At 32.0% G+C, this 72,089-nt stretch overlaps 5 protein-coding genes across 16 annotated transcripts; 4 read left to right on the forward strand and 1 right to left on the reverse strand.

Moving 5' to 3' along the window:
• The first annotated feature begins 13,993 nt into the window (after positions 1–13,993).
• LOC120072579 (calcineurin B-like protein 3) lies at positions 13,994–18,765 on the forward strand. Of its 6 annotated transcripts, none has more exons than XM_039024970.1 (9): positions 13,994–14,144; positions 14,765–14,919; positions 15,174–15,256; positions 15,413–15,472; positions 16,115–16,223; positions 16,466–16,518; positions 17,309–17,389; positions 18,001–18,113; positions 18,428–18,765. In XM_039024970.1, the coding sequence occupies exons 2-9, from the start codon at positions 14,796–14,798 to the stop codon at positions 18,483–18,485; spliced, it is 681 nt and encodes a 226-aa protein (XP_038880898.1). In that variant the 5' UTR covers positions 13,994–14,144; positions 14,765–14,795; the 3' UTR covers positions 18,486–18,765. The 6 variants fall into 6 exon arrangements, with proteins under 6 accessions (XP_038880898.1, XP_038880901.1, XP_038880903.1 ...); XM_039024973.1 differs by having other exon boundaries at positions 14,765–14,915; positions 15,145–15,256; XM_039024975.1 differs by lacking the exon at positions 13,994–14,144 and adding an exon at positions 14,155–14,209 and having other exon boundaries at positions 14,765–14,915; positions 15,145–15,256.
• Positions 18,766–21,870: 3,105 nt separating this feature from the next.
• LOC120072672 (DNA-directed RNA polymerases IV and V subunit 4-like) lies at positions 21,871–25,635 on the forward strand. Of its 5 annotated transcripts, none has more exons than XM_039025109.1 (10): positions 21,871–22,025; positions 22,225–22,355; positions 22,751–22,822; positions 23,011–23,061; positions 23,175–23,261; positions 23,553–23,670; positions 23,747–23,824; positions 24,002–24,035; positions 24,120–24,188; positions 25,030–25,635. In XM_039025109.1, the coding sequence occupies exons 2-10, from the start codon at positions 22,274–22,276 to the stop codon at positions 25,099–25,101; spliced, it is 663 nt and encodes a 220-aa protein (XP_038881037.1). In that variant the 5' UTR covers positions 21,871–22,025; positions 22,225–22,273; the 3' UTR covers positions 25,102–25,635. The 5 variants fall into 5 exon arrangements, with proteins under 5 accessions (XP_038881037.1, XP_038881040.1, XP_038881038.1 ...); XM_039025112.1 differs by having other exon boundaries at positions 22,763–22,822; XM_039025110.1 differs by having other exon boundaries at positions 21,906–22,025; positions 22,222–22,355.
• Positions 25,636–31,967: 6,332 nt separating this feature from the next.
• On the forward strand, positions 31,968–33,217 carry LOC120073035 (uncharacterized protein At4g26485-like). The gene is made up of 3 exons (XM_039025608.1): positions 31,968–32,402; positions 32,505–32,703; positions 32,786–33,217. Exons 1-3 carry the CDS (start codon positions 32,201–32,203, stop codon positions 33,069–33,071), a joined length of 687 nt encoding a protein of 228 aa, XP_038881536.1. The 5' UTR covers positions 31,968–32,200; the 3' UTR covers positions 33,072–33,217.
• Positions 32,957–37,854, forward strand: LOC120073034 (E3 ubiquitin-protein ligase RGLG2-like). Of its 2 annotated transcripts, none has more exons than XM_039025605.1 (11): positions 32,957–33,095; positions 35,234–35,484; positions 35,710–35,938; positions 36,045–36,158; positions 36,256–36,353; positions 36,456–36,535; positions 36,618–36,723; positions 36,831–36,958; positions 37,067–37,268; positions 37,381–37,437; positions 37,540–37,854. In XM_039025605.1, the coding sequence occupies exons 2-11, from the start codon at positions 35,308–35,310 to the stop codon at positions 37,621–37,623; spliced, it is 1,275 nt and encodes a 424-aa protein (XP_038881533.1). In that variant the 5' UTR covers positions 32,957–33,095; positions 35,234–35,307; the 3' UTR covers positions 37,624–37,854. The 2 variants fall into 2 exon arrangements, with proteins under 2 accessions (XP_038881533.1, XP_038881535.1); XM_039025607.1 differs by lacking the exon at positions 32,957–33,095 and adding an exon at positions 34,161–34,210.
• On the reverse strand, positions 37,098–41,731 carry LOC120073033 (ATP-dependent 6-phosphofructokinase 2). 2 transcript variants are annotated; one of them, XM_039025604.1, is made up of 3 exons: positions 40,943–41,731; positions 38,252–38,795; positions 37,098–37,236 (listed from the first exon to the last, which is right to left on the reverse strand). In XM_039025604.1, the coding sequence occupies exons 1-3, from the start codon at positions 41,483–41,485 to the stop codon at positions 37,214–37,216; spliced, it is 1,110 nt and encodes a 369-aa protein (XP_038881532.1). In that variant the 5' UTR covers positions 41,486–41,731; the 3' UTR covers positions 37,098–37,213. The 2 variants fall into 2 exon arrangements, with proteins under 2 accessions (XP_038881532.1, XP_038881531.1); XM_039025603.1 differs by lacking the exon at positions 37,098–37,236 and having other exon boundaries at positions 37,935–38,795; positions 40,943–41,729.
• Between the last annotated feature and the right edge of the window lie 30,358 nt (positions 41,732–72,089).

Consider the following 72,089-nt stretch of genomic DNA (forward strand, 5'->3'; position numbering starts at 1 on the left):
TTAAAACTTGAGGAAAAATTGTTATATCTAAGTTTGTTCTTATCAAATTCAACACCTCTATACTAAAGTACACAGTAACTCTTAAGTTTCTATTCTTGTTTTCCATAATTAACTCATGTTCCACACGTTGAAAAAATATATTTAAAAACATGTTAGAAAATAGTAAGATAACTAGCAATAAAATCATTATATATTATGTATTATCTATTGATAGACATTGATAGTATTCTATCTCCATCTATCTTAGATAGACAATGATAAAATTCTATATATCACTGTCTATCTCAGATAAACGGAGATGGTATTCTATCTCTATCTATCTCAGATAGACATTGATAGAATTCTCTCTATCTATCTCAATTCAAAGTTGTCAATGAATACACTCAGATAAAGAAGTATCTATTAAATAAGTATCAATGCATAACAAGACAATGAACAGAATATAGCACTATCTACAAAAAAAAAAAAAAAAAGTGCAAACCATATGCAAACTAATATTACTGTTTATCATTTAAGTCTATCATTGTCTATCTCAGATCGACACTATCTATCTCAGATAGACAATGATAGATCTCTATCACTATTTATCTTAGATAGACAAAGATAGTATTCTATCTCTGTCTATTTTAGATAGAGATTGATAAAGGACTATCTCTGTTTATCCCTTATAGACATTGATAGTACTCTATCTTTGTCTATCTCAATTCAAAGTTATCAATAGATATACTCAGATAAACAAGTATCTATTAAATAAGCATCAATGCACAACAAGACAATAAACAAACCATAACATTATCTACGAACAAAAAAAAATATAGAGTGCAAACCATATACAAACTGATATTACTGTTTATCATTGAAGTCTATCACTGTCTATCTCAAATAGAGAGAGATAGTATTCTATCTCTTTTTATCTCACTCTCTGTCTATCGTAGAGTACTATCTCTTTCTATCTCAGATAGACAAGTGTGTATTCATGTTAAAGTTCTATTGATACATGGAGATAGATAATGAACAAGACATAAAACTATCTCAATAAAAAAAAAAAATTTAGATAGTGCAAACCATTAACACTATCTACCAACAACAATCAATAATCAAGGCAATGTTTAATGGTTTTGTCACTGTCAATTTCTGATAGATAGTGATAGAAAACTATCATTCTCTATCACAACTACTTTGTTTTGATTTCTTATTCTCTTCAAATTTTATTATGTTTCCTTTTGCTCTACTTATTGATGATTCAACTTTCATTATTTTCTGTCCTTTTTATTTGCTTCCTTTGTTTGTTGACGATTCATGTTTGACCACTTTTTTTGTTTTTTTCTTACCATCTATTTAAACAAAATTAGGTTTAAACAACTATGATTAAATGGAAGAGTTGATGAAATGAAAAGAAAAGAAAATGATTATAACCTTGAAGAGTTGATTTGATAACAGATTGTAACATTGAAGGAGAAGTAACAAAAGATTCAACAACAATGGGAGAAGTAGATTGAGCAGTAGCAACAGAGGATGAAGAAGAAGAAGATGAAAATGAAGCAATAGAAGAAGATGACAAACAGAAGAAGAAGAAGTAGCAGAATAAAAACAATTGGCAAGATAGAATGTTATCGTGCACTGTTTAATGAAGAAGAAGCCATTGAAGGAACTCTTATTCAAGAGTACCTACGAGCGGAAGCAGATCTTTTCAATTCATTGTGACAGAATTACCGCATATGCATTCAAACATACTTTCATAATGCTAAAGGGATCAAGAAATCATACTAAATGAAGATTTTTTCTTCACAGCAAGTCTGAAGCCTAACTGTCTATCTTGTACAGTCACCACTTGGACAACAAGAAATGGAGAAGACAACACCACTTAGAGCCCTCAGTATTCTTGGAGTGAGAATCCAAAGTGTGGGCTTTGTTTGGATTTGGCAGAGGAAAGAAGGAAGAGTGACCGTACACAACGATCAAGCAAGTGGGATATGTGGTCATCTATCGCATAGACAATATGCTTGATCGTTTAGGTGAAGTATACCATCGTGTAGTAAAAGTAAGCGATCCTGTAGGAAAAAGGTAAACAATCGTGTAGGAAAAGGGTGAGCAATGGTTCAAATGATCGCGTAGGAAAAACTAAGTGATCGCCTATACGATCATTTAGTAAATACCGGGAGCTAAACGATCGCTTAGGAAAAAGGTAAACGATCGTTTAAATAATAGCGCGCGACGGTGTAATTGGTATGCGATTGCTTAGCAATATCATATATGTAAGTGATCGTGCAGTCACTATCGAATAGACACTGATTTTCTAAACGATGATACTATATTTTTCACAATATCCGCACATCCTGAGATCAACACACCGTCTGCAATTTATAATGCACTCTTCTGTTATTTAGAACGAAGAGGCGCCTTCTCATTTTCTTTATAACCGTCCAATGAATGTGATATTATCACATTCATAACTTATAATTTAATATCATATATTAATTATAATATTTTTCCTCTACTAGATATAAATCATATTTATATCCAATTTCTTCCAAATTAACGTATCTTATACATAAAGTTAATTATATCATATTAATTAACTTGTTCAATTATATTATATATAATCGAACTCACTCTTGTCAATTTAAACATTTCAAATTGACCCAAAAACTGACTCTCAACTTGTATCCAAGCTACCAAAAGGACCTTATGGACCTATGGCTCGAAGCTCCAACGGTACGTGAATAGCTAACTAAACTCTTTAGTCACGATATCCACCATCCGTTAACTGCCAGACATTCCACTAAAGACTGATAGTTGAACTCTTCTTGCCATAGATATATTTCTATGTCCATTGAATATAACTAATCATTAGTACGATGACCTTTCACAGATGCTCGTAATTACAGCAGGCCAATTTACCGTTTTGCCCTTGTAATTACATCTTCCTCCTTAAGTACCATTGATCCCTCTAATGAACAATACAACATAGTCCTACTATGTGTGAACACCTCTTGGGCCATGAGAAGGTGCGTGGCACCACATCGTTCAAGTCCTGGAATCAGCCCTTAAGGGAGCTATCTATCTACTTACCCCTGCCTCGGGGAAGGAGTGAATTTCATCTTGTGAAATTAGTTCCCAGCTCCCAAATCAGACGAATCCTCAAAATGGTAGTTTTGAGTCGGCGTTCTGGCCACTCGCACCCATGCAAATCAAAATAACGTCCTCAATGGCAGGAGTTCCCAACTCACTCAGGATTGAGGTCATGTTACCCATGTCATCCTAGTGAAGTGAAGTCTCAGTTATGAACGGTGTTATATAATGAGACGTTAATACTTTGTGGTCAGGTCTTATAATAACTCTTTGTATAGGACGCCCCCGCTCGCCTGTCCCCTACATGAATGACCAATATCAGACCATCTGTGACAAGTCACAACACTTGTGACCATTCCACAAAGCAGGTCGCATCTCTAGCGTTACCAGGATAAGGTTTCCCTCATATATCCATATACTACAGACCATTTTAGTTATCACTCAAGACATGAACCACTTTTATGTCACCACATACATGCTTAAGTTACATACAGATAACCAGGGATATTAAGTTTATTGGTTTGTGGTAAAATCTAAATGTGCAAAATCAAGTAGTGAAGTAAATATCATTTATATTATACATCACAAGTGTTCGTACAAAGTTGTTTACAAACTACTGGACATGAGACTTTAGGGTACAAACCCCAACAATCTCCCACTTGTCCTAAAGCGATGTGGGGAGTACAAGTAAACAAGTACAAAACAATAAACTAGGGCATAAAAACCCAATGCAACAAAATCTCCCATTTGCCCTAGTCCAGCCGGAGGCAGTCCCGTAGACCCATGCGCTAATGGTGACTCTCAAGCACTGTAGCCGTGAGAGCCTTCATAAACGAATAAACAACGTTTTTCTCCAAGACGATCTTCGTGACAATCACGTAACCTCGATGCACTATCATGCGGATCGACTTTAACATGGCAACAGGTGAGAAAGTCTCCCTATACTTGACTCCCTCCACTTGGGAATAACCCTTTTCCACAAGTCAAGCCTCGAAGGTTTGCACCTTCCCATCAGCACCCCGTTTGCGCTTGTAGATCCATTTACAACATATAGGTCTTACCCCATTAGGCTGATCTACAAGATCCCATACCGAGTTTAAGTACATCGACTTCATCTCGAGATTGGCTTTGACCCATTCATCTCGGTCAACATCCTCCATTGTCTTTTTATAGGACAACGGATCCTCAACGTCGCCATCTGTCACCATTGCTAGGATTTCCATGAAACCTAGATAGCGATTAGACGGGTTCGTAACCCTCCCACTGCGTTGAGGTTTCCTCAACTCTTGAGGTGGAATCGGCCTACCAGATGAACTATCATCAACAATTCTGGTTGATGAATCAGATCCTTCAACAACTCTTGTTGAAGCTTCAATAGTTTCTTTGGAAAAGTTATTTAACACGACTTTACTACGTGGACTATGCTCCCTGATATGATCCTCCTTTAGGAAAGTACCGTTCATGGAAATAAACACCTTGATTTCGGACGGATCATAAAAGTAACCTCCTTGTGTACCTTTAGGGTAGCCTACAACCTCGATCGTGATTCCAACTTCTTAGGATTTGCCTCAAGCACATGTGCCGGGCAACCCCATATGCGGAAGTGAGGTAAACTAGCTTTATGCCCGTTTCATAACTCTAGAGGTGTCTTTATAACACTCTTAGAAGGAACACAATTGAGATTTTATACCGTAGTCTCCACTGTGAAACACCAAAACAAGTCCTATAAGGAAGCGTAACTCATCATCGAACGAACCATGTCCAACAAGGTTCTGTTTCTCCTCTCTGTTACACCATTTTGCTGAGGTGTACCTGGTGCCGAGAGTTGGGAAACAATTCCATGTTCTAATAAATAGTCTTGGAACTCAGAATCCAAAAACTCTCGACCTCGATCTGACCAAAGTGTTTTTTTTCGTCTATTCAAAGCATTTTCATCTTCGACCTTAAACAATTTGAACTTTTCAAATGATTCAGACTTTCGTTGCATTAAATAGACATACCCATATCTCGAGTAATCATCAGTAAAACTGATAAAGTACTCATGGCCTCCTCGAGCTCGTACATTCATAGGACCATAAAGGTCAGAATGTACTAATTCAAGAGGCTCTTTGACTCGATAACCTTTTTCAGTAAAAGGTCGTTTAGTCATCTTACCTTCAAGGCAAGATTCGCACACCGGTAAAGAATTTTCCTCTAACTCACTTAGAGGGTAATTCTTCACCAATCTCTTAATTCTATTGAGATTGATGTGCCCTAATCGAATGTGCCAAAGTCGGGCATTTTCTTTTGGAGAAACTCGTTAACGTTTAGATTGAGTTACGACAGATTTAAACATCTCTATGTTATGGAGGGAACTTAAGGCTAAAGATCTTAGCATATATAAGTTATTTTCCAGTTTAGCTGTACAAATTTCAACACCATCCTTACGAATAAACGCTTTATTCAATTTAAAAGAAATAGTGTAATTGTAAACAAACATTTATAGAAATAAGGTTCCTTTTTAGTTCAGGAACTACAAAGACATCTTTTAATATAAGAAACCTATTCTGTAAAGTAAACTGGATGTCTTCCACTGCCACAGCTGAGATGACGTGCCCGATGCCTACTCGCATAGTCATCTCACCAGCTTCCAATTGTCGTCATGATCAAATCCTCTGAAAAGAAGAACATACATTATTAGTGACGCCCGAATCTAATATCCAAGTAGAATCATCATTCTCCACTAAACAAGTTTCTAATACAAGCAAATCATTTTTACCTATGTCTGCCTTGACCTTAGCCTTGGCAGCTTTCTTTTCCTTCAGATAACAAGGAAAATTCCTCTTCCAGTATCCGTCCTAGTCACAGTGGAAACATTTTCCTTTTTCAACCGACGGTGGACGCTTCTTCTAGGCGATAGGTGGTGGGTTAGCAGGCGCATTCCCTTTCCTTGTACCACTCTTCTTCTTTTCCCCCTTTCCAGAGTTAGAAGTGGAAGGTGCAGACTTTGTTCCTGAGATCGAACCTCGATAAAACCTTTTAGAGGATGAGACAACATTTGCCTCACCTCCCTTTTTCTCCTTACTTTCAGCAAGTATTGGTAAGTCTGCAACTCGTTGAGGAGAGTGGTAAGGGAGTATTCCACTTTGTTAAAATCGTATTGCTAACAAAGTGGAGGAAACTCTCTGGAAATGAATGCAGGATAATGCTAACCTGACTACCCTCATCGATTTTAGACCCATTCATCTCTACCACGTTAAAGTAGATCCTCATATTCAGCACGTGTTCACGAACAGAGGTGCCTTCCTCCATTTTAGAGCTGAAGATGTGTTTCAGAGCCTCATGCTTGAGCTGTTTAGACGGCTGTCTGAACATTCCCCACAGGGATTCCATGATCTCACGAGCTGAGACCTTGGACTCGTGTTGCTTAGCCAACACGTCACTAAGACTGGCCAGAATATAGGCTTGGGCCTTTTCATTTACCCGTGTCTAATGCTTGTACGCTACCTGAACATTTCGAGTAGTGTCCTAAGGTGGAATAGGAGGACATTCCTCCATAAGGACAAACTTCAGATCCTCGATGATGAGTATCATCGTGAGCATATGTTTCCAACTTGAATAGTTTTGGCCATTCAATTTTTCGGTACTAAGCAAATTGATAGTGGATGATGCCATTAAAAATCGTTGCTGGAAAAAAAATGAATAACCTTTTATAAGACTTTGCAAAAACCACATTTTAATTAACCAATTAATTTTTAGCAAAACATATTCCAAGTACCCTAAGTGAAACTTCACCGGTGGGGTGATCGGATGGCCCTTCACTAGGATGAAACAATCTCAACCATTAAGCAGAACCAACTCTTGGAACTAAACCTAATAGCCACCATTTGTTTGGTCCAGAATAATTAACCCTTAACAATCCTGCGTAAGTGTACCCCTCGTTTTCGTCTCCAGAGTCCCGCCCTAATGCACTCACCGTAGGGGAAAGATAGATTAGGCTAAGAAACTGAGTAACCTTATCCTCTTACAAGAGATCAAATAAAGAAACGTGCAAAACAACCATCCTATAGGGGGACACACCCAAGGTGCCACGAGGCGATGTTCAGAAACTTTATTCAATCCAATTAGAGAGACCGAAGGATATGCTGTCGCACTTCCCGCTCCCACTTACTATGAACACTCTCTCCTTTCACCTTGATATTGACCTACTCAAACACCATTCGTTGGGGGAACACGCCAAAGGTGTCCTGAGGCCGAGGGTAGATCTCACAGTGTGGACTATGAGGGAGAAACACGAGAGGTGAAAATGAGGCATCAAATGCCCTAAGAACCTCCCACTTAATGTTCTACCTAGGGGTTTATTAACCTAGTCAATTCGGCTACTGATTATGATCTAAGTCATTTATAAAGTTTTCTAAAAAATAACTTTTGTCTTTGAATTTTTTTTTTTTTTTTTAAAAATCCAAGTAGTCACATTAAACTCTTTAATAGACTGGCCTTAGTTTGCATGCATGCATCAAATCTATCTAAATTACCTTTCCAGGTAGGTTCCTAGGTAAGGGTGTTCTGTTGCTGTCATCTTAAATACCCCAGCCTAGACAGAACCCGCCTTCGACAAAAGGTCTATTATAGATAGCCTTGCTACATATTAATCTTTTACTAATTATTTTAGTTCTAATTTCATTTTATAACCATTTATAAAATAAACAACTAAAACACTCATCCCACATAACGAAGTATTTATAACGCTTATAAATATAACGTTAAAAAAATAAATAAAGCATACATAAATATAACCCTTATATTATATGATGCATGAGCATGCATTTATGTAAATTAAAACATGTTTCTCTAAATTATAACACTTATAAAAAAGAGAATATGCATGACCTAAGGTAGAATTTAACTATATGTGCATACCATATGACATATTAAAAACATACATTGCATGTAATAAATAAATAAAGGATTAATGGATCGGGATGAGCCTTTACAAAACCAGAATGAAATAACCCTATCTATTACATTTTTCATCGAGCAAATCGATTCACAGGCGAACTGGGTCTTGAACCATCAAGAAGACTCCATTGTGTAGTACATGTCGTAGGTAGACGATCATCCAACACAAACTAGACGATAGAAGCAAAATTAAATGATCGCGTAGACGACAATGAGGCAACGAAACCTGATCGCCTATGCGATTGCTCAACGCAGCGTCAGGTAAATGATTTACCTTGCATTACTAAGCAATCGTTTAATCAGTTACTAAACGATGAAGCTTGCTGACCAAAACGATCGTCTATGCGTACACTTAACACGGCGTCAGGTAAACGATTTACCTTGCATTACTAAGCGATCATTTAGTCAGTTACTAAGTGATGAAGCTTGTTGATTGATAACAGGCAGAAAGGCACGTTATCATAGTGCTAAGTTCTTAAACAATGTTGGCTTGCATTGATAAAATATGTTAGATTGTGTCCAAAAAGCATCAAATTCATAATATTATGATCACATGCATTCATCACATAGAAGCAGTTGATTTTTGTATTTTTATGCAGAATATGCGTTGACGCAAGGCGAAAAGAGCGATTATAAGAAATTATTGGTCGAGCGCAACATTACCACAAGGCTTTGCGGTCATTTGTGTTCACAAACATCTGTTCAAGAAGGATTGTCACATAGAGTTAGCGCAACTTGGTGGGCGCATCTGGGTGAAAGGCATAATTAATCACGATGGGACAGAAAGCTGATGACGGTCGATTCCGAATTAAGCTGAAAACCGCTAACGATAACAAGTACATTCAGCTTTTCGGTGACAAATATTCGGCACATCAGTCAGGGAATTAAAACCATCCCATCTGTGCAATCATAAGAAAGAAGCCGCCTTCACCTCGAAGCTCTATAAATACCAAAGGCATCCTTCAGAAAAGGGGTTCACCAATTCGAAAGTTCCGAGTTCACAAGTTCTGTTCATAGTTTAGCCTTGTTCTTAGATTTTCTTTTATTTTAAGGCAGACGAAAGAGAAGGAGGTTGTGCTGACAGATCGTTCCGGTAAGTTTGGGAGAGCGTTGGAAGCTTCAAGATTAGAGAGAGGGCTGACTCCTGTGGAAGCAGGAATATCTTTTGAACCGAATAGAGTTGCCAGTGTAAAAGCCTTGGGCAACAAGGGATTGCTAGCAGGCTCTCTACCTTTAACTTCCATTGTTATTTTGTATTCAAACTCATTTATAAAAATGGAATTTACTTCTCTATATCTGTTCACTCTCTGTTATTTACGTATGAGTAGCTAAATCTGTCGAATGGGTTGAGAAGCGCTTAGCTAGCTTAACTAGGGATCTTCATTCCATGTGATTATCTTGTATTATGTATGCTTCATTCGTCGATTAAAGATACTTAGGAGGGTAGTCTAAGGACAGGATCTAGGCTTGGAAAGGTCATATTAGAATCTAGGTTCGAGAGAGCCAGATTAGAACGTATAATCAAGAGATAGAAGCTTAGAAATAAGCACTGTTTGCTATTAACGCATCGCATGCATCCTAGAGATAGGATATGATTGTGTGCGGTCACCTTGCCTTCATGCATCTTGCATCATCGCATAGAAAAAAAAGTAGAGACTTAATATTAAGCTCTATGGATACTTTTGAATTCAACATGCATCCTAGACTTAGAAGCATCGCATTTACATTGGAAAATGACTTGCTGTGCATGGTTGTAGCATGATCGCATAGTCTGATGCATTCCCAAGTAACACTAGCTAAAGACCTTCTCAACCCGTTCATCCGCAGAATCAATGCATCTATCCCACAATCAGACTTTTCTCAAAATCCGCCGCATTTATTTATTTTTCATTACCGCAATCAACCAACAAACCTACAATTAATTGAGTTACCGATTACCGCAAAGTTTTCTAAAAATTACCACCGCAACCTGTTTTCACAAGTCCCTAAGTTCGACCCTAGACTTACCAGGAACTCAGTGGGGTTTACACTTGGATTCCACTTAAAAAACTCGAGTGCTCAACGTATTTTCATCATCACATTTCATCCACATTTCCACATCATAAAATAACGCATCACTGACAAAACGATCGTCTATGTGATCGCTTAACACGACGTCAGGTAAACGATTTACCTTGCATTACTAAGCGATTGTTTAGTTAGTTACAAAGCGATAAAGCTTGCTGCCCTAAACGATCGTCCAGTGCACGTGCGTTAAGCAATACACGAGCATCACATCGTCTCTACACGACCTGATACTCAGTGATCGTGTAACCAATCTTCGACACGATGCGATCAACCCTTGATTACTTACCCGATCGTCTACACAATGCGATCATCAGCGATCGCGTACCCCATCGACTGCACGATGCGATCAACACTTGATCGCATACTCCATCATTTAACCGATGTGATCAACAGCGATCGCATACTCCATCGTCTAACCGATGTGATCAACAACAATTGCGTACTCCATCGACTACACGATGCGATCAACACTTGATCGCATTCCCCATCGTCTGCATGATGCGATCAACACTTGATCGCATACCTTCCTCGAAGAACCACAATGCTTGCTCTGATCTTCTTTTCGAACGATTCAAAACTCAAACAGACTTTGAATACAAGCTCAATAACGATTATTAATTCCCAAAAATGCAGGGGCCTTTATAAACAATCGCAAATGTAAAAGAATTAAAACAAACTGAGGCTAATATCCACAAAAACATCCATAAATCTGTACATCTATAGCAATTTAACGATTAAACAGTGTAGAAATGCACCCACCAAGAACATATTTACAATTCTTTTGCAGCAATGAATTAGAATATTAGAAAATTGGGTGCTCTTATACCAATTGAATGAACTCTTATTCAAGAGTACCTACGAGCGGAAGCAGATCTTTCCCATTCATTGTGACAGAATTACCGCATATACATTCAAACATACTTTCATAATGCTAAAGGGATCAAGAAATCATACTAGATGAAGATTTTTTCTTCACAGCGAGTCTGAAGCCCAACCGTTTACCTTGAACAGTCACCACTTGGACAGTAGGAAATGGAGAAGACAACACCACTTAGAGCCCTCAGTATTCTTGGAGTGAGAATCCAAAGTGTGGGCTTTGTTCGGATTTGGTAGAGGAAAGGAGGAAGAGCGACCGTACACAACGATCAAGTAAGTGGGAGATACAGTCGTTTATCGCATAGATAATATGCTTGATCGTTTAGGTGAAGTATACAATCGTATAGTAAAAGTAAACGATCGTTTAAAAGATCGTGTAGGAAAAGGTAAACGATTGTCCAAACGATCGTGTAGGAAAAGGGTGAGTGATCGTTCAAAACGATCATTTAGATACGATCGTTTAGTAAATACCGGGAGCTAAACGATCATTTAGATAATAGCGCGCGACGGTGTAATTGGTATGCGATCGCTTAGCAATATCGTATATCGTATATGTAAAATATCATATCGGCACTGATTTCTAAACGATGACACTATCTTTTTTACAATATCCGTGCATTTTGAGACCAACACACCGTCTACAATTTATAATGCACTCTTCCGTTATTTAGAACGAAGAGACGCCTTTCCATTTCCTTTATAACTGTCCAATGAATGTGATATTATCACATTCATAACTTATAATTTAATATCATATATTAATTATAATATTTTTTCTCTACTAGATATAAATTATATTTATATCCAATTTCTTCCAAATTAACGTATCTCATACATAAAGTTAATTATATCATATTTAATTAACTTGTTCAATTATATTATATATAATCGAACTCCCTCTTGTCAATTTGAACATTTCAAATTTACCCAAAAACTGACTCTCAACTTGTATCCAAGCTACCAATAGAACCTTATGGACCTATGTCTCGAAGCTCCAACCGTACGTGAATAGCTGACTAAACTCTTTAGTCACGATATCCACCATCCGTTAACTGTCAGGTATTTCACTAAAGACCGACGGTTGAACTCTTCTTGCCATAATATATTTCTATGTCCATTGTATATAACCAATCATTAGTATGATGACCCTTCACAGATGCTCGTAATTATAGCAGGCCAATTTACTGTTTTGCCCCTATACTTACATCTTTCTCCTTAAGTACCACTGATCCCTCTAATGAACAATACAACATAGTCCTACTATGTGTGAACACCTCTCGGGCCATGAGAAAGTGTGTGGCACCACATCGTTCAAGCCCTGGAAACAACCCTTAAGGGAGTTATCTATCTACTTACTCCTGCCTCGGGGAAGGAGTGAATTCCATCTTTTGAAGCTAAGTTCCCAGCTCCCAAATCAAATGAATCCCCAAAATGGTAGGTTTGAGTTTGCGTTCTGGCTATTCGCACCTATGCAAATCAAAGGAACGCCTTCAATGGTAGGAGTTCCCAACTCACTTAGGATTGAGGTCATGTTATCTATGGTCATCCTAGTGAAGTGAAGTCTCAGTTATGAACGGTGTTATATAACGAGACGTTAACACTTCGTGGTCAGGTCTTATACAAACTTTTTGTATAAGACGGACCCGCTCGCATGTCAACCTATTTTAGTGGAAGGACGTGCTATTTGTTTACATCCATTAGTTTGTAAGGGATTCAATGTAGACTTTGATGGGGATCAAATGGCTGTTACACGAATAATTAGGATCAGACATTCATAAAAGTCACAACATTTGTGACCATTCCACAAAGCGGGCCGCATCCGTAGCATTACCAGGATAAAGTTTTCCTCCTATAGCCATATACTACAGACCATTTTGGTTATCACTCAAGACATGATCCACTTGTATGTTACCACATACATGCTTAAGTTACATACAGATAACCAGGGATATTAAGTTTATTGGTTTGTGGTAAAATCTAAATGTGCAAAGTCAGATGTGAGGCTTCATCGAATGTGATTGTTATTTTTCTATATATAGCTGAAATAAACATTCTTTTGAGAGGGAGAAAAAGTCCAACATTTACCTTCCCACCGAGTAAGAAAATTGGCTTCCTTTGTCTCATGCAGGAAAGCAAGTAGTGAAGTAAATATCATTTATATTATACATCACAAGTGTTCATATAAAGTTGTTTACGAACTACTGGACACGAGACTTTAGAGCACAAACCCCAACAGATTTGATAATAGATTGTAACATTGAAGGAGAAGCAACAGAAACGGCAATGGGAGAAGTAAATTGAGCAGTAGCAATAGAGGATGAAGAAGAAGAAGATGAAAATGAAGCAACAGAAGAAGATGACCAACAAAAGAAGGAGAAGTAGCGGAATAAAAACAATTGGCGAGATAGATTGTTATCGTGCACTGTTTGATGAAGAAGAAACCATTGGAAGAAGAAGAAGAGGTGGGTGTGGGCGATATGCCGGTTGATGGGTAATCCGATTAATTACCGGGTTGTGGGTTATCCGCGTGTGGGCTAGGGATATTTTTGGTATTTCACTACCATGGGCTGGGTTTTCTTCCATTTATTTAATTTACTTTGGACTGAGTTTAAATTTTGCTATTGATGTAAATAGTTTAGGTTTTTTTATTACTTTTAAAAACCTCCCTTTTTATAGCGTTATTAAAAAAATGGTCATTTACTTTTAAAAACAAATTCAACATTATACTCTTTCCAATTTTATTTAACATTAAGCCTATTACAAATTTAAATGACTAACACACTCATGAAATTTTCTTCATTATGTTAGGTACAACTAAGCATTTCACAAAATACAGAAGGAAGAAAACAACAAACGTTGTTGGTGTTATTATTATCATTAGCATCAGTTAAATTAAAACATATTTATCAAAATTAAAAAAAAAAATCTTTTCTATACTTTTGTTTAAAATATATACGAGAGAAAAATTTGAGGGGAAATAGAAATTAGAATTTTCTCCATATTAATACATGCCGTCCTTCCTCTTAGTAACAAAACAACAAATAAAATAATTTTTTTTTAAAAAAAAACCTCAATTTCTTATTTTTCAAAATTATTTTTGAGGAAAACGAGGATTAGTTAGCCATGTATCAGAATCTCGGCTCAAATTCGCCTTCAACCTGCAACGGTTTCTCTCTCCGGATTTTTTAAAGGTAAAACAAGAAGATCCCTACTCTCTACATCTCTATATTCATCTTCCTTTTCAGCTTTTTTCATGGTGTTTTCTCGTTTCCTTTTAAGCGTTATTAATGTAATCTCTTGTTTAGTTCTCAGATTTGTTTACAAGCCCTAATTTTGTTCCAAACCCTTGATTTTCTCTAACATGTTATTGCTCCATCGATTGTTTCTTTTTCTGATTGAGAGGCTGCCATCCGGGATTTTACCTTTCATCGGAGTTGTTTGCTATCGTGATTGGCATTTCATTTAAACGATATTTGAATGAAATTGTAATTCGTTCTCGTTTATTTTCATTTTGGTTATTATCCAACTAGATTCATTGCTTTGATGTTGCTTTACTGCCCAGAAGTTGATGTCGATTTGGGAATGGAGGATAAGTTTCTATAGTAATCTGAATCATAAAATCTCCCTATGATAAATCATGTCTGTTTGACGAAATTATGATTCTTGGGTTTATGATTTATGCGTTGATGAAATTATGATTCTTGGGTTTATGATTTATGCGGTACTTGGTGATTGGTTGTCATGTTTATTAGCCGTGAGCTTGTTTCAACAAAATTGTTTGAACATTTCTTTTAACTAAATTTTGGGACAGGTATGGAGTGTTTTGACATCTGTGAAAGATCATGGTTCAATGCCTAGAGGGAATAAAGCATTTCTGTGCTGCTATAGCGAACTGTTGTGATGCAGATACGTCTAGGCAACCCAGGGGCCTTCAAGATCCTGAAGCTCTTGCAAGGGAGACAGTATGTATGTTTCTAGAATTTTCAGTCTTGATGCCTGACAGACACTATTATCCATCTGATTTCTTGGCGTGGATATTTGATTCCATTTCATATCTTGTTTTTCATATGTTTAATAATTAGTACTTTTCTTTATCTTGGATTCTTCCTCCCTTTTGTTCTTTGTTACAGTCTGGATTCATTTGTGTCGATAAGACTTCCACTTTTTTTATTTGCTTGTAAATTTTTGCAGTCATAAGTCGTTTGCTTCCTCTATTGCAGTCAGTGTAAGTGAAATAGAGGCATTGTATGAACTATTTAAGAAGATTAGTAGTGCAGTGATTGACGATGGGCTGATCAATAAGGTAACAGCAATTAGAGGAGTTACTGTTTTGTTTCAATATTTTTTTTACTTTCCCCTTGAATATAGTGTTTTCAATCATGTTGCAAGATGATAATCTGTTCATGGAGCTACACATTCCCCTGCTTTGTTTTGACTCTCCCTCTGTATTATATTGCAGGAAGAATTTCAACTGGCACTGTTCAAAACGAACAAAAAAGAGAGCTTATTTGCAGATAGGGTAACCTTTTTTTTTGGTTCTATTTCCATATCCACTATAATTTGACTGGTTCAGACGGCCCTTCATATGTTATTTGATTCTTTTACCTACCAATGAAGTTAAATGGTCCTAATATTTCTAATCAATGTCTTGTTGCTGCATTTAATTGATTGAAATTAATGTCCCCAATCATACATTTTCGTGATTGAAGTCTTGGGCAGTTTGACAACTACTTGTTGTCATTCTAGGGAAATATACTTGATTACCTTGTCAGTTTGCAAGGTTGTTCACTGCTTCACTTTTATTATTTAGCACTTTTTGCACTAGTTACCTTCTAAATGCATGTGCATGTGCATTATTTTTAGCACTTTCAGAACAGTAGTTAGCACCTCACTGTATAATGCTCTGCATATCTGTGGTTCAACCAGAGATAGCAGTTAAAAAAAGCTAAAGAAGAATTCAAGTTGCCTAATCAAATCAGATTCTTTTCCAATTCTTTTTATGGGGGTTGGGTTTGTGCTTCCGGAGAAATGGTGTATTTATTATTTTAGGACATTATTATCACTATCAAATAGGCGTTGTTTTGGTACAAATTATTCCACTCATTTGCTGGCTGATTTTCTGGATTTTACTACTCACGACTTCTGTAATTCAACATTATAGGTTTTTGACCTGTTTGACACAAAGCATAATGGGATACTTGATTTTGAAGAATTTGCACGTGCTCTTTCTGTCTTTCACCCCAATGCCCCCATTGATGATAAAATTGAGTGTAAGTTTCTCGATGTTAATTTTCACATGTACCTCCACCAAGGAAAATCTCACTCTAATATTTTATATATGGTTTATCAAATTTTAATACACAGTTGCATCCCTTTGTTTTTGTACATTCCATTGGAAAAGGAAAACAACTAACTGGTGTTTTATAGTTGTTGGAGTTAATTTCTTGGTGTCGGCTTTTCTTATCACTTTGCTTTGGTTATCTTGTGATCTATTGTTTATAATAATTTGCAGTTTCTTTCCAATTATACAATCTTAAACAGCAAGGATTCATTGAGAGACAGGAGGTAACTTATCCAACGCCATTTTTTTTATCTCTATTTGAACAATTACATGGCATAGATGCTGACCAGTGACCAATGACCACTTTCAAACTGATTGTTAGCAGGCTGCCCTTTTTAATTGATGGTTGTTTCTGAACATTTTACATGGATAATATCAATCGATATGTAATGACCATCAACTATGCATTTTATCGTCTACTCCATAGGACCTTTTAGAGAAGAATGTACAGAATCTTTTGACGTAGTCCAGTTTTTAGTTCTTCCTTGTATACCTGAGAAATGAGCCAATATATTTTTCTTCTTTTCTACTACATGATCAGAAATTGTTGTATTTGAGATCTTCCCATGAATCTGAACTCTATATTGTCACCTAAATCCTCGCCCATCTTTTCATTATCCCAGAGGCTGACCTTGACCTGCAATGACGTTGATACTTTCTGAAGTTGGGTTGTTGACTTTCTAGTTTATAGAAGAGACACTTGTATCATGACAGGAAACAGCCTCTTTGCCCTTACAGTGTTCTGTTGGAAATCTTTTCTTTTATTTTTGGAGTTAAAAATTGAAAGGTCAAATTTCATTGATGCTTTAGCGTTATATTTGATGTTTTTAAACATGAAGATCATGTCATGCCAAGCCATTTAAAGTTATGGTTTTTCAATATGAGGTTGGGGTTAAATATTTTTTTGTACTTTCCATCTTCAATATTATCACTACTTTTTCTTACCGATGGGTACCATTCTCCAAATGCTTTCCTCAATAATTGTGATCATTTATACAATATAATGTTGTGTAGGTAAAGCAGATGGTTGTGGCTACGCTTGCTGAATCTGGCATGAATCTGTCAGATGATGTTATAGAAAGTATCATCGACAAGGTTCTCTTCATAATCTGATTACTTATGTTACATATAGTCTTTTTGTGGTTAACTAAAAGGGAACAATAGTGGGTTTTTAATGCATTACCTTCAATATTTTGTGACTATTAGTCTTTTAACTTTAATTGTCCCATCTGCTGACTTTCATGTGGATTCTTTTTCATTCCATTTTCACTACTTCGATTCTGGATCTGCTGAGTTACAGTTGATTGAGATGTCTACACTTATTTCTGAATACAAAAACATGTCTCTATTGATGATTATATGCAAGTGCCAGAAAACATTTGAGCTTTTCAAAATACGCAATAATTTAGACAAGAAATTTTATGAAGCTGGACTCTAGCAGTCTAGCAGATGCCCTCTCGGTCCTGTCTCCTAGAGGGGAATTTCTTTCATATAGACAAGAGGAACACTGAAAAAGTGCAAACCATTTCATTAGCATTTATTTGGAGTTTCTTGACCGTTTGTGTTCTATTGACGCTTTCTTTGTTGAATATGTCTATCAGGTGCAATTTTTTGTGCTGTCTATTTAAAATTAAACGATATCTTATATGGCCATAGATGTGTTTCTGTTCTTGAAATTAATACCTGGATACCTCCTAATTATGTAGACATTCGAAGAAGCTGACACAAAACACGATGGGAAGATTGACAAGGAAGAGTGGCGAAACCTTGTTTTGAGGCATCCATCACTTTTGAAGAATATGACTCTCCAATATCTCAAGTGAGTGAGCTGCATCTTCTGACCTCCCTTATTAACCAAGAGGGTGTTTACTCTTAAATTATTAATTTTTTTTAAAATCAGAAATAGCTAAATCAATTTTATCTTGGAAGTGCTTTATTACTTTTTTCCTAAAGACATCTCAGACTTATCCATCATTCTAGTGGTATTTGCTTAGTTATTTTAGAATCAGATTGAAATGAAATGACTTTTCAAGTACTTAAGAATATTTTTTATTTCACACTTAAAAACACTTTTGTAAGCACTTAAAAAAGTCATTCCAAACATACTCTTACACTTTATATTGGCACTGGCAGGGATATCACGACCACATTCCCAAGTTTCGTGTTTCACTCGCAAGTAGATGATACGTGAGATGTCTCTCATTGGGGAGTTTTATTGGTACATGTCAATGACTGTTTGGCTTGCAAGTTCTGTTTTGAATTTGATTGATATGATTGTAGCTGTTTTTTTCTTTCTTTTTGTTGAACGAAATTGGAAATGTTCTGTTGTGCTCGCAATTCACCTGAATCCGAGCCCAGTTTAAGCGAAATTCCAAGTATAAATTGTAGTTAGGTTTATGATTTTGATCTGTGCATTTTTTGTATTTTTAACGCTTGGTTCTTATAATTTTTTATTTGTTTCTTCTTTAAAACCCATCAGTTCAATTTCTAAATGTGATTTTTACTGATAGTACAACCTGAAAGTGATTATCTTTATGCCCTGTGTTTTTTACTGCATTTCATTGAACAATAATTAGCAGTATTATCGAATTTGAATATATTGATATTATATTTTGTAATATTGTAGTTATAAACTGTAATATATCTTTAGTAATACTATGATATACATATTTTTTTAAAAATTAAAAAAAGCCACGAAATGGAATCCCCCTTCTAAAATAAAATTTTAAAAAATGGAATATAAAATTTGGAGACAAGTTTGTGAGAAGGGTGTTTTTGTCATGTTGTCTGACTTTTGCAACAATGTTGTTAATAACTTGAAATGTATCAACATTCTTCGTAATTTGTCGAATTCAATACCATAACATTTTGCCAATTTGAGTTCATCGATAATATGTTTATCTCTACATGACAATCTAATATAACTCAATTAGTTTAAGGATATATTCTCATATGAGTTATCATGAGTTTGATTTTTTATTTTTTTTTTAAAAAAATTCTTAGGTTGATCTCTAGGGAGTGTTTGCGGGCATTGAGTTGAGTTTATGTTGGAGTTAGAAAGTTTGTGTATAGTGTGAAGAGTTGTAAGATAAAGTTTATCAATAAATATACAAAATAGAGAAAGAGTAGAAGATGAAGTTGTTCAATAAATGTGCAAACTTGTTTACTATTGAAGTTAAGTTGTTTAATTCCCCAATTTCATCAAGTGGGTGGAGTGAGCTTATAACTATTGAGACAATAAGATCTTTCGGCATGAGAAGCAAACCAGGGTTAGCAAGAAAATAACAAATTTTAACTTTCCATTTGTAAAAATAGCTCCCTCTCCTTCCACTAATACTTCACTCCTCGACTGGCTTCATTTATTGCTTATTCAGAGCCACTAGTGATCACTCCAGTTCCACTCTACTACTTTAAATGGATTTATTTTTTAAATTAATAAAAAAAAGTTCGATATTTGTTTGTATAGATTTTTCAAATTAATTAAGAAATCAAAATGAAAAAAACATAAAATAAGTTGAAAAAAAGATACAAATAATAAAATAATATTTGAAAAAAAAAATAGTTTAGTTTTGATATTTAAAAAAAGAGTAACATGATTTAAAATAGGGGAGATATTTTAGGAGAAAATAATTGATGATTTAAAATAGGAGAGATATTTTAAGAGAAAATAAATAAAAGAAACAGAAAATTAGTTATGGTGTAATTTGGTTGTGTAGTCATCCAAGGTTTTTTGAAAGTTGAACTTTGAAAGTTTTTTGCTATACAAATATTGATGTGACTTACAAATACACTGTAATTAATTTCTAAAATATGCCCAACAAATATATTAAACAAACTTAAAAACAAATACAATACAATTAATCAATTAACCAAACCATATTCGACGATGGTACATCCTTCCATGATCAAATCCATCAAGGTGGGTTTAAAACCCCAAGGCAAAATAGCTAATACCAACATCGTCCATATACTTGGCCTATCTTTTCACGCTCAATAGGAATCACTTTGGCCAAAACTAGGAATCACATTGGATTTGATCGATTAAGTCAAATCTCCAAGGTAGACTCGTCGGCGATTGAGAGCAAAAAATAAAATCAATTAAAAAAGGATGAAAATTGAAAAAGATGTATTCAAAGCAACAGAATCTAAATAAATCGGAAGTCATGATAGCGATTATTTCCATACCACCTACCATCGAATAGTGATAGCAAGAAAATAGAAGATGAAGAAAGTTAGAGCTACGTGTTGTATTCTAATGTTTTATGGTTGAAACAAAAGGATAATAAATATAACGTTCAAAATAATTTAAAACCCGTGAATCTTGATTAAGATTAATAGAAAGTATAATATAAATAACAAATCTTAGTTAGGATAATTGATATAATATGATATTTCAAATTTCAAAACAATATTTGAAAATTAGTTGATGTACACTATTCGAAAATTCAAAACACCTATTAAACTTTATTCTAAAATTCAAAACAACTACTAAATCACGAGATTTATGGCAAATTATCCGTTTGAAATGACGAAATTAGTTGATGTTGAAAGTCTGTTGGGATAAGAGCAATTAATTACAGTCTCATTAATGAATATGTCAAATTAATAACACTGTAATTAAAAGTATGATGAGGGTATTTTAGGATTTTAGAAAATTGGACTCACGTGACATTCATCATTTTGCTATAATTCAAAAACATCTCATCTCCTGCTATATTTTCAAATGATAGTGTAATTATTTTTATATGTCTGATTATTCCGCAAATGGATAAACTACTAAATGTGCACCTCTTCGATCGTTGCCGGTCAAAAAATCTACAAAAGTTTGGAATCACATTGGCATATTGAAAGAAGACTTGTGAAAACCTTTGATTAAGATATCTAAGTTTATTTTTATCATTAAATAAGTATTATAAAAACTTTTGGGGGATTTTTAAAATAGAAAAAAATAAAGGAAACCATTTACACAAAATAATAAAATTTAATCTAGTATCTATCAACGTTAAAATAGATTGAAGGCTATCATTAATATTATGTGATAGACGCGGATAGAAATCTAAGTTAGATACCTTTGATTAAGATATCTAAGTTTATTTTTATCATTAAATAATTATTATAAAAATTTTAGGAAAATTTTTAGAAATAGAAAAATAAAAGAAACCATTTACACAAAAAAAAATGTGCTTGTACTATCAATCTCGAGGTTTGAGGTTCGATTCCCTCATCCCACACTTTAATTACAATACCTTTAAGAAAATGATAGAACATATTAAAGTCTATCATTAATATTATATGATAAAAGTCTATTAGTATTTTTTTTTCTTATTTTTCTAAATAGTTGTACATTTTTCTATAGTAATTTTTTTTTTTAAAATTTTCCTTTTATAAACAGAATGTGTAATTTAATAAAAGCCAGAGATAATTAATATAGGGGTTTGAATCCACCACTTCCTTCCCTTCGCATATTGTTGAACTATACATTTTAAAATATCGAAATAAAATTTTGAGACCCAGTGATATTTAATTCAAGTAAATATCAGCTTCCAAAAAAAAAAAGAAGTATAATTTAAATATTAATTCTGCAATTTTTATTTTTCTAATTTCAATTTACTGGTAATTGGGCTCTTTACTTGAAAAATCCTTGAGAATTGAAAATTGAAACCAGGCTCGTCAGTCGTCCCGTTGCGCAAGACGAAAGGGAAGATTCTCCCATTTTCCGATCAACCAACAGGTCCTTTTCTCCATCCACGTCCACCATTGCATTCTTCTCATATTCCTTCTTATTTTACTCCTCTTTGCTCTACTTTCTGTCGATTCTTTTTTCCTATATTTCTCTATTTTTGGTTCTAGGAAAGATAATGTTTCAGTTTCTGATTTGTAAACTGAGAAAAGCATCTCATGAATGCCTTAATTTGGGTTTTCTGAAGTAGGTTTTGCTTGGAGCTTAATTGCAGTGAAGCGAGGGAACAATTTTCAGTAATGTCGGATAAAGGCGAAAAGGGTTTTCCAGTGCAGAAAAAACCTGCAAAGTCTTCCCTCAAATCTTCCGCTCTCAAGGATGGTTCGTATCGTTAATGTCTTCTGACGCTACTGAATTCACTCTTCTTCTAATTACTTCTCAATCTTCAACCAAGATTTTGTTTTGAGAACCTCTTGGGTGCTACTATCACTACTGTTTTGTACAGAACGGCAAATTTGTGAACCCTTGTTGCTTCCAGCTTTCGATGAATTATGCGTGTAGTTTGCTAAATGGATCATAGGTTACAGGAATACATCATTAAACTATAATTAGTGATATTTTCTATGGAACTGGGCATTTAAACGAGGTATATCAGGGTTAGGATAATTAAGCATCACTGGAAATTATTTTTAGGCATCACGGTTTCTTCTCTTGTTCACATTTTTTTTGTTTGTTTGCCCAATATATATCCAAATGCTTCCTGACTTGTTGCATAGCTTCTCTTAAAGGAAAGGATGATAGTTTGTCGAAGCTAAAGAAGGGAAGGAAAGTCCAATTCGATGCTCAAGGTCAATAGTCTTTTTATTTTTTTTTATTTTTTTTATTTTTTTTTATTTTAAATATATATATGTATAACAGTGATATTTCTTGTGTTATGCAAATCACTTGATGGGCCAATGTTAAATCAATTATCTGTCTGAAAATAATGTGCTTACCTATATAAAACTACTTAATTCGGATGTAATTGTACATACAGGATCAGTTGATGCGCAGAGTACTTTTTCAATGAAATACAGTGGCAAAAATGGTACTAGTTTTAAATGTTCATTTTATTTTCTATATTACTCATCTTTCTACAGAGTTCATCTGTTGTTTTTCTGCTAATACAAATTTTCTCTCCTTTCCAATTGTGGCTCGTAGGTGACTTGGGTAAAGGAGGAAAAGGTGTAAATACGAAGGCTTCTGCTGCAAAGGAACCCCAACCACTAGAATTGAAGATTGAGCAAGGTGGGTACTGCCTTGACTTCGACTATGGTTTTATTTGGTATTACATGGTCATGAATGTATCAGTTTTTGCTGTTATTCATATCATGGAAGATCAGTCTTTGTATGCCAACCGACTGTTTTCTCTTTTCTGTTCTGAGGCCATATTTTTTATTTTTATTTTTATTTATTTTACTGACGGGATAAGAGAAGTATGTCTCCTGGTATGAAGTTGTTTGTTGGATGAAATTTTTGGAGGGTATGCTAATCAAATTATGCTGTTTATTGTTGTTTTGGTTTTAAATTGGCATGCAGAACTTCCCAAGAATGTTAAATGCCAATGCCTTATGGACTGTGAGGCTGCACAACTTTTACAGGGAATCCAAGATCAGATGGTTCTTCTATCCGCTGATCCAACCATAAAAATCCCCACGTGAGTCAATATTATTAACTATGTATTTGAAAGAATAATTTCATATGCTTACGAACTTGAATTGCTTTTATCTTAGGTCGTTTGATAGGGGATTGCAATATGCTAAAAGAGCCAACCACTATGTAAATTCTGAGTCAGTTAGACCAGTTCTTGAGTATCCTTGATCTGATGAATAGGCCCATTAGATTGTATTGTAAATTTTTCTTTGTATCTCTTTATTTTGGATGGAATCAATTTATATACTACTGTGGAAGTATGCTTTTATATCAACCCAGCTGGTGCTCGTTTTCATTCTAGTCTGTTCATTTGGGTGCTTAACTAAAAGTTCTAGAACCCTCAAGAAACATGGCTTAACGGAAAGTGAGGTAGTTATATCTATCTTCTTTTTTGCCTTTCTCAAAATTAGTTCTTTCAAATAATGAACTTACCTAGTATTAATATTAATTCAGATATGTGTGATTGCTAATGTCTGCCCAGACACTACTGATGAAGTTTTTGCTCTTCTTCCGTCCTTGAAGGTACGGTATAAGTTTTAATGATTTCTGTAATTAAAACACATTTTTTTTCTGCCTACCTGAGCATAGCTAAATTGGCTAAGGCATTGTACCGTGAATCAAAAGGTTAGAGGGTTAAATCTTCACTTCTACTTGTTGAACTAAAAAAACACACTTTGTTTTTGTACTTATTCTGTTATTTGGTCCTCTTGTATTTTTCTTAGATCAAGTAGGTCGTCCTAGTTTATAAATACAACAACTAAGTCTTTACTTGAAATTTAGGGATTTGCTAATGGGTAAAAAGTATGCACGTGTGATCAATTACAATACAATGTGAAAATATATAATAAAAGAACTACAAATGTATGGGTAAAGAAGAAAAATGAAGACTTTAAAAGAGTGATAGTAAAATAATTAAAATTTTGTCCTAACCTTTTCCGGTAAATTTGGAATTGCCTCCCTCTTAGTATGTTGTAATTCTAAAAGTATATTCAAAATATTTAAGATTTGGTAGCTTCTCTTGTTTCTCCTCCCAAAAACTTTTAAGATTGAATATTATATCTATTGAAAGTTGAATAAAAAAAATTTGCTCCTCCCTAAGAAATTTTTTGGCTCCCCCTTGTTCGGAGGTAATATTTTTAAACTGAAACTATTCTTAGATGTTTCTCAAATGCTCTTAAGGACCTTAAAAATACATCTAAATATTGTCAAACACACTAAAAAATTGAAAAACATGGTTAATTAGTCAAACATTTTAAAGATGCTTCCTACACACTGTTAGATTGCGTATGCATCATTAGAATTTTGTTGCTATGATTGTTATTTATTCATTTATTTGATTGCAACATGATTACATGCAAAGCAGGGCAAAAGAAGCAAGCTAAGTGAACCTCTCAACAATGTCTTGTTCGAGCTGGCCAAGGTAAAATCATCCTGAAGTCATATGGTTGCTTGCTGTTTCTGGTGCTCAGGTCCGATTGCCTTCTCCCCATCCTGTGAAGATTGTTATTATGGCATTTGAAAATTCGGACCTTTTCTTGTCAATGGTATTCAATAGATATAACTTCGGGGGAGGTAAGCATTAGCCCATTGGAATATTTTGTTCTTGAAGATCTGTATTTCCTACTGGAATTGATGATATAGTGTAGAAATGTGGGTTAACTTTAAATGAAAATGCCTCTCACAGCTGAATCATATCTGATGGACTGAAAATCAAACTAGAAACCACAATTGATTTTAATGTAAAGTGAGGATGTTAAGGGAGTAATTTCTTCTGGATGCTGCACAAGTTTGACTGCTTGTTTATATTGTTGGTATACCATACAGCAAAGCATTGTTTGGCAACAAAAGGAACCGGTTATTGAAGACCAAGAGAACTCAATGGATATTAAATTTTAGTTAGGTAGTCACTAGTTTGAATCCGTGTATAATATTAAATTCAATTATTAAATGTTTTTTGTTATTAAGGTAATACTTTCAAGAATTTCAAATGCTCCATTCTCACAAAACTTACATATTGTTTCTGATAAGAAGAAAAATTACATGGAGATTATGGAAATTAATTACTTGATTTCGGATGTTTGGAATGCCCTTTGACTCTCCCATCCATTAACATTATTCCAACAAAACATATTCGTTCGTTCTGGCGGGGTTGCTTATCAACCACCGCCGGATATCTACGAGTTAGAGAGACGTTCTTTCACTAAAACGTCTAGACAATTCATCAGGACTTTGTAAATTTGTGCTCTTTTCCACTTCCTCTGTATACTGCCATCAATAGGAACAGGATTTGGCTGAATTCTTGGGTCTGTTGTAGCCATGGGAAATTGTTGATCCAAATTCTGGGCAGTGTTTTGTTGACGTGATGAATGTATATCCTCATTGGGTTCTTGGATATCGGTTTCTTCACTATTGATCTCAGGATGCTTTAAGATTTCTTCGTTCAAGGATGGATTGAGATTCAACTTCTATTTTAGAACTTCACCAACATTGAATGAGTTTTCCAGAGTTGATCTTTCCTCTCGTTATTCTGATTGATTGAACCTCTGGCCGGTCCATTGAAATCGCCAAGGTCCGTATCCATACTGAGTTTTCTTGCTAGAATTTCGTGTCAATTATTCATACATCTTAACACCTCAATTGTAACAGGTGATAAATCTGGTAATCTTGGGAAAATTGCACAAAAAATCTATTTTAAAGGTCTAAGATGGCAAATGACCTAGTTTCTAAAAAAAAAAATGCCAAATGTCTTTTAGTTGATGTCAGATCACGTGAAGTTACAATATTGCTTTTATTTTCTTGATTTTTTCTTTCCTCTTCTCCAACATTGCCTTGTCTTTCCCCCTAGGGGTGGAAATGGTTTGGTTCGGTGCAGTTCAGTTTGGGTTCAAATTCGGTTTTGACATTTTAAAAAAATTTATGTTATATATATATATATTTTAATTAAAAAGCGGTTCGGTTTGGTTTTAAATTCAGTTTTGTTTTTTAAATTAAAAGTGGTTCGATTTTAAATTTGGTTTTTTTTTTTCTTTTTTTTTTAAATATATAAAAGTTAAAAATGGTTTGATTCGGTTTCAAATTTTCTTCGAATCGGATCAAACCATATTTTTCGGTTTAACTAAGTTTTCAGTTCGATTCGGTTTGGTTTTTAGAAACGGTTTGGGTTTTGTAGTTTGAATGACCACCCCAATTTCTCCCTTTTTTTTCTTCCTTTGCGCATCTTCTTCTTCTTTGGCTTCTTCTCCTCTGCACATCTTCTTTGGCACGACAAGTCCAAGCGAGCAATTCTGACGTGACCAATTTTGGTGAGCTAAAGTGAGAGAAGAGTGATTTTGTGAGTGAAGAAAGGAAGAGAGAGACCGAGACTGAGAGAGTGAGAGAGATCGAGACCGAGACCGAGATCGAGAAGAGTGAGAGCGATCGAGACCGAGTGAGCGTGAAAGAGATCGAGATCGAGAGAGAGTGAGAGACAGAGACAGTAATGATTCGTGAGTGAGAAAAAGAAGAGAGAGAGTGAGAGTGAGACCAAGAGGCTTTTTCGCATGCGTGCGAGTATATTTTGGTAATTTCACTCGGATTTGACATCAACAAAGGGTCATTTGACAATTTTTAAAAATCATTTAACATTTTTGACCCAATTTTTGAGTCATCCATATAAATTTCTCGGTCATCTTTCATACCTTATAGGACACCAACACCCATTCATAGAACCATTAATATTCATCTTAATCCCTCTTGTTAGAGGTTTTGCTATGTCAATAATCACTCTAATTTTCAAACTAAATCCTCAGCAATTCCCTCACAATCAACCTCCACAAATTCTCCTATATCATTCCCAAGAGAAGCCATGGTTTCGTTAAGACAAGCAAATTTAGAAGGTTTAATGAGCGATTTGAGTCTTTCCAAAATCAAAATCCCTTTGTCAGACGACCATACATAGTTTCAAGAACACGAATGGTATCCATTTCTTTCAAGAATCTTAAAAGGTAAAGCTTTTTCCCTATGTTCTTGACTTTGAAACTTTCTTTTAGCTTCCAGATTTGAGTGAAAGTACTTTGGATTATATCCCCACTAATGGATCTATTTAGTAGTAGTTTGCCAATCAGGCAAGTCTTTAATTCTTTTTCAGTATCTTCGAGAACTTTACCTTCTCTTCCTATTACTACGAATCTGTTAAGGTTGACTTGAGAAAAATGTATTTTGCAAGAAAATTCATTTTTATTTAAACTCTTTTGATGAAAACGGTTTAAAATATACTTAAAAAACTATTTTGAGCGGTTGTCAAATACTTTAATTTTCTCGAAAATGACTTATTTTTTAAATTAAATACTTGAAAATCAAACACAACCTAAATCTTATTATGACGTTAATGAAAGTTTCTGCCAATCACCTAATGAATCTTCTTCCATTAGAAAAATTTGAAGCTTAGAGATGGAGGAGAATAGGGTCGCACTTCTTGGAGGGAAAATGTTGAACATTGAATGTAGAAGGTGGTATTTAGATTACAACCAAATTTAAGCTCTACACGTTCTTATAAATATTAAGTTTTCGGTACTTTGTTTAATACTGAATAGAAAATTATATATATATAAAAAAAGAGGGCAAATTACAAAAATCACTGTTAAAGTATGATGGTAGTTATAATTATACTCGTAAACTTTCAATTTAAAAAATTGAGCCTTCCAATTTATATAAGTGTTAAAATTAGACCCTCAAATTTACATAATTGTATAAATTGTAGCATTAATATAGGTTTAAGGGTTTTATTTTTATTATTTGTGGGTCCAATTTCTACAATTATTATAAGTTTGAGGGTCCAATTTTAACATTTGTAAAACTTTGGAGTCTAATTTTGTCCATGGAAAGTTTGAGGATGTAATTGCAACTACCATCAGACTTTAGGGATGGTTTTTGCAATTTATCCTAAGGAGCTGTTTGTTTCGCAGACATCTTAAATTCCCATGGAGTGAACATCTGGATTATTTTTGTTTTATTGTATTGTAAGATGCCTTGACATCTAAAGATGCTCGGATGGAAGGTATCTAGAGAGTTCTGGATGCCCTCTTGAAATATGGATTTTCCAGATTCTTGAGTTGAGTGCATCTCGATTTTCCATTTTTGTCCTTCCTTTTTTTTATATATATATATATATCTTCATTTACATTATATAATTAAATAAAATACTGTCAACCATATATATCATATATTTTTAGTTATATCGTAATTTTTATTATTTTTTAGCAATAATAAATAATAAATTCAAATTATATCAAATTAATTATAAATTAATAAATAGTCATAAGAGCATTCTTGAAACATTATATAAATTTAAGACATTCCCAGGTAGAAATCTTACGAAACAAACACAGTTATCAAAATATTTTTAGGTATCTGCAAAAATATTTCTACAAAATAAATATGGTAATTTAAAGATGTCGAAAATCCATAATTCCTATAACAAAAATTTAATCTCAAACTTCTAATCTTAAAGGAGTACATTGTCAATTGTCATTGAGTTATACATATGTCCTCCGTTAGGGTGATAGTCGATTCTTCCTATAATAAAAAATACATAAAACTAAAACATATGTATCAAAATATTCCTCAGTAAAAATAGAAAACCAAAACATATATCATTAAACTTTGTTTGATCCATTGCTATTATTATTATTATTTTGGCTATTAATATCATTAATTGGATTGGTATAATTGAAAAATAGAGTCAATTTATGTTTTTAATAAAAGCTAAGAGATTTGAACACAGTCTACATAAAAAAAAATAAAATATCTAATTTAATCTTTTTAGAAAGTTTTGAGATAAAATATACATTTACCTAAGATTCATGCAAATTAATCATTTAACTTCTAAAAAATATTTTAAAAAATGAAGGTAAGATTGAAAAGGGAAAATGTTAATTTTGAGTGATCCCTAAACATGTAGGTTATATACTTTTATACTAAATTTTAATCTCATCAAATTATTAGATAAAATGTTGCGATCTTAATCATAAATTTAGAAGTTTAAATATTTTATCCTTTTGACCTTAACGATAGGAAATATATGTCAATTACCATTAAATTATTTGAGAATTTTTATTATTTAACAAGTATTGTTTTTGTACTAAAATTCATGATTATCCATTTGATCTCTAGATTTTGAGTTTTCTATTTAGTCCTAAAGTTTCAATGGTTCAATTTACACTTTTATCTTTGAATTCTTGCTACCAATGTTAATTTTGGTATTTGACGTTAACTTTCAATTACTTAATGATCTAAAAATTTATAACTAATTTTAATACTGATGGGAATATAGTGAAAAATAATTTATTTACCATAACTGAAATTGAGTATTTAGTGAGCAATCAAAATTGAAAATAAAGTCCTAGATTGAAATAACACTCAAAACTCAAAAGTAAGAATGTAACATTTTCAAATATATGGACCAAATATAAATTAAACTCAAAATTCAGGGGTAAAAGTATAACATTTTGAAATTTAAGAATCAAATAAAAACTAGACAAAAAACTTAGAGATTGGAAATTTATTTTTTCCTTGTATATTTTACCACATTCAAGAATATTAATTGTAACAAACTTGTAAAATTCAAGTATAGTTTAACTTACATAAAATAGAGATATATCTCTGATCAATAGTTCATAGGCTCATTTTCCCACCTTGCATATACTTAATCTAAAATGAATGGTTTTTGTATTTCTCTCAAGATTGAATAATATATATAGGTTAAAATATTATTTTGACTCATGTACTTTGAAGTTTGTTCAGTTTAAATCGGTATACTTTTAAATGTCTTCCTTGTACTTTTCATAAATCTTAATTTTAGCTCCTACTGTATTAGTAATTTTTTTAGAAAACTTTTTATCGTCTTTCCCTATAAAATTTGAAAATATGTATATACACGTAATATTTTCTTGCATAAAAATTATTATTATTATTTTAAATAAATTAACTTGGAGAAAATAGGCAAAGTAAGCTTAGTTCAACATTAATTGACATGACCTTCAATCTTAGAGGTCGGAGGTTCGATTCCCTATCCCCATAATTGCTATACTAAAAGAAAAACTTGGAGGAAAAAATTTAAAATTTACAAATACTTATGTTAAACAAATTTTAAAGTAAATCCAATTTTGTCCATTATTTTCATTTTCGTATCCGTAATAGACTAATAGAAAGGGATGTAGCGCAGCTTGGTAGCGCGTTTGTTTTGGGTACAAAATGTCACGGGTTCAAATCCTGTCAGAAATGTTGTGTTTAGTAGCAGATTCAATAATAGAGTACTCATTAAAAACTCGACTCCCATTGACTAAGGTTGGCAAAAGACCCCATGGGGACAATAATAGAGTACTCATTAAAAACTTAACTCCCATTGACTAAGGTTGGCAAAAGACCCCATGGGGACGAGGAGGGTATCCCCACCCCGTCTCCAACCCTGTCCCGAATATTATATATATATATAACTACGGTTTTCTATTACTATTTGTTTAATTTCATTTTATAATCTCATTAACTTTTTTTTTAATTATAATCTCCAAGGAACAATTGATATAGGTTTGTTTTATTCAAATAAGTCAAAGTTTGATCTAATTGGTTGTGCAGATTCTGGATATTTATCTGATCTACACAAAGCTCGATCTCAAACAAATTATCTGTTCACATGCGGAGGAACTACTATATCATGACGATTGGTGAAATAGACCACAACGGCCACTTGCTAAGATCAATGACTCAACACATTCGTGAAACATGTGACTTGTCTTCTAATAAAAATCTTCCAACAATATTATACGAAGACAACACAACTTGCATAGCACAAGTCAAAGAAAAATATATTAAAGGAGATAGAATAAAATATATTTTACCGAAACTTTTCTACTCTCATTCAACAAATTTGTTCGAAAGATAGACTTATTCTTTTAGGAGTATATTATATTAAATATGCACTATTTTTTCTTCACTAAGCTTTTTTCCAATAAAATTTTAATAAGGCATATTTCATATATATGTGCAACAAGACATATTTCATATATATATATGGGCATCTAAGGGAGAGTTTTGGTCAATTTTCATGTTGTCGCCGTAGTTATTTATGTTTGGTGTCCATCTAAGACTTATATACTATTTGTCACCTTCCCTATAAATAATAATATTTAGTGGATCTTAAGAATACATTTAAAAAAAATCTCACTTTGAATTTCTATATTATCCTATTTTATAATTCAAGTTATTTTATTATATTATATTTTATCCATATCTCAACTTTATTTATTTATTAGTATTTTGACATGAATTACAAATGTTCAAAAGAAGTAGAAAGGGGAGTAGACAGTAGAGTACTGATGAAAAAGCATCCTCGCGAATTGTCATTTCACATAAAAAGCTTAAAAAGCTGGACTCCCATTGACTTGATCATCATCCAAATCAATTGATCAATCTACAAGAAAATTCATAATTTAATCGTCATCGCAGTTCTCGAATTCAAAACGTCGATTGAAATTCGAGTTTTACCAGAGCGATCGCCGATGGAGTTACTGCCGGAAAACGAGAGAAGAACAGAATCGTCAGATGAAGAAAACGACGAGGAAGAAGAAGTATGGAGGAAACATTACTCGTCGAGACACCGAATATTACTCGTCGGAGAAGGCGATTTTTCCTTTGCACTGTGTTTGGCCAAACACTTCGGATCCGCTCGCAACATTGTAGCCACTTGCCTCGATTCGCAAGGTACGATCATAATCGGACTCGATTCCTTTAGTTTGTGCCTCTTTTTCATCTTTCTGTGTTGATGATTTGACGATTTGATTTCATCCTGTTTTCCGATTCCAGATGACCTAGAAAAGAAGTACAGCGACGGACTTAGGAACGTGAGGGAACTAGAAGAAAGAGGATGTTTAGTATTCTACGGAATCGACGTTCGAAATATGAGTACTCATTTCTTCCTTAGAACACAGAGATTTGATCGTATCATCTACAATTTCCCTCACGTCGGTTTCCTGTTCCGCGAGGATAGTTTCTGCCAAATTCAGTAATTGATCTTCTTCTTTCTCAATTGATTCGAATCATAATGCATCGTGATTTTGTTGAGAATGGAATGAATGGAGCTGCAGGTTGAACAAGGAATTGGTGGAAGGGTTTCTGAAGAACGCTAGGGTTTTGTTGAAGAAAGTGGATGGGGAGATTCATGTGTCGCACAAGGAGGGGGAACCATACAACAAATGGGAGCTGGTGGAGGAAGCCATGAAATTAGGGCTGAAGCTGCAGGAAACGGTGCCGTTTTACAAGAATGATTATCCGGGATATCAGAACAAGAGAGCCGATGGAGGTCATTCGAATGCGCCATTTTGGCTTGGGGATTGCTGTACTTACAAGTTTAAGCTCAATCAATCGGCCTAAACAACAGAAATCCAAGAGGAAAGGGTAGAGAGCTTCTTCTCTTAACTTTATTATTGTCTTCTTGTTAGGAACTTTGTCATTTATTCATCTCTATGATACTGTGTGTGGCAATGACAATGATTTTTAGTTTTTGAAAATTAAGTGAACGATCAAGTGTGTAAATACTCATTCCACCGTTAACTTGTTTTATTATCTATTAAGCTAAGCAAATTTTTAAAAATTTAAAAATATAAATCAGTATGGTAACCATTTCAATTTTAGTTTTAAATTTTTGAAAATTAAGTCAACGATTAAGTGTATATTACTCATTCCACCATCAACTTGCTTTGTTATCTACTAAACTAAGCAAAATTTTGAAAACTAAAAAATATAAACATTCTAACTTTGTTCATATCATAAGGACTAAATTTACAATTTAACCTAATAGATAAATATTGACTTTTTTGTTTTTGTTTTTGTTTTTGTTTTTTTTTTTTTTTAAATCTTTGAGGTTTCAAAAGCAACAATTTAATCCGTAAAATTTAGATTTGGTTTCTAATTGGTCCCTAAGTCGAGTTGACCCTTAGTCAACTCCATGAAAAGATGTCATGATAATTAACATGCTAAGAAAAGTCTAGAGAGAACAAGAGATGTTTCTTGAAAGCAAAGTCATCGATCTCATTAAAGACATCAACAACTGGTTGAGAATGGTAATGCATTCTACGACAATGACATGAGGTCAATAGTCCATATAAATATATGAATACCACAAGTTGAAGTCAATTAACAATCCCCTCACGCAAATAGAAATCGAATTCAAATCTTAAAGACTAAGGGGACATTTGGCACACCGAGTTTGTGAAGAATAATAATATGCATTTGTGGGTGTAAACAAAAAATAATAAGCACTATAACAAAAAGGAAGAAAGAAGATTAGTAGAAAATAGTAAATATTGTAGCGAAAAAGGTTTTGAAATAGTATTTAATATTCTTAGTTGTAGATTATAAATAGTTATAAACACTATAATTATATTTGGAGCCCCAAATATAATGAATTATAATAACCCGTTCCACCAACTTCAAGGCAGGAAGCACATTTGAACACTCCTCCCATCGTTGTCCAACTCCAAGCATCAAGTAAACAATCTTATAACAAATTGGTAAGGCCACAATACTTCTATCTACGAGAAATGAAATACTTATAGATGTCAATTCCATTCCCTCACAAAAATTATTAAAAAAGGTTGAGACTTGTTATAATGCAATTAGAGATATCTCACTATTGTAAAAATCTTTGTTATGTTGTTCTTTATTATCCTTTTACCTTCTCTATTCTTATATTGTGTATGTATATACATATATATCTCTTCCATTAATAGAATAGAATATTCAGATTCTCTCAAATTTAAGAGTTTTACTAGACTATTGTGTTACAAACGATAGACTCTAGATTCAACCCTTACTCGAGATATTCATACTATAATAACATCACTAATTGACCGAGATGCATCTTTGCATTGTAACAACATCAACCAAGCCAATAATTTATTCACATCAGAACTATTTAGTAAAACTATAGACTTTATAAAATTAGATAACAACTGAATCATCATTATCAATTCCATTGAATAACTATGATTTTACATTTAAAAAACAGAATAATCCTTCTCTCCAATCATCTCAACTGAAAAACATATTGAACTATTCAACGAAAGACTAGTCAGAAGCTTAAAATGGATAAAAATAAAAGTGCTGGTGGGCAAAAGTTAATTTTATGTAATCCAAATCCTCCAAGATTGTTTTTTTTTTTTTTTTCTTTTTTTTCTTTTTTTTCTTTTTTTAAACAAAGATCAATGGGACCTTTCTTTAAAAAATATATACACACACACTTGACTTTCATTATATAATTCACAGAGGGAATTCGAAAGATGATTCTTTGAAGCTTCCTGATTTGAGCTTCGAATTTGTTAATTTGTTCTGACTTTGATTATTTCTCGAACACACGTCATTACTTGCTAAATTGGCTTTTCAAATATGTTTACATTCAAGCAGAAGAAATATAAACTCTAATAGTTTCAGTTTAATCTGTCTAAAATTCTGTTTCTTAGACTTTGTTGTTTCTGAATTTCATCTAATCTTCTCATCTTGAACATATTATTCATCTCAGTAATCTTCTTTCCCAGTTTGGTTTGCTTCTTCTCTGTTTTTCGACGCTTTCGAGAGTCTGTTTAACCGAAAGCGAACAACAAAACAGAAAATGGGAGGTAGACCTTCTAAGCATATTCACACCCATGTGCACATCCATGGTCTTAATCAGGAGCAGCCATCAAAATGTTCATGTGGTCATAGCCCTCCCCCGAGCACGAGTTCTGGACCTTCTTCCCAATATCCAAGTTATAAAATAAATGGTGATGATTTTGAATCCCTTGAACAGGTACCGTTCATCTTCTCTCATAGTTCCATCGTGATGTTTTGATTCACCTCGTTTTCATGATCCTTAGCACTAAATGCTGAAAACTAAATACTTCTCGAGTTTTCTTTCCACAGAAGGTCGAAAAGAAACATCTTGGCCAAAAAAACTGTGGTGTTTTGAGCAGCTATTAATTGGATTCATAAGTTTTGATTTGATGCTAAAGTTGTTTGACTTCTGCACTTGCAGGTAACTGATGCCCTTGAAAAAGCAGGCTTGGAGTCCTCCAACCTGATCATTGGGATTGACTTCACAAAAAGCAATGAGTGGACTGGAACCAAATCTTTCATGGGGAGGAATCTGCATGACCTTGCTGGAGCTTTTCTCAATCCCTATGAACAAGCAATATCCATCATCGGGAGGACACTTGAAAAATTCGACGACGATAATATAATTCCATGCTACGGCTTCGGAGACGGTGTGATTTTGTGATGAAACTGTAGAATTTCATAATATATATACACTCTTTGATTCTCTAGAGCACTATCTTAAAGTTCCATTAACTTCTCATTCTTCTTCTGCAGTTACTACTGGAGATCGGGAAGTTTTTAGCTTTCATCCGGATGATAGGCCCTGCCATGGTTTTGAGGAAGTGCTCTTTTGCTACAGAGAACGAGTACCTCACGTGAAACTGGCTGGTAAAGTTTTCCTTACCGGAATCTCTATTCTCTTCTTCTTGCTCAATTTTTGCATTCACTAGCTTCTGTTTGCTTGTAATACTACTTATTACGTCAGGTCCGACGTCCTTTGCTCCAATCATCAGAAATGCCATCAGAATAGTCAATGATAGCGGCGGCCAGTATCATATTCTTCTGATAATTGCTGATGGCCAAGTTAATAGCTACATATTAATTGAAGTTCATCGTGAATATTTTGACTTCTAGTGGTTCCTATAAAAGCTGATCCATTCATATTATCATGTTCTCTCTGCTAAGGTAACAAGGAGTATAGACACTCGTCCAGGCCACCTTAGTCCTCAAGAACAAAGCACTATAGATGCTATTGTGGAAGCAAGGTTGATTGAAATATATAAATAAGCACATGTTTGCTACATCCCCATTGCCTTTCGTAACTTCAGCATTGTTCTCTTTATGCAGCAAATATCCTTTATCCATAATCTTGGTCGGTGTCGGTGATGGGCCATGGGGTCAAATGAACGAGTGTGATGATCAAATCCCAGCTCGCGACTTTGACAATTTTCAGGTGAAAAGAGAGGAGAAAGTACTTGCAGTACCAGACTCATAATACCATTTTTGGTTCTATTTTTTTGAACCTTTTTTTTCCCATTCTGGGACCATTGTCTGGTGCAGTTCGTGAATTTTACCGAGATCATGTCCAAGGGTACTTCCCCATCTAAAAAGGAGACCGAGTTTGCACTGCAATGTCTGATGGAGATACCACCACAATACAAGGAAACAATGAGGCTCCAACTTCTGGGGTAAAAAATTACCAGATGAATGTTTCAAATATGTGGCTTATCGGTAAAATAAATAGTAAATCTAAGTGCCTATGGTTTAACCATACTTTCTACAAATTTTACTTACAGCCAAAAAAGAGAAACACAAGAGCATTTGCCTTTTCCACTGCCACGGCCTCCTCCATTCATCAATAATTTTCGCAACTATTCTCCAAGCTATAGGCGCACAGACAGTGACATAACATCTGCATCTTTCTCGGGTCCCTCTTCTCCAGCTCACTCAATACTTTCCCGGTCATCTACATGGTCGTCATCACCGTCATTTAATAGGGTAATGCTACACTTAAAAGAGCTGTAACATCACATAAACACATATTGGCTAGAAACCTATAATATCATTCAAAGAACAATCAATTTCTTGATGACCACATCGTGATTTGCAGATTTGTCCAAAATGCTACTTCAATGAGAAAGATCTTGCATTTGGATGTGGACATCAGGTAATGGTAACTGGATTTAGCAGTTTCCAGTAAATGGGAATATCTCCAAGCTTTTTTATCTTTCTTTTTCTTGTTTAATATTAACAAGCATGTTTGTCACAGACATGCTCGGATTGTGGTAAAGATCTCATCTTCTGCCCAACATGCCAGACCCAGATAACCAAAAGTATAAAGTTGCGGAACTAACTAGCTGCAGCCAGTTCCAGGAATTCTCTGAAAGGCATTTTCTGTATTGCTAAAGTAATCGTAGAAGAGATTGTGTGCAGTGTGCTTTACAAGAATTGCTAAAGTAGTCGGAGTTTGGAGTGTGTTTGTTCATTTTGATTTGTGTGTACAAAACAGAAAGTGTAATGTGCTATCCTCAAATCATTTCCTGAAATAAAAAGTTGAGCTAACAAACAAGCACTTTGATTTCAAGAGTTAAAGGGCATGTAAAGAGCTACAGATATATCCAACAAAATGTTCCAGTCACAGAATCCCAAAATTTATTTCAACAAAAAACCCCTGATGAACTCTGATTTCTCGGATTCTAGTAGCTAACTTCTTACAAAATCAGGCTGATTAGTGACAGATCTAACCCATGCCCATTTATGATCTCTCGTATTAACTTCATTCTTTGCTTCTGCCACCTCTTTCAATGGAATATACGAATAATTTCCATTAATAGGGCCAGAGACAAATCCAGTATAACCAGCCATTACTCCATGAATGGCCGAATGAGCAAGCAATGTACAATAGGAATTATCTGTAGCATTTGCAGGCACAGCACGAATCATATAAGTAGGATCTATGTATTTCACAGTAAATAACTCACCAGGATGCGTCCTCGCCCACCAATTCTTGAGCTCCGTCTTCAACCATCCGCCCACATCCAAGAACACCGGATTTCCAGATTCGTCCCTCTCTTCCTTTTCCGCCTCAGTTCTAGGTATCATACTTTGCCCTGCTCCCTCAGCAACCACCAGAACCGCATGCCCGTTCTCCTTCAGCCTCCGTTCAAGAAACGGAAACAAACCTCCATCGCCTTCCAAATAGAAGGCCATTTCAGGTATTAAACAGCAATCGACGTCTCGGCTGCTCAATGTGGCGTGAAGAGCGATGTGGCCGGTGCTTCTGCCCATCAATTTGACGAGACCTATGCCATTCACTGCGCTCTCGGCCTCCACATGAGCGGCGCTGATTGCCTGCTGAGCCATTTCGACGGCTGTTTGGAATCCGAATGACCGGTCGACGATTCCGATGTCATTGTCGACGGTTTTAGGGATTCCGGTGACGGCAACCTGAAGATTCCGACGGCGTATTTCGTCGAATATCTTGACGGCGCCGCGCATTGTGCCATCTCCTCCGATTATGTAGACCTAACTCATTTGTAAGGAATCGCCATTAAAACAATCCCAATTCGTAATTGAAAGTCGAAACTACTTGAGAATGAAAAGATCCAAATTTTACGGTTGGAGGAGATAACGGCTAGACTTTTTTTTTTCATCTTTTTCTTTTTTAATGCGTTCCTAACCGTTGGAATTATTACTTTTTATTATTTTCACAAATAGTAACCGTTGGATTTAAAAGTATGTAAAATTGTAACTCGAAAAAAAAAAGTAGGAGGTAAAATTGCAACTATTGTCACCTGTGGTTTGTGCAATTTGCTCTTGAAACCAAGGTTTGTTTTTGTTTTTGTTTTTTTTCTTTTTTTTTTTTTTTGCCATTGACTCCAAATTTGTATAAAGAAGACCACGGACAATTATTTAGATGCATAACTATTTCTTTTCTTCCACATTTTTTACTATAATTTATATTTTTATTAAGTACAATGATTGAATGGTTAGCAAAATTCTAAAAATAAAAACATGTTTTTAAAAGCTACGACCTCATTTGGTAATAATTTTTTTTTGTTTTTGTTTTCGAAAATTAAGTCTATGGATACATGGTTAAAAAGTTAGATAACCAAAGAAGAAATTTGGGTGAAAGTGGGGTCTAAAGATTTAATTTCAAAAACAAAGAACAAAAATCAAATATTATCAAACGAGGACTTAATTTATTGTTTGTGAAAAATGTTGACATTAAGCCACTAAATTTTGAAATTTCTATTTATTTGGTCTAATAACTTTTAAAATTACAAGTTTGGCCAATAATATTTTTATTTTTATTTTTTTTTTCTAAATTCACATACTACTGAATTTAAAGTTAAAAGTCTTAGTTCAATTAGACATAAAATTCAAATTTATATTTAATAAATATAATTTTTAAAAAAGAAACTGAATTTGTTAGAAATTTCAAAATTTATGAACTTATTAAATACTTTTGAAATATTATACACCAAAGATACAAACTTCAACATTTATAGAATAAGATTTTCCTTTGGTTTGTTATCTCTTTTTTAGGAGGGTTTAAAAGTTCAAATGTTTTTTTTAGATCAGACTCATTGTATTAGACAGGTTTCTAAATACTTAAAACAGAAAACATAATTTTCAAAGTTGTTTTTTTTTCCATTGAAATATGACCAAAAATTTAAATGTTTAATCAGGTAAGATGACATTGTAATGATGAGAAACAAAACCCAAATTTCAAAATAAAATGATTATTGCCAACAAAGAGTGTAGCTCAACTGGCATACTGTTCATACTATCAATCTCGTGATTTGATGTTTAATTCTTCTACCTCATATTTTAATTACAATACGTTTGAAAAAAAAAATCAAATGGTTATTATTTATTAGGCAGGTTAACCACCATTTTTTTTTTTTTTTTTTAACTTTTAATTTTGTTTCCCATTCAATTGTTCTAGAGATCTTCAAATAGGAGTTCCAATACTCACTGTTTCGCTACAAGCCTGAAACTGGTTAATTTATTTGAAATTTTAATATACTTATTTGACATTTTAATTATCTATGAACCAAAAAAGAAAAGGGTTATATTCTCAAAAAAGAAAAAAAAAACCTAGACAAAAGATTAATTTGAGACATTTGACCCATTTATTTTTTAAAAGAAAATATTTGACAACAAAATTAAAATTTAAAAAGGGTTGTTTTTTTTTTAATGATTAGTAAAGAATTGAATCTCAAATAAGCTCAAGTTAAAATTATATAAACTTAAAAAATAGAAATTTTCGTAAATAAAAAAAATGTCAAACTAAACAAAAATTAATAGACACTAATAAACTAATAGACTTTATCACATAGACTTTTATCAAATTTTTTGTTTTTATCAAATAAGATTAAATTTTATTATTTTATATAAATAGTTATTATTTTTTTTATTTTTCAAAACCCCTTAAAAAAATATTCCAGAAACCAAAACTTCATTTATAAAGTTAAAAACAAGATTAAAAACAAAATTAAAATATGCGTGGAGATAAAATAAAACGAGTAAATGCACCTAAATAATTATAAAAAAAAAATTATAAACACGTCATCACCGCTAAAAAAACAGAGAAACTGGAAAAAAAGAAAAAAGAAAAAAAAAAGACAGAGGCATAAAGATGAAGAAGCTGGAAACAGAGGAAAGACCTGATTGAAACCATGATGTTGTATGGTATCGACGATCTTCCGAAGATCAAACCCTCCACGGGAAGTTCGAAGAGCAGTACCGCCTCTCTTATGCCAATTATCAACCAATTTCAAATTCAACTCCACCGGTTCCGTCGAATAAAACCCTCTGTAACCGGCCAAAATCCCATATATCCGCCGCACTCCGTACAGTTCCCACAGCCCCACCACCAGCTCTCTGATCACCGTATTCATCCCTGGACACAACCCTCCGCACGTCACGATCGCCGCCCGGACCGATTCCGGTTCGAAATAAACCGACCTCCGCGGACCAGCCCGGTGGTACGCCACGTGGGCAGGGGATTCCTTTGTGGACAGGTCGAAGGCGATCCGCCGGAGGACGACATCGGTGGAGGAAGCGTAGAAGCCGTCGATTGGGTGGAAGAATTGGTTGGTCTGGAGTGGGTTGGTTCGGGTTTCGAGGTCCGGGAAGTCGTCGGTCAGGTGGGGTAGGTCTGCGACGGCGATTGGGGGGTGTTGGTCGGAGATTTTGGCGGTGGCCATGGGAGAAAACAGGGGAAATTTAGAATGGGTACAGTGTGTTAATTAAGGTGGGTTGTTGAAATGGCGTAAAGTAGTTTAAGGGAATAAAACTTGGCAAATGCTGATGAGAAAGCGCTTATTCTACTTGCTTTGTTTCTATTGGCTGCCTTTGTATAAAAATATTTTTAGGCAAATTCTTCCTCCATGGAAACGTTAATGTGAAACTTTGGTTATAAATTCTTTGTGGAACAGAACAGATAAAAACAGAGCTCGAGCTTTTATAGAAAGGTGAAGAAAATAAGAGAGGAAAAAAGGGAAACTTTTTTCTTTTCTTTTCTTTTCTTTCTGCACAATGACTTGATAGTTAAGGAAGTGAGAGTACTGAATGACAAATTTTAACTTCAAAGAGACGTTTTTTATTCATTCCAGAGCTGTGCTCGTCGGTCTTTGAAGAGTTAGAAAAGGGGTGAATTAAAGCCACATTTATAGAAGATGCATCACATTTATTTTTTCAAGTTTGTTAATGTTTAGCGCCGTTAAGCATTTGTACTAAATTAAAAATGTGCAATCAAATAATGTAGTTTGAATAACGAGCACGAAGTGATCAAGTGAATTGCATCTGAAAAATGTCGTATTGTAATCATAATCGTAATGATAAGTAACGATCTAACTACATTTGTGATTAAGACTCATATCTGTCAATGAAATTTGATTACAATTATACCAATTTTTATTACAAACTGGTAAACTTTGCAAAGTATAAATTTATGGTGGTTTTAAATACTATTTACAAAAAGATAGGTACTTCCAAAATTATTTATAAAAATAGGATTAATTTTCTTGTCTTATCTAAGAGACTGAATTTGACAAACATTGTGATATTCAGTCAAATCAATAAAGATAAAAAATTGGTCTTATTTTTACAAATAGTTTTTAGAGTATCTATTTTCAGCAAATAATTTTTTATTATGAATTTGAGGAGCACAACGACACACAATGAGAATATGAATATGAAGAAAATATAATATAAGAATAATATATAACAAAATAAATAAATATTAAAACAAATATAATATTTTTGGATTGATTACCAATATATGTATCTTTCAAAACTCACAAAATACCACTATTTATAGACAATTTGGCAAGTAGTAAGTGGATTACATGAACACTAATAATGTGTAATTTTGAGACACATGGACAACACACGTGAGGTAATGGATAAGTGACACACGACCAATGAACACTAATAATGGACATCTACATTACATCTAAAACTTTACTAGGAAAAATGCCTCGTTAAAACCTTACTAGGAAAAACCCATTGGGAAAAAATTCTAGTGAAGGAAAAAGAGTACATATTTTAATAATACAATATATTTACTCTCCTTCATAGAAACATCACTTGAGATCTCTGAGTTGCCGCATTCTAATGTTGTACACCAATTTCTCAAAGGTTGCAATAGATAATGCATTTATAAATAAGTCTGCCAAGTTATCATTTGAACAAATTTGTTATATAGTGATGTCACCATTTTCTTCGAGAACATGAGTATAGAAAAGCTTTGGTGAAATATGTTTTGTTCTATCTCCTTAAATATATCTTATTTGATTTGGGGTATGCATGTTGTGTTTCTTCGTATAATATCGTTGGAAGATTTTTACTAGAAGAAAAACCACATGTTCCACGAATGTGTGAGTTATTGATCTTAGTCATATACATTCTCGACTAGTCTCGTGAATTGCAAGAATTCCAGCATGATTTGAGGAAATGGCTGTTATGGTCTGTTTTACCGATCGCCATAATATAGCAATTCGTCCACATGTGAACAAATAACTTGTTTGAGATCCAACTTTGTGTGAATCAGATAAATATCCAGAATCTGCATAACTAACTAGATCAAAATTTGATTTATTTGAATAAAACAAACCCATGTAGATCGTTCCTTGGAAATAACAAAGTATATGCTTAATTCCATTCCAATGTCTTTTTCTTGGAGGAAAACTATATCTTGCTATTGAAAATACAATATCTGTCTGTATTATTAGTAAGATACATAAGTGCACCTAAGATATGGTACTTCAGGACCAATAAATTCTTCATTATCATCTCGAGATCAAAATATATCTTTCTTTGCATCTAGTGAATGAACTTCCATTGGAATGTTCAATGGATGTGCTTTGTCCATATAAAATCTTTTCAAAACTTTTCTTGTATAAGTTGACCGATGAACAAATATCACATCTACTAAATACTTAATTTGCAAGTCAAGACAAAATTTATTTTTTTTCGAGATCTTTCATCTCAAATTCTTTTTTAAGATATTTTATTGCATTTGGAAAGCTCTTTAGAAGTTCCAATTAGATTTAAGTCATTAACATATACAATTATAATAGCAAATCATGACTATGATTTCTTTATAAAACACATGGACATATTGGATCGTTTTGATATCCTTCTTTCAACAAATATCTACCCAGGTGATTGTACCATACTCGTTCTGATTATTTCAATCCATATAGTGATCTTTGTAACTTTATTGAATACAATTCTTGGGAGTTTGATTAATATGTTTCAGGTACCTTAAATTCTTTTGGGATTCTAATATAAATATCATTATCAAGAGATCCATATAAATATATTGTGACTACATCCATAAGATGCATATCCAAACTTTCATACATAGTTAGATCAATTAAATATCTTAGTGTAATTGTATCCACCATCGGAGAATATGCCTCCTCATAATCTATACCAGGTCTCTGTGAAAAATCTTGTACAACTAGTCTTGCTTTATATCTTGTGATCTCATTATTTCATTTCTTTTCCTCATAAATACCCATTTGTATCCAATGGGTTTGACACCTTCTGGTGTTTGGACTACTAGTCTAAAAACTTGACATTTTGAATGTGAGTTTAATTCTGTCTCAATTGCTTCTTTCCACTGAAGCTAATCTTTTCTATGTCGACATTTTCAACAAATTTTGGTTAAGAATTATCATTTTCATATATAATATCAAAAGCAACATTATACGCAAAAATGTTATCAATAACTACATGAGTTCGGTTCCATCCTTTTCTTATCATGACATAGTTTATTGAAATCTCATTATTATCTTTATGTATTCCACATTCCTCATTATTCATATCATGAATTTCTTCTTGGGTATTTACATCTTCAACCAAGTCTTCTTGATTCTTAATTATTTTCTTTTTCAAGGATTTTTATTTTTGGAACCCACTGTTCTACCACGCTTCTGGCGTGTTCTAAACTCATTAGTGACAACTTGCTGTGTTGGGATTGAAGAGATTGGAATTCCCTGCAGCTGAAGCAATTGGATGCAACGATCTCTGAATTTATTTTACAGAACATACAAAATATAGAGTATTGGGAACCATTGATTCACATATTAATTCAAGCATACTATTACAGTGAAAATGGAGAAGAGGGATTAAGAAATCACTCACCTTTGAAGACCAATTTTTCACGTTCCTCTCCAATTCGAGTCTTTTTTTCTCGATCTCACGAACTCAGCATCCATGAACTCAACGAACAGGAACAGAACCACCAAGGGGTCTTCCTCGTTATTCTTAAGGACGAGAATTATGCAGAGTTGTGGGTTTGCACTCAATCTTGGTGTGAGGGAAGAAGAAGAACTTGTTTAGAGAAAAGAATTCTTCTCTGTAAAAATCACAGAGACAAGAAGAATTAGAGGAGAGAGAGAGTTTTCTCTCTCTTCTAGTTTGTTACATGAGTTTTTTTGGGAGAGAATAAAAGGTGAGGGAGTTATAACTATCTCCCCTTTATTTTTAATAAATTTAAATTCAAAATTTGATTTTTTTAATAAATACATATATTAACTAATTTAATATATAAATATTAAACTATATGTTATATCACATATAATATATAACCTAGAGTTTATATTATGTCACATATAACCTAGAGTTTATATTATGCCACATATAATATAATCTATAGTTTTTATATAAATCACATCCATATAATTTATTATTTGAATCACATTCAAATAATAACCTCTCTCATCAAACTATATAAATTTAATATGAATCATATTCATATTAATTTTAACATATAGCTTCTATGTGAATTATATTCACATAATCAATATTTGAATCATATTCAAATATTAATTTCTCTCATAAATTTAATATGAATCATATTCACATTAAATTTTAACATATAATTTTTATATGAATCATATTTATATAATTAATATTTAAATCATATTCAAATATTTATTTATCTCATAAAACTATATAAATTTAATATGAACCATATTCACACTAAATTTTAATATATAGTTTTTATATGAATCATATTTATATAATTAATATTTGAATCATATTTAAACATTTATTTCTTTCATAAAATATATCAACATACATTAGATTATATAATGTATCAATGTACACTATTTAACTGTATCCTATACAATTAATTCCCTTTAATTTATTTGAACAATTCAAATCACACCAAAATTAATTTGATTCCCATTAGTCCTCATTGAGCTAACAGGGGAACCTTATAGACCTATCAAAGCTCCAATGATACGAGATTAATTGATTAAACTTTTTTAATCAAATTAATCAACTTTCATTAGCATTGGTCACTCCACTAAAGACCGACAATTGAACTCTTCACACTATAGATATACTTATATGTCCATTGGATATGACCAATCAACAGGACGTTCACCCTTCACAAATTGCTCGTAAGTACAACTGTGTCTAATTACGGTTTTACCTTGTAGTTACATCTAACTCCTTAAGTACCATTGATCCCTCTGATGAATTAGTCATAGCCCAACTATGACCGAACCCCTCTCAGGCCAGGAGAGGGTGAAGCGCCTCATTGTTCAAGCCCCGAAATCAACCCTTAAGGGAGCAATTTATCTTCTTACCCTAACTATAGGGAATGAATGAATTCATTCTTGTGTAGTTGTGTTCCTTGCTCCCCAATCTGACGAATCCTCAAAATGGTAGGCTTATTGAGTCGACAAATCTGGTCACTCTCATCTATACAAATCAAAGGATCACTCTCATAGGCAGGAGTTTACAGCTCATTCAAGATTAAGGTCAAGTCACCTATGGTCCTCCTGGTGAAATGTAAGTCTCTTCTAACAACGACGTTATAAAGAGAGACTTAACATTTCGGGGTCTGATTTTTATACAAACTATTTTGTATGAGATACCCCTGCTCATATGTCTCCACAAGAATGATCAGGATTAGATCATTTATAGCACTTTACAACAATTGTAACAACTACAAAATGGGTAATATTAGTAGTGTTACCAGACTTTAGGGCATACACCCCAACAGGGATATCAATTTTTTATGGAACATTTGTTGCCGGTGTATGTGACTTAGTTACTTTCTTTGCATCTATAACTGCATCTGGTAATTGATTTGTTATATTTTGCAAATGAATTATATTCTGAACTTCAAGTTCACATTAATCTGTACGAGGATTTAAATGAAACAATAACGTGTTGGGAATGTCCTAGAGCTTGCACTTTGTAATTTTGGAAACATATTCTATTTATCAATAAAAGTATTGTTGAAAAATTTATTCAATAAAAGTGTTATTTAAATTTCATTATGTTATAAAAGCATGGATACTTTAACCTATGTAGAGACATAAAAGATGATCAAGTTATAGTATATAACCAAAAAGGTCTATAAGTATATGGATGAGCTTGGGTACCTTGTCCTAGGGACACTATGAATACGGCCTACTTTGTATACTGATACAAACGATGTGATCCCGAAATCGTTCATGTGGAGACATGCGAGTAGGGGCATCCTATGCAAAAGGTGTTTGCATAAGACCAGACCATGAAATAGTCACTTTTCTTTATAACGACCTTTTACTATTAAAACTGACTATTTCAATTTGATGACCTAGGATAACTTGATCTTAATCCTGAGCTAACCATGAACTTTAATTTATTCGGGATTATTCTTTGATCTACATAGGTGAGAGTAGTTCAACAACACTGCTAAACAAGCCTCTCATTTTGGGGATAAGACCAGATAGATAGCTGGGGACATAGTCCTGCAATATGGAATTCACTCCTACCCATTTAGGGTTAACATATATGTTGTTCTCTTAAGTACTGATTCCTGGTCTTGAACAAAGGGGTCCACCCTCTCATGGCCGAGAGGGACATGGTTTATTAGTTGGACTATAACCAATTGTTCAATAGAGGATCAGTGGGAGTTTAAGAAGCAAGATTTATTTATAAGGGTAAAACAATAATTTTGACCTAGTTGTAAATACGAACGACCTGTGAAGGATCGACTTACTGATTATGGTTAAATTAAGTGGACAGAAATATATCTACAATGAGGAGAGTGCAACCATCGAGCTATAGTGGTATGTCTTGGTGGTTAACGAATATTGATTAATTCGGATTAAAAAGTCTAACCGATTAATCTCAAATTGTTGGAGCTCATGATTTGTAGGTCTATAAGGTCCCTCTACTAGCTCGTAAAAGATTAAACCTTGAATTAAAAAAGTGAGTGAAATTGAAGTGTTCAAATTTCAATTTAGGGTTTGAATTTGAAATGTTCAATTTCAATTTAGGGTTTGGATAATTATGTTCAATATAACTAACGTTTAAATTTATCGAAATTAAACGTAATTGGATAATATAAAATACTTAAATATTGATTACATGAATAAGATTCATGTTTATATTAGGTGTTTTATTAATTTAATATTTGATATTAAATTATTATTTATTTAATTAAATATGTTTAATTAATTAAATTATTTAAATAAATCATATTTTAATTTATAAATTTCAATTTCAGAATTGAAATTTGATTTTATTTAAATTTGATTTTATTACAAAATTAAATTAAATAAGAATGTGGAAATTAAAAATGGTTTTAATTTTTGAGGTGGGTTTACCCCAATTTCAATTTCTTAGTGGATTTCTCCACAATTCAACACCTAGGCTACTTAGTTAACCATTTTAAAGTGTAAAATGCTGAAAGACTAAGTGCTTGCATGGATTAATTTAATACATACTTCAATTTTTCAGAATTTAGTTGATGCAATCTGAAATTTGTAAATTTTTTTGAAAAACTGATTTTACTCTCAAACCCATTTTATTCTCTCTCAATTATGAGTTTTCACCACTTAATCCAAGGCTGAGAATAGTAGAGAAAATTCTCTTGATAGTCTACTGAAGAAATTGAAGGTCAATTTCGAGGATTAAGCAAGGAGTAAATGGAAATCTACGAAGGTATACACAGTGAAACCCTATTTCTGTTGAAATTTGTTTTTCAACATGCTTTGTTCTCAAATTAAGTGTAATTAGAGTGTTCAATGATTCTGCTGGCTTCTGTTTTATGCATCTATACTCTATCAATTGGCATTAGAGCATGATTTAAGCACTCAATTAACGTTAATTTGAGTTTGGTGGGTGAAATTCTAGAGATGCATGTTTGGTTGACTGATAGGGTTCTAATTCAACTTTGGCATTAGATTTCTCTTTGATTATGTTGTTAAATTTGTAATTGGCTCTTATTGATGTGCTTAATTGTGTGCTTGAGAGTCTGTAATTTTATTGGAGTCAATAGAGTTGAAAATAGGTTGTAATTGAAGATTGAAGCAAGTAAGGTCAGCTGGTTTTTCTGGAGTTGAAGCCATTACTAGAAACCGTTGCAACACTGTCCCTATAGCGTTGCAACGTTGTTCTTCATGAAGTCGAGGCATCGCAACACTGAGATGGAATCGCAATGCTGCTCATCCTAGCCCAAAAATGTGCACGCACATGAATTGGTTTGTAGGAGTGGTCTGATTTGACTGGTTCAGTGGCATGAGGTCTGGTTCAACCAACTTTAGTCTAGTTCAGCCTCTTTTGGAGCTATGAAGGGCCGGTTCGGGTACAATTTGGGTCGACACGAGCAGTCTAGAGGCTTCCTCAAGATGTTTTTGGATTAATTATGTAATAAATTAGTTTATTGCTTGCTTAGGATGCCAAAGTTGGTCCATATCAGTGTTGTTTAAATGTTTTATGCATGTGATGTATGTTATATTTAAGTTAAACATGTATGTGCATATTGTATGCCATGTAAATTTAAAATTCCATCATAGGAAAGCATGTTTCATGCATTAATATATGTTATAAATTAATTATAATGTATATAGTATGCATGATTAGGATTTCATAAGATTAATATAATTGTTGTATTAATGTGTGGAATTCTTAAGTATATGTTATAGTATGTCTATGTTTTTATAAGAGTTATAAAATGAATTTAGACATTTAAAATCTATAACAAAGGTAAGATGCATGCTCACTTAGGTTTAATAACAACTTGTTTTAATAGTTAAAATAGGTTGTTATCTTATAAAATACGGTTACAAACTCAATCGGTCTATAATCCTGTCTAAGGCTAGAGGTACTTAAGTTGACAGTTTATGTAACATCTCCTACCTAGGGATTTTAGCCGAACATCTGAGCGTTGTTAATCAGTTTTATGAGCATGCGTGAGCGGTGTGAGGTAATAAAATGGTTTTATCACTTAGATATCGTAAGTTAAATCTAAATATAAACGTTATACTTGGATAAATCACATAGACTTAGGGTTTTTTTAGTCGAAATATACCTAAGTTCAAGAGATATCCAGATGATTAGAACACTTCAGTGGGAGATCAATAATATATACGATACATCTACTGAGAGGAAAAAACATGGAGATGAATAAAAAACAACATTAAGTCTAGATATTTTCAAAGTAAAAGGAAACACTTGATATTCCATCAATTTTGCCGATTTTCTCTTTTGGAGATTCAAAGAAGTCCGCCACATCCAAATTTGTCATATAGGATGGGTCAAATATGTCGTTATCTTGGTATGCAAAATTTTCTTCCACATTTTTCTCTTTTTTCTTTAGGGATGCTTGATAGAGATCAACTAAGTGTTTTGACGTACGAAAAATATATGCCCAGCCATTTCGCATCAGGAGCATTTAATTTCAAGACTTTTTTAAACTCTTATCTTGTGGAGTTTTTCCTTTGTGTTCATTATTTTGCGTGGTTTTTTTGAAATTTGAATGATTAGAATGACCACCATGAAAATAATGATTATTTCTTCCTCTGCCATAGTCACGACCTCAATCACAACCACGACCTCGACCATGATTATTATTAAAATTCATAACATTAACTTCATGGAGTGGCGTCGTTCCGGTTGGTCGAGATTCATGATTTTTCATTAATAACTCGTTATTTTGTTTGGCCACGAGAAGACATGAAATTAGTTTAGAATATTGTTTAAAACATTTCCTCAATATTGCTGCTGCTGGAGCATATCAACATGAAATATAGAAAATGTCTACTATAACATATCAACATCAATAATTTTCTCTCTACATAACAATAGTTTTGAACTGATTTTAAATAATGCGGAGTTGTAATTACTTACTGATTTGAAATCTTGTAGCCTCAAGTGCACCTACTCATAATGAGATTTAGGAAGAATAACTATTTTTTTTTATGATCATACCTCTCTTTCAAATTTTTTCACAAGATACGAGGATCTTTTATTGTAAGATACTCTATTTTTTATCACTCGTGGAGATGATGACGAAGAAAAATCATAACTTTTGTTTTGTCCTGACTGGATTTATTTCCTTCTTTAATAGTTTCTCCAAGATGAAGTACCCATGACAAATAATTATTGTTGTTAATATCAAGGGCAACAAATTCTAATTTTGTAACATTTGTCATGGTAGCACTATTATAAAATATTGTATTTATATTAGAAATTTAGTAGATATTAAATATGCAAAATAACGTTAAATTTATTAATCATAATAAAGAGAAAAAAACCGACATACCTTTAGGATCTACCTTTAGCGAGGAAAACGACAAGAGCTTGTACTGATAACATTGTGAATTTAAAGACCACAACGACACACAACGAGAACAGGAATATGGAGAAAATATAATAAAATAAATAAATATTAAAATAAATATAACAAAAAATAAATAAAATAATAGAGAACAGATTTCTCCACTTTCTCTGCATATCTTTCAAAACCCACCAAATGCCACTACAATTTGGCAAGTAAGAGGTAGATTACATGGACACTAATAGTGTGTAATTTTGAAATATATAGACAACAATGAGATAATAGATAAGCGACACATGATCAATGAACACTAATAATAGATATCTACATTAAACCTAATTTAACATATTTATAATATTTTTAAAATAGTCCTAAATCAACTTAATCCAAAAGGGTTTTTGTGGTTATGAATTTTGGACTTTTCGGGGCTTATTCGGTCAAATTGTGCTTTCAAAGGCTAATAAACATTGAAGAAGGTGGGTTTGGTTCAATTTACAAGGTTCACAAACATCAAAAGTTTAATATTAAGAAGGGTTAAAAATAATTCCATAATTTGTGCTATCAAAGTATGAAATTTCATCTCCTAGACCATGTATTATAAAAAGAAAAACCATGGAGTGTTTTGTGTTTAGATCCAAACTTTTAAAAATAGTGAGCTAATTTCATATTTGAAGTTTTAATTATAATAGTTGATGTTTTTAACTATTATAATCTATTATTAATTGCATTATTACTATTTTAAATCTTTCTCTATTATAGTGTTTATTCATCATCTCTTTCTCTCCTAGTGTTTACTATTTCATATCTCTACTCATACTAAAATAGTTTGTATCTCAAAAATATATGAGACTATAATAACCACTAACTATAATAATCAATTCAGCAGCTCAAATACTCCTGTAATGTTCTCATTAAATGTAGGAAAAAAAAGTACCTTTTTGGTCAATAAGTTTTGGGTATAGTTTCTATTTAGTCCATAGACTTCAAAATATTACACATTTAATCCTTAAGTTTTGAGTTCTGGTTTTAATATAATCCTTAAGTTTCAAAATGTTACAATTTTACACTTAACATTTGAATTTTGCTTCAATTTGGTATCTATGTTTCAAGATTTACACATTTAAATTCGATTATTTACTAAATACTCATTTTTCGTTTTAGTATTAATTTATGTTAATAAATTAAAATCATTAAAAGAATTATAATTAATTAAGTTTCACTATTTGTTTTTATCACTTTTAAAATTAAATTCAAGATTTCACTTCATAAATATTTTTAATTAATTAATAGAAATTGATGTCAATGATTGAAAATGAGTATTTAATGGAATATTAAGGTTAAAAATGTAAAATCTTGAAACGCAAGTATCAAATTGAAATGAAACCCAAATTCAAGAGTAAAATTATAATATTTTGAAACTTAAGGAATAAGTTGAAATAAAACTCAAAACTTAAGAACCAAATGTGTAACATTTGAAAACCTAGGGATCAAATAGAAACTATACCTAAAACTTAGAAACCAAAAATGTATTTTACCCTTAAATATATTAAAGTTTAAATTTTATTTTCTATTTTGGTCCCCAAACTTTTAAAAATTTCTATTTTAGTCCATAAACTTTAAATATTATTTTATTTTGATCTTTAAATTTTAAAAAATGTTAATTTTAGTCCCTAAACTTTTAGAAAATATTTATTTTTTATCACTGCTATATTAAGATTTTGTAAACTCTTTAATAAAATGACGAGATGACTTATATTTTTGGATAGTTAGACAATTAAATAAGTTAGCTACGTTAAAAAGATCAAGAATTTCAATTTTGAATAAGGTGGTAAAATGAGATAATTTGAAAGATATTTTTAATTCAAAATTTTAAAATTTGAAGATGAAAATGGAAGCAAATTCAAAATTAGGATTTAAACCCTATATTAATTGTGTAACTATTTTCAGAAAAATACGTAAAGCATGCCCAACAAGTGCCCCTATACAAGTGAAATCTGGAAACCCTCTCCCCTCCCTAAGTTATTCAATCGATGCATTTCCGGAAGGCCGCGTCATTCTGGCTTTCCCCCAGATCTCGCCACGTGCCATTTTCTCAGTTTTTTTTTATTTCTTATAAACAACTTGAACTTTTTGAGGTTAAATTATCTGTCTTTGCCATTTTAGATATATTCAAATGTTCTATATTATATTCTACTCTTAGCAAAACTTAAATTTAATTTTTATTGTATTTTCTTGACTTAAAAAAAAAATTATAGATAGTAAATTTAAGATTTTTTAAATTGAGGTTGAAGTTAGATATTTCAAACTAGATTTGGATATCTAAATTTGAGAGAAAATTCTATACCATTTAAGATCCTATTTGATAACTATTTGATTTTTTATTTTTGTTTTTGAAAATTAAGTTTATTTCATCCACTTTTCTTATAAGGATTTGCATCTTTTTTGAAATACAATGGTTGAATTTTTAGCCAAATTCTAAAAACAAAAATAACTTTTTGAAAGTTCTAAAAATTTGACTTCATTTTTTAAACTATGGGTGGATAACAAAATAAGAAATAAATAGAGTTAATTTTTAAAAATAAAAACAAAAAATAAAATGTTTACCAAAATAGGGTCTAAATTTTTTGACATTTTTTCCTTCCATTTTCAATCTAATTTTGATGTTGTGTTAGTTTGTTTTAGTAAATAGAGTTAGAGAATTCAAATCTTAAATCTGTTTGTTACTAATACATATTATATATTAGTTGAATCATGTTCGCTTTTATCAATTATTTTTAACAAATTTTCAAATCAAACACTTTTGAATCTGAAACCTCAAAAACCTTTACATAAAAGAAAAAAACAGTTAGTTTTTTTTCTTCTAAATTTATATATTCTTTCTGGTAATTGAGTTCTTTCAAAAAAGTATTTTGCATAATAAAATTGACATGGAATTATATATGCTCTGAAATAAAGGATAGTATAGTTTGAAATTTGAATCTTCCACCACCCAATCAATTTTATTTTAAAAATCTGTAGATAAGTCTAATTTAGAATTAAAATACTCCCTCTACAATTATTTAGTCGATTTATTTAACTAAAATGAAGAAAAAAAAAGAAAAAGAAAACAAGTAGAAAGTACCGCCATACTAAAGAACTAAAAACGAACGAAAACAAAAATGATACACTTGGCAGAATCTTTGGAGAGAGCCGCAATGAAGTAGCAGCTTCCTATTTACTTATAATTTTTCGAAAATTATTTAGATGTTGTCTGAGTTGCACAAGTCGAATTGTCTAATAACAAACCGTCATGTATATATATATTTTTAAAAGTTTAAATTATTTAATATTTCTATGTGTAAAAGGGAGAACACGTGATTAAGTGCAACTAAGGTTATACTTCATCGTTATTCTAATTTCTTTCCCAATCTAGTTTTTTTGGTATATAAAAAAAAAATAATAATAAACTCAAAAGTTGTCAATCTTTTAATAACAATATGGTTAGATATAGGTTTAAAAATCTTCACAATATTAAACAACTAAATAAAAAATTAGAATGCCTTTGCAACTTTTTTTTCACACATCCAATGGTACAATATTGTGAATCACCTTGCAATAGCCCTTCGGAATAATTTATGACTACATGAGGTTATTACAACATGCGTAATGATATTACACCGAAAAATTACTACATTAAATAAGTTTTCTCATCAATTCAAAGATCTCCTCAAATGGACAGTAAAATCGACACATAGATTTACGTGATTTACTACCAATGTGTTAGGTACATCCACAGAAAGAAGAGGAGATTAGTTCGTTAGTAGAAAAAAACATAAAAGAATACAAATTGCAAAGCCAGCAACAGAGTTAGAGGATTTATATATAGAACTACTCAAAACTCTAAACCCATAATGATAAATAACACACATACAAATACGAGAAGAAGATGAAGAAGAAGTGAAAACATACCACTTTGTTCATGGAACTCAAATGAATTGAATGGTTGAGTAGAAAAATGGAGGAAGAAGAGAGATTATGGGTGTGGGGGATGTTGTGTATATGTTAAAATAAAGCCTGCATGACTCCCTTGATGCCAATTAAGAAGGTCGCCAAAGAAGTTTGACAAAGCCTTCGTAGTTGGCATTCAGGGAGCCAGGCAGGTGCATATACTCATATGATTATCATCTCAAACCCAATCCCATAAGAATGGTTGATTGTGTGTGGGTTTATATACACAAAGAGAAGGGACACAAAGTTCCATGAATAAAGCCAAAGGGAGTTTCATGGGTTGAATCGATATAAGAGAGAAATTTTTAGGTTTGTTTTTTTGGGCAGACACAAACACCACTCAAAACGACAACAACAGCCATGCTGGACACTTTGTGTAATTTTAGGGACTTCCAGAATGACAGTGATGAGGTTTGCTGTGATAAAATGTCCGTTTCATTCCTTCCAACCAAATGCATGTTTATTCTTCTTTAATTACCAACAAAAATAATACTTATTTACGTTACAACCCCACCATATTATACTTCCATATATATTCATATTTCTAATTTAACTTTTATATTAATTCTTATCTCTAATCTTTTTCTATGAATGCTCCTAAATATAAAAATGCATCTAGAATTACTAATAACAATATCCATGACTTATTTTGGAAGTAAAAAATAACTTGAATGGTTAACCTAAATAAAAATTTTAAATTTTTTCATACAACAATGATGGGAATGAGAGATCGAATCTTCAAGTTCTTATATAGTAGGTCATATTAATCATTTTAATTCATGATTTTTACATTTTCATGAATTCAACATCTACTTGAGGAGTAAATTAACATTTCTATTCTATAGTTAAAAAAAAAACTCATAAAAACTAAAAAAAATAAACAACAATGATAATATAAATAATAAAGGTTTTAACTCGGTTAAAAAGTCATTGAATGTTTATTTTCTAAATTAACTTTTTTTTGTTTTTATAATTTTTTTTCCAAAAATATCCATCAATGTTTTATCGATATTCATTGACAGTTTCGTAAAATTGAGATTCTATATTTTATTTTCTGTTTTTTTAAGTACATCAATTAGAGGTAGGGGTGTTCATTCGGTTCGGTTGAAGTACTTTTAGACTCAATTCAATTGTTCGACTTGTAAATTTCTTCAACCTAGATAGCCCTTATTAAAAAATGAACCCAACTCATCCCAACCATAAAATACTTGGATCGGGTTGGTTTGGATTACTTGGGTTATTTATTTAAATTTTTGTTCTAAAAATAAGTAAAATGTTAATACTTAGAAACTTGATTTAATTATTTTTATATATTGAATTAAGATTAACAACTTAATTTTAATTTATATAATGCAAATTTTCATTTCGAAGTGCTAAAAACTAATTTTATGAGGTGAAACTAAATAAACGAAAATAAATACATGTATATATAATTGTATCATAAAAAAAATATATACATTTTAAAGTAAATAATAAGTTCGGGTTGATTTAGGTTATTTTAAGTAAACCCTTGAATCAACCCAACTAAAAAGATTTTCATTTATTTGAACTCAATCCAATTAAGTTAATAATCCAATCCAAATCGCACGGATTGAATTAGGATGATCAATTTTTTCGAATTATCAAAATTTTTAAATACCCTTAATTAAAAGCGAGATATTTAAACTACATATCTCGTGATTACTAATACACTCGAATGACAACGGAAAATTTTCATTATTTTAATTGACATTTTAAACCTTCATTACAGCGTGGCTTTTGGGTTTCCCCCCTTTTTTATGCGTCTTTTGTCCATTTCACTGTCGACATTATTATTGTTATTAACTTTAATATATAAAAATATATTTTCCATTTGCCGGAAATAAAAAAGCTTTGATATTTTCGATGTGTGTGGAATGAGTAAGACCGAGGCCCTCCTAATTTTACATTGGTTGTGTTCTCTTCTTCTGTTCCGTTGTTTTAAGTTTTTTTTCCTTTTTTTTTTTTAAAAAAAAAAACTCGATATTCCACTTTTGACTTATTAATTGAGAACATCAATTTTTTATTCATGTCGTATTATTAGTTTTAAAGTTCAAGTAGAAGAATATCGTCAACTCTTATTCACTTTCATTCATTGATTTCTCATTTTTTCCTTTTCGTTAAAGACATAATATATACTTTTAATGGATTTACCAATAATTTTTTTTGTTCAAATATCATTTTTATCCATGTGTTTTACAAATTTTCCAATTTTAATTTCATGTCTAATTTTAGCCCATTATTTTCAATAAATATTAAATTTAATCCATTTCAATTAATTTTGATTGAAGTTGAATAAATAATAAAAATAATTTTCATACAAAACACCATGTGTGAATATGTCCTAGAAAATTATAGTGAAAATTTTAATAAAAACAGAATAAAAGGAAAAAAAATCCAAAATATGAATTAAGTTTAAGGTTTATTGAATGTACATGGACTAAAATTAGATATTTGATAAAAAAATGACTAAAATTAAATAAATTTTAAAGTATAGAAATCAAAATGATATTTTAGTCTTATTTTTTTTTAACTTTACCTAACAAAAGATAAGTAAATAAACAATTTTATAACTGCTTTCTTCTATTAAATTAAAAAGAAAACTTTACCTAAAAAAGATAAGTAAATAAACAAATAAAATTTTATAATTGCCTTCCTTCTATTAAATTAAAAAGAAAACGTATTTTCTTCTCTATCTTCATTTTTACGTTACCCACTCCAATTTGTTGGTTAGTAGAAATGTATCTTCCTAATATAGTCATTTGCCTGGACATGATAAGTTATTTTTTTTATTTTTTTTAATATATATATATATATATATATATATATATATATATATAGAAATAATAATATTTATTTATTTATTTATTTTTAGTCTTTGATAAATTAATTGGTGGTAGAAAAATAGTATTGTAATAGAAATTACTTATTTAATGATCAAAATTAGTTTGAGCATCTTCTAAAAATACGTATTAAAAAAAATACTTAAATGGGCTTTTAAATCAATCATTTACTTAAATCTCTTAAAAGAAGTGTTAGAAATAAATGTTTGACCTTAAAAATTTATTTTTTCCCCCTCATAACGTATCTCACGTGTAACTTTATCTTGTTTAGGTGGTCGGTGAAACTGTTGGAAGCTAAAGCGATCGTTGAGGGTTTGAGAAGTCTTCATGATGCTTGAAAAGGTGATAATTTTCTAATATTGCATCATCATACTTTTGAACCAATTAGATTCTGACTTAATTTTTCAATAAATGTTTTCCGTTTTCATAAAATCTATAAAGAGGATAACAAAGATCCTCCTAATTTAGTTATTTTGACATCTTCTTGGTCCTCTGGGTTTTGGAAATATATCTTTCCTTCGTCTCTTTTACCCCTCTTCCTCAAGAGGGAGTAATTTCTGGTTTTTGTTATTTGAATGAATATTATTTTTTTAGAAAAATTATAATAGATAGCAAAATCAAGAAAAAAGAAATAAATATATAGCACTCTTTAAAATATTTGCAAATATGGCAAAAAATGTTAACCTTATTGGATTACATAAACATGCAGCGGAAGAAAACAAAATTCTAATTCCTTAATTTTGACATCAAAATAAGCATACTCATAGGGTATTAAGAGGGTTTCAACACATAACTAAGATCATCTTCAAACACGAATTTGAGCTGCAATCTTCTCCAATTGAAGTCGTGGACCACCAAGAGATATTCTCTACTATTCTCAGTCTTGAATTTGAGTGGTGGAACTCACAATTGAGCTAAATTTGTGAGGGAATTGGAGTGGATTTTCAGGTGAAGAAGAAAACCTGCTGCATAAACAATTGTCAGCAGCCTCCCACTCTCAATCTTAGATATTGAAGTGGTTTTTATTTTTTTCTACATGCAGGCATTGAAGAGTAACCCCAGTGACACTTCATTTGCATGAAGTTAATGGACAATGTGTGTTAACTTAGGAGAAACACCTCCTTACTTCACCAAAATATGGAAAAGTCCACTACCAAGTTTCAAAATTCCAATTTTCATTTTCAATCTTTAATTCAAAACCAATATTTCAATTTCTGAAATTGAAATAAAAATGAAAAATTAATTTATTTAATATCAAATATTAAATTAATCACATACCTAATTTTAAACATGAATCTTATTCATGTAATCAATATTTAAATATTATAAACTCTCTAATTTCTTTTAATTTCGATAAATTAAAAGTTAATTAATTATGTCAAATATAATTATACAAACCCTAATTTTAATTTGAACTATTCGAATTCAAACCCTAATTTGAATTTGAACTATTCGAATTCAAACCCTAATTCAATTTGAATATTTCAAATTAAAATCCAATTTGAACACTTCAAATTGATATCATTCCAACTTCACTCAATTTACTAATTAAGGTGTTCATGTTTTATGAGCTAGTAGAGGAACTTTATGGACCTATGGATCATGAGCTCCAACGATTTGAGATTAATTGGCTAAAACACTTTAGACTGCATTAATCAATATTCGTTAACTATTGAGTCACACCACTATAGCTCGATAGTTGCACTCTCCTCACTGCAGATATATTTTGTCCACTTGATTTAACCATAATTAGTAAATCGACCATTCACAGGTTGTTCGTAATAACGGCTGGGTCAAATGCTGTTTTACCCTTGAAATTACGTCTTGCTTCTTAAGTTCCACTGATCCTCTAATGAACAATTGGTTTGTGATTTCCTCTTCGGCTAATGAGAGGGTGATGCCCCTTGTTCAAGACCTGAATTCATCACTTAAGAGTACAACCTTCCTCCTATCCCTGAATTGGGTAGGCGTGAATTCCATCTTGTACCCTATGTCCCTAGCCATCTACCTGGTCTTCCTTGAAATGGGAAGTTTGTTGAACTGGTGCTATTGGGCCAACTCTCATATATGCAAATTTAAGAATAATCCCCCTCACAATAATTTTGCATGTAAAAACTGAAAAGGAAAATTAGAAGGAATGAACATATAATTTGTGTGTTTTGAGAATATACCAAATGTAAGAAGGATAGCCAGTTATTTTTTAAATACTAGCACCTCTTTGCTGCAAACCCTTGATAATATTTTCCTTCAAATAAGAGGTCACCCCTTTGTGTTATATTTCTATTCATGATATCTATTGATATATCTCTATAATTGATAACCACTAACAACTATTGGTGAGTATCATTGATAAAGCCTATCAATGGTTGGCATAGATAGAAATATATTAGCGATAGTCATTGATTGACTATTATTGATATAAACATATCATTGATAGCCACACAAAAAAATTAAATTTGATAATTTTAGCGTTTAAAATCACTGATATTAATGATACAACTTAGGTAGATATCAACAATATCCATGTTTCAATGATATCAGGGGAGAGCATTGTTTGAAGCTCAACAACTTAGCTAATAACCATCGATAAGTAACTAATGTTCATAGCTACTAATAGAAGTCCATTAGTGATGGCAACTAATAACTTTTAGGTGTTAATATTTCAAAATCTTGTTAGAGTTAACAACGTGCATGTGGAAACAATTAGGATTTTAAGCACTTTAATTACATTAATTTTAAGGATTAAGCTTGCATGTTCATAATAGGAAATTAGGGTTTGAGATTACAACCTTTGTAGAAACTCAAAATTGATGCAATTTCTTGGTTAATTTGATGAGAACACATTGTAGACTACCGCTAGAGTCTTCTCTACTATTCTTCAGCTTTAAAACGGATTATAAGATTCAAATTGTGGTGAATTTGCAGGGAATTTAGAGAGTTTATATGTTTTGATGTAAAACTTTGAGAAGAACAAATTCCTCTCTAATTTTCAAATTTGCATGAAGTTTTTTCTAAATTAAATTTCTTCCATTTATAGAAATAACCTCCAATTGACACCAAAACCACATGTAATTCAAGTGGGATAAACCCACTAACCAAAAATTCCACTTAACTTACTTATTTTCCAAAAATAAAATTAAAAAAGAACTTTAATTCTAAATAAAATTAATTTAGATAATTAATTTCGAATAAAATTTCTTTAAAACATATTNATTTTAAAATTTTAAATAATTAATTAAATAATTTAATTTAATATCAAATATATACGAGATCCCCGACTTGGTTGTTGTTCTGGTTGTTTTTCATATTCATTCTTCTTCTTTTTCTGGTATGTCTTGCTCTACAACGAAAGGTCCGCTCAATTTCAGGATCAATATTGAATTTAAGTTCACTTGTACTCATATACTGTTTGCCGCTTTGTTACTCAAGCTAGCAATACACCTAAAATCAAGAGGGTGCTTGCAAAACACAAATTCAAACACTCAATCAGTATGTGAACTTACAAGTTATAATTAAATTATAACTTTAATTATAATTTTATTGAAGTTGAATAAATAATAATAATAATTTTTATACAAAACACCATATGTGGATATGTCTTGAAAAATTATAGCGAAAATTCTAATAAAAAACATAAAATGAGGAAAAAAAAACAGTATGAATTAAGTTTAAGATTTATTGAATGCATATGGACTAAAATTAGATATTTGAAAAAAAAATGATTAAAATTATATAAAATTGAAAGTATAGAAACGATATTTTAATTTTTTTTTTTTTAAACTTTACCTAAAAAAGATAAGTAAATAAACAAATAAAATTTTATAACTGATTTCCTTCTATTAAATTAAAAAGAAAATGTATTTTCTTCTCTATCTTCATTTTTACGTTACCCTTTCAAATTTGTTGGTTAGTAGAAAGGCTGTCTTCCTAATATAATCATTTGCCGGGACATGATAAGAGTTTTTTTCTTTTTTTTTTTTAGTCTTTGATAAATTAATTGGTGGTAGAAAAATAGTGTTGTAATAGAAATTGCTTATTTAATGATCAAAATTAGTTTGAGCATTTTCTAAAAATACGTATTAAAAAAAATACTTAAAAGGGGCTTTTAAATCAATCATTTAATTAAATCTCTTAAAAGAAGGGTTAGAAATAAATGTTTGACCATAAAAATATCTTTTTTCCCCTCAAAACGCATCTCGCTTGTAACTTTATCTCGTTAGGTGGTCGGTGAAACTGTTGGAAGCTAAAGCGGTCGTTGAAGGTTTGAGAAGTGAAGTCTTCATGATGCTTGAAAAAGTGATAATCTTCCGATATTGCATCATCATACTTTTGAACCAGTTAGATTTTGACTCAACTTTTATATAAATGTTTTCCATTTTCATAAAATCTCTAAAGAGGATAACAAAGATTCTCATAATTTAGTTATTTTGACATCTTCTTGGTCCTCTAGGTTTCAGAAATATGTCTTTCCTTTGTCTCTTTTACCCCTCCTCCTCAAGAGGGAGTAATTTTTGGTTTTTGTTATTTGAATGAATATTCTTTTCTAGAAAAATTAAAATAGATAGCAAAATAAAGAAAAAATAAATAAATAACACTCTTTAAAATATTTGCAAATATGGCAAAAAGTGTTAACATTGTTGGAATACATAAACATGTAGCGGAAGAAAACATGATTCTAATTCCTAAATTTTAACATCAAAATAAGCATGTTCGTAGGATATTAAGAGACTTTCAACACATACCTTTGAAGATTCATCTTCAACACGAATTTGAGCTGCAATCTTCTCCAATTGAAGTCGTGGACCACCAAAGAGATCTTCTTTACAATTCTTAACCTTGAATTTGAGTGGTGGAACTCACAATTGAGCTAAATTTGGGAGGGAATTTGAGTGGGTTTTCAGGTGAAGAAGCAAACCTGTTGCAAAAACAATTTTTAGTAGCCTCTCATTCTTAATCTCAGAAATTGAAGTGGTTTTTATTTTTTTCTACATGCAAGCACGGAAAAGCAACCCCAAGGACACTTTAATTGCATGAAGTTAATGGGCAAGGTGTGTTAATTTAGGAGAAACACCTCCTTACTTCACCAAAATGTGAAAAGTCCTCTACCAAGTTTCAAAATTCCAATTTACATTATCAGTCTTTAATTTTAATTAATTCAAAATTAATTAAAATCAAAACCAATATTTCAATTTCTGAAATTGAAATAAAATGAAAATAATTTTGATTTTTAATTAATTAAAAAAATTCATTTAATTAAATTTAATATTAAATATTAAATTAATCACATACCTAATTTTAAACATGAATCCTATTCATGTAATTAATATTTAAATCAATATTCAAATATTATAAACGCTCCAATTTCCTTTAATTTCGAGAAATTAAATGTTAATTAATTATATCAAATATAATTATACAAACCCTAATTTGAAATTGAAATATTCAAATTCAAACCCTAAATTCAATTTGAACATTTCAAATTAAAATTCAATTTGAACACTTCAAATTGATATCATTATGAATTCACTCAATTTACTAATTCAAGGTGTTCATGTTTTACGAGCTAGTAGAGGGACCTTATGGACCTATAGATTAAGAGCTTCAACGATTTGAGATTAATTGGCTAAAACTCTTTTGAGCGTATTAATCAATATTCGTTAACTATCGAGTCACACCACCATAGCTCGATAGTTGCACTCTTCTCACTGCAGATATATTTATGTCTAGTTGATTTGACCATAATCAGTAAGTCGACCATTCATAGGTTGTTCGTAATAACAGCTGGGTCGAATGTTGTTTTATCCACGAAATTACGTCTTGCTTCTTAAGTTCCATTGATCCTCGAATGAACAATTGGTTTGTGCTCCAATCACTAAACTGGATCCCTCTCGGGCTAATGAGAGGGTGGGTCCCTTTGTTCAAGACTTGAATTCAGCACTTAAGAGAACAACCGTCCTCCTATCCCTAAATCGGGTAGGCGTGAATTCCATTTTGTATAGCTGTGTTCCTATCTCCCCACTTGGATGAATCTCCAAAATGGTAGGCATATTGAGTCGGTGAATCTAACCACTCTCACTTATACTGATCAAATGACCACCCTAATATGAAGGAATTCATAACCCAGTCAAGTTATCTATGGTCATCCTAGTGAAATGTAAGTCTCATCAAGTAACATCGTTATAAAGAGAGACTAATCATTTCGCAGTCCGGTCTTATACAACTCTTTATATAGAATACCCCCGCTCGCATGTCTCCACATGAATGATCAGGATTGGATCATTTGTAATATTTTACAACAACGGTATCAATTACAAAGTGAGCTGTATTCATGGTGTTACCTGGATAAGGCATCCAGCCTTATCCATATACTACAGACCATTCAGGTTATTACTTAAACATGATCCACTTGTATGTCAACCACATACATATTTAAGTTATATTGAATAACCTAGAATCTTAGTTTGTTGGAGGTTAATGCAAACTAAATGTCAAATAAAATAACACTTTATTTTATTAAATAAATAATTCGTGTGTAAATAATTTACAAACTAAGAAACCCACTTGATTTAGGGCATCAACCCCAACAATCTCGCAGTTGTCCTAAAGCTAGCGAGATGTACAAATACAAAGTAAAAACAAAGTACAGTACACAAAACAATAAACTAGAGCATACATTACGCAGTTAGTAACATTTTCCATTTTCTCTAAACTAGATGATGCATGTCTCGTAGTCCTAGAATCTCCAAGTGACTCTCAAACATTTAGCCACGAGAACCTTTGTAAATGGATCAGCAACATTGATGATCACGTCCCCTTGATGCACAATCTCCTGGACGAGATGATATTTGTACTCAATGTGCCCTCATCTCTTGTGGCTCTTAGGCTCCCTAGAATTAGCCACAACACCACTATTATCACAATAAAGAGTGATGGGCTTTGACATGTTAGGAACAACTATCAGATCTGTCAAAAAATTTCTAGGCCATACAACCTCTTTGGCAGCTTCACAAGTCACTACATACTTTGCTTCCATGGTAGAGTCAGCAGTCACTAGAAGAATTTCGGGCTTTAATGTCAGTTTTAAACCGATATTAAAGATATTGTTATTAAAGCCCTTTAAAACCGACATTAAAGGGCTTTAATAACACTATCTTTAATGTCGGTTGCAACTGACATTACAGCCCTTTAATGCAATTTGCAACTGACATTAAAGCCCTTTAATATTGATTGCAACTGACATTAAAGCCCTTTAATGTTGGTTGCAACTGAAGCCCAAGAATCAAATGAATCCCTTTAAACCGACATTGAAGCCCAGAATCTTTCCATTTTATCAATTATTGTCCGTTTTTTTTTCAGTCAATTACTGTCCATTTTATCAATTATTGTCCGTTATTGTTCGAAATTCCATTGCCAAATCCATTTTTTTGGTCAAAAAGTATAACATGACACATCATCATCGAACGTTGTGGCTATGACATATTATTCATGTATGGATTGTAAATCTATTATATTTAATCCACAAATTCTGCTATAAAATTATAATTTAAAAGGCCGTACAATAATTAAGGCCTTGAAAGCACAAATTACAAGTAATACAAACATTATGAGTTTAAATTCCCTCTCCACTTGGTAAGTATGGATCCCTTCATAATTCTTCTTGAACAGACCCCTAGCTTCAGCAGTGTCTGGTTATAGACATCTTTTTCTGACCACTGTTGTTCATAGGATCACAAACAATAAAGGTTTAAGACAAAGGATTGAAAGTGAAAATGTGATCAGAATTCATATTCAACTAACCGTGTTTATTGGGAATGTGCATAAATGGTACATTCAAGGCAAAATTCTTGTAGTGAATGTGTTGGATCTAGAGTTCCCCAAGAAAAGCATAAAGAGGTTGCGATACCAAATCTTTACTCCTTTATTGCACCTGCAAAACAAGAAAACTCAATGGTTGAATAAATGAGAGAATCTTCTTTTTCAAGATCTTGAAGAAGAGAAGTTTGGTTACCTAGATATGAAATACGAAGACGATGAAAAATTTTCGGCAGCATAACGATGCTACCACAACAAAACCAAAAAATTACCTTGAACCTGTTCAAAGAAACACACTCCCAAAAATATTTCACAACCATGTGTTCTCAACAGAACTATCAGAATTTCCAAAAAAATGAATAGTCAAGAACACATATATCAATAAGCAAATTTAGCTCACAATGTACTTCAAATCTCAAAAATTGTCACAAAAACTACCATAGTGCAAGAATAACCTCAAAAGTTGTCACAATGTACTAAAATTAGATATTTGAAAAAAGAATGATTAAAATTATAGTCCATTAGATATTAGGAAAAAATGATTAAAATTAAATAAATTTTAAAGTATAGGAACCAAAATGATATTTTAATATGATTTTTTTTTTTAACTTTACCTAAAAAAGATGAGTAAATAAACAAATAAAATTTTATATCTGCTTTCCTTCTATTAAATTAAAAAGAAAACGTATTTTCTTTTATTATCACTTTACCCTTTGCAATTTGTTGGTTAGTAGAAAAGTTGTCTTCTTAATATAGTCATTTGCCTGGACATGATAAGAATGTACATTTAGCCTCTCAATTGTTTAGAGACGATTAATAGTTTTTTTTTTTTTTTTAGTCTATGATAAATTAATTGGTGGTAGAAGAATAGTATTGTAATAGAAATTACTTATTTAATGATCAAAATTAGTTTGAGCATCTTTTAAAAATACGTATTAAAAAAAAAAAACTTAAAAGGGGCTTTTAAATCAATTATTTAATTAAATCTCTTAAAAGTGCTAGAAATAAATGTTTGACCTTAAAATATTTTTTTTCCTTCTCAAAATGCTTCTCACGTGTTTGAGAAGTCTTCATGATGCGTGAAAAGGTGATAATCTTCCAGTATTGCGTCATCATACTTTTGAGCCAGTTATATTCTGACTCAACTTTTCAATAAATGTTTTCCTTTTTTATAAAATCTCTAAAGAGGAGAACAAAGATCCTCATAGTTTAGTTGTTTTGATATCTTCTTGGTTCTCTAGGTTTTGAAAATATGTCTTTCCTTCTTCTCTTTTACCCCTCCTCCTCAAGAGGGAGTAATTTTTTGTTTTTGGTTATTTGAATGAATATTCATTTTTTTTAGAAAAATTATAATAAATAGAAAAATCAGGAAAAAAATAAATATATAGCATTCTTTAAAATATTTGTAAATATGAAAAAAAATGTTAAAATTGTTGCATTACAGAAACATGCATTGGAAGAAAACAGGATCATTAACATTTTAATTCCTTAATTTGACATCAAAATAAGCATCTTCATAAAGTATTAAGAGTATTTCAACACATTCCTTTGAAGATCCTCTTCAAATACGAATTTGAGTAGCAACCTTCTCTAATTGAAGTCGTGGATTACCAAGAGATCTTCTCTACTATTATCAACCTTGAATTTAAGTGGTGGAACTCACAATTGAGCTAAATTTATGAGGGAATTGGAATGGATTTTCAGGTGAAGAAGAAAACCTATTGCATGAAGAATTTCAGCAGCCTCCCACTCTTAATCTCATAAATTGAAGTGGTTTTTATTTTTTTCTACATGCAGGAACTGAAGAGAAACCCCAATGACACTTCAATTGCATGAAGCTAATGAGCAAGGTGCGTTAATTTAGGAGAAACACCTCTTTACTTCACCAAAATGTGGAAAAGTCCACTACCAAATTTTAAAATTCCAATTTCCATTTACAATCTTTAATTTGAATTAATTCAAAATTAGTTAAAATAAAAACCATATTTAAATTTCTAAAATTTAAATAAAAATAAAATTAATTTTTATTTTTAATTAATTAAATTTAATATCAAATATTAAATTAATCACATACCTAATTTAAAACAAGAATCATATTCATGTAATTAATATTTAAATCAATATGTAAATATTATAAACTCCCAAATTTCTTTTAATTTTGATAAATTAAACGTTAATTAATTATATCAAATATAATTATACAAATCCTAATTTGAATTTGAACTATTCAAATTCAAATATTAAATTCAATTTGAACATTTCAAATTATAATTCAATTTTGATAACTCCCTTCATCACATTACATAGGAAGTTATTTTACATTTAATTATATAAAAAATAGTATAATTAATTAAACTTTATATTATATCTCATATAATATAACTTATAGTTTATATTATATCATGTATAATATAATCTAACTTTATATTCTCTCATATAACCTATATTTTTAATATAATCATATTCATATTAATTTTAACCTATAGTTTTATATGAATTCATTCATATAATTAATATTTGAATCATATTAAAAAAATTTATCTCTCTTATTAAACTTTATATTATAATGTATCCATATACATTATATTAGTTGCATCTCATAAAATTAATTCTCTTTAATTAATTTGAACAATTCAAATTAATCCAAAATTAATTGATTCTTATTTAACCCTTATTAAGCTAGTAAGAGAATCTTATAGACCTACAGATTAAACGTTCCAATGCTACAAGATTAATTAATTAAATTGCTTAATTAAATTAATCAACATTGATTAACTGCCAGTCAGTTCACTAACTACCGATAGTTGCTCTCTTCACATTGTAGATATATTTCTGTGTCCATAAATAGAACCAATCAACAGTAAGTTGACCATTCATAAATTGCTCAAAGCTACAACTAGATCAAGTTATCGTTTTACCACTGTAGTGACATCTGACTCTTTAAGTATCACGATCCCTCTAATGAACAATTAGTTATAGTCCAACTATAAACTAGACTTCTCTCTGGCCAGTGAGAGGGTGAGGCGCCTCATTGTTCAAGACTCAAAATCAATCCTCAAGGGAGCAATTCATCTACTTTCCCTAACAACAAGAAGGAGTGGAATTCCATGTTGTATAGCTGTGTTCCCAGCTCCTCAATCGGGCGAATCTCCAAAATTGTAGGCATATTGAGTTGGCGAATCTAACCACTCTCCCCTGTACAGATCAAAGGATCGCCATAATATGAAGGACTTCACAACTCAGTCAAATTATTTATGGTCATCCTAGTGAAATGTAAGTCTCTTCAAGTAACAACGTTATAAAGAGAGATTAATCATTTCGCAATCCGGTCTTATACAAATTCTTTATATAGGATACTTCCACTTATATGTCTCCACTTGAATGATCAGGATTAGATCATTTGTAACATTTTACAACAATTGTTTCAATTACAAAGTGAGCAATATTCATAGTGTTACCTGGATAAGGTACCCAGCCTTATCCATATACTATAGACCATTCAGGTTATTACTTAAATATGATCCACTTGTATGTCAACCACATACATGTTTACGTTATATTGAATAACCTAGAATCTTAGTTTGTTGGAGTTAAGGCAAACTAAATGTCAAATAAAATAACACTTTATTTTATTAAATAAATATTTCGTGTATAAATAATTTACAAACTAAGAAATCCACGAGATTTAGGGCACCATTCCCAACAATCTCTCACTTGTCCTAAAGTTAGCGGGATGTACAAATACAAAGTAACAAATAAGTACAATGGACAAAACAATAACTAAAGCATACACTACACATCTAGTAACATGTTCCATTTGCCATAGACTAGATGATGCATGTCTTGTAGTAGCATTTCGGGTTGTTGAGGGATATCAAGTACTAGAGCTCGCTTGTCCAGACTCTCCAGGTGACTATCAAACATTTAGCCATGAGAACCTTTATAAATGGATCAGTAACGTTGTGCTCCGAAGCAATCTACATGACAATCACGTCCCCTCGATGCACAATCTCCTGGATGAGATGATATTTGCACTCAATGTGCTTCCATCTCTTGTGACTTCTAGGCTCCCTAGAATTAGCCACAACACCACTATTATCACAATAAAGAGGGATGGACTTTGACATGTTAGGAACAACTTTCAGGTCTGTCAAAAATTTTCTAGGCCATATAACCTCTTTGACAGCTTCACAAGTCGTTACATATTTTGCCTCTATCGTAGAGTTAGCAGTGTAGCCTTGCTTTGTGCTTCTTCAGATTACAACTCCTCTGTTAAGAGTGACCACTGATCTTGATGTGGATTTCGTGGAATCACTATCAGTTTAAAAAGTAGAGTTAGTGTATTCTATAAGGATCAAATTCTTAGTTCCATAGACAAGTATTTAGTCCCTAGTTCTCCAAAGATATTTGAGGATGATTTTAAATGTTGTCTAGTTGTCTAATCCTAGATTGGATTGATATCTATTGACAATCTTCACTGGATAGCAAATGTCAAGTCTAGTACATAACATTGCATTCATAAGGTCGCCAACAATTGATGCATAAGGGAATCTTCTCATTTCCTCAAGTTCTTAAGGTTAGGTTACTATTCCTTAGACAATACAATTCCATGCCTAAAAGGTAATAAACCACTCTTGGAATTGTGCATCGAATATCTAACAAACATCTTGTCAATATATGATGCTTGAGACAAGGCTAGTATTTTGTTCTTACGATCCCTGATGATCTGGATCCCTATAATAAACTACGCCTTTATCAAATCTTGTTAGAGTTAATGACGTGCATGCAGAAAGAATTAGGATCTTAAGCTCTTTAATTACATTAATTTTGAGGATTAAGCATGCATGTTCATAATAGGAAATTAGGGTTTGAGATTTCAACTTTTGTAGAAACTCAAAATTGATGTAATTTCTTGGTTAATTCGATCACGAACACATCATAGACCACCGCTACCATCTTCTCCACTATTCTTTGGCCTTAGAACGGATTGAGGGATCCAAATTATGGTGAATTCGCAGGGAATTTAGAGAGTTTATGCATTTTGGTGTAAAAATTTGAGAAAAATAAATTCTTCTCTAATTTTCAAATTTGCATGAATTTTTTTCCAAATTAAATTTCCTCCATTTATAGAAGAAATCATGCACAAGAGGAATAAACTCCCATTGACACCAAGATCACATGCAATTCAAGTGGGATAGATGTTTAATAAGTGAAAAATGTTGGATAAACCCACTAACCAAAAATTCCACTTAAATTTTTTATTTTCCAAAAATCAAATTAAAAAAGAACTTTAATTATAAATAAAATTAATTTAGATAATTAATTTTGAATAAAATTTCTTTAAAACCAATTTTAAATAAAATTAATTCTAATAATTAATTTTAAATAAATAATTTAATTTAATAACAAATATTAAATTAATTAAAATACCATTAACTCATGAATTTAATATCAAATATATACCAGATCCCCGATTTGGTTGTTGTTCTGCTCGTTTTCTATATTCCTTCTTCTTTTTTTTTTTCTGTTATGTCTTGCTCTACAACGAAAGGTCCGCCTAATTTCAGGATCAATATTGAATTTAAGTTTAGTACCTATACTCATATGCTGTTTGTCGCTTTAATTCTCAAGCCAACGATACACCTAAAATCAAGAGGGTGCTTGCAAAAACACAAATTCAAATACTCAATTAGTATGTGAACTCACAAGTTATATTGACATTATAACTTTAATTATGATTTTATTGAAGTTGAATGAATAATAATAATTTTTTTCATACAAAACACCATATGTGAACATGTCTTGAAAATTTATAGTGAAAATTCTCATTAAAAAAAACAGAAAATAAGGAAAAAAATCCAAAAAAAAAGTAGTATTAATTAAGTTTAAGGTTTATTGAATGTACATGGGTTACAATTAGATATTTGAAAATAAAATGATTAAAATTAAATAAATTTTAAAGTATAGGAATCGAAATGATATTTTAATATGATTTTTTTTTAACTTTACCTAAAAAAGATGAGTAAATAAACAAATAAAATTTTATAACTGCTATCCTTCTATTAAATT

This window comes from Benincasa hispida, chromosome 3 (genome assembly GCF_009727055.1).
Source record: "Benincasa hispida cultivar B227 chromosome 3, ASM972705v1, whole genome shotgun sequence".
Taxonomy (NCBI): domain Eukaryota; kingdom Viridiplantae; phylum Streptophyta; class Magnoliopsida; order Cucurbitales; family Cucurbitaceae; genus Benincasa; species Benincasa hispida.

Excerpts from the sequence above, each read along its gene's own strand:
- LOC120072672 (XM_039025109.1), top strand. The coding sequence starts at position 22,274 with ATGTCGGATAAAGGCGAAAAGGGTTTTCCAGTGCAGAAAAAACCTGCA. Across the intron at positions 22,823-23,010 it reads AGTCCAATTCGATGCTCAAG|GATCAGTTGATGCGCAGAGT; the intron begins GTCAATAGTCTT and ends TTGTACATACAG. Across the intron at positions 23,062-23,174 it reads GAAATACAGTGGCAAAAATG|GTGACTTGGGTAAAGGAGGA; the intron begins GTACTAGTTTTA and ends TGTGGCTCGTAG.
- LOC120073035 (XM_039025608.1), top strand. The coding sequence starts at position 32,201 with ATGGAGTTACTGCCGGAAAACGAGAGAAGAACAGAATCGTCAGATGAA. Across the intron at positions 32,403-32,504 it reads CACTTGCCTCGATTCGCAAG|ATGACCTAGAAAAGAAGTAC; the intron begins GTACGATCATAA and ends TTCCGATTCCAG. Across the intron at positions 32,704-32,785 it reads GATAGTTTCTGCCAAATTCA|GTTGAACAAGGAATTGGTGG; the intron begins GTAATTGATCTT and ends ATGGAGCTGCAG.
- LOC120073033 (XM_039025603.1), bottom strand. The coding sequence starts at position 41,485 with ATGGCCACCGCCAAAATCTCCGACCAACACCCCCCAATCGCCGTCGCA. Across the intron at positions 38,796-40,942 it reads AACATCATGGTTTCAATCAG|GTCTACATAATCGGAGGAGA; the intron begins GTCTTTCCTCTG and ends CAAATGAGTTAG.
- LOC120072579 (XM_039024970.1), top strand. The coding sequence starts at position 14,796 with ATGGTTCAATGCCTAGAGGGAATAAAGCATTTCTGTGCTGCTATAGCG. Across the intron at positions 16,224-16,465 it reads CATTGATGATAAAATTGAGT|TTTCTTTCCAATTATACAAT; the intron begins GTAAGTTTCTCG and ends AATAATTTGCAG. Across the intron at positions 17,390-18,000 it reads TAGAAAGTATCATCGACAAG|ACATTCGAAGAAGCTGACAC; the intron begins GTTCTCTTCATA and ends CTAATTATGTAG.
- LOC120073034 (XM_039025605.1), top strand. The coding sequence starts at position 35,308 with ATGGGAGGTAGACCTTCTAAGCATATTCACACCCATGTGCACATCCAT. Across the intron at positions 36,536-36,617 it reads GATGCTATTGTGGAAGCAAG|CAAATATCCTTTATCCATAA; the intron begins GTTGATTGAAAT and ends CTCTTTATGCAG. Across the intron at positions 37,438-37,539 it reads CATTTGGATGTGGACATCAG|ACATGCTCGGATTGTGGTAA; the intron begins GTAATGGTAACT and ends TGTTTGTCACAG.